The 72,089-nt window shown below is 39.8% G+C and overlaps 2 long non-coding RNA genes across 2 annotated transcripts; one reads left to right on the top strand and one right to left on the bottom strand.

Moving 5' to 3' along the window:
• Positions 1 to 8,614: 8,614 nt before the first annotated feature.
• On the bottom strand, positions 8,615 to 27,618 carry LOC132536333 (uncharacterized). The gene is made up of 3 exons (XR_009547956.1): positions 27,549 to 27,618; positions 15,547 to 15,617; positions 8,615 to 8,708 (listed from the first exon to the last, which is right to left on the bottom strand). It is a non-coding gene; the product is annotated as an uncharacterized LOC132536333 (long non-coding RNA).
• Positions 17,575 to 47,613, top strand: LOC132536332 (uncharacterized). The gene is made up of 3 exons (XR_009547955.1): positions 17,575 to 17,710; positions 21,179 to 21,302; positions 45,791 to 47,613. It is a non-coding gene; the product is annotated as an uncharacterized LOC132536332 (long non-coding RNA).
• The last annotated feature ends 24,476 nt before the right edge of the window (positions 47,614 to 72,089 follow it).

The raw sequence follows: 72,089 nt of genomic DNA on the forward strand, positions 1-72,089 counted from the left end.
CAACATGCTTCACTTCAGACTGTGTCCAGAGACTTCACGTGTGGAATGACAACCCTTCAGCTTCATTACTCATTATTCATTGGGAGGTGGCAGATCCAAGATGCAAGAAGGCTCACTCCATGCAGGGTGGATGGGATGACACTCCTGTGATGGCTCCAGAGCCCCAGCTGCTGTTGCAGGAGCTCTCTGATACCAGAGATCCTCCTGTGTCATCTCATGACACTATTTACAGGATTGATCCTCAGGATGATGAGGATTCAAAAATAGACATGTCATATTGCTGTACAAAGTAAATACAGGGCGGGCGGGCAATATGACAGAGACTTAAGCGCCTGTGTGAAGCATGGGGACAGGCAGAAGGATCCCGAATAGAGCCCCTGGGTCCCCACCTGCCGGGGAGTTGCCACACAGGCAATGAAGCAGATCTACAGGTGTCTTTCTCTCCCCCCTCTGTCTTTCCACTCCTCTCTCAATTTCTCTCTGTCCTATGCAACAACAGTAACAACAACAACAAAAACCACAAAAAACAAAATGATGATCAAGCAACAAGGGCAGCAACAGGGGAAAAATGATCTAGAGGAGAAGTGGATTCAAGGTGCAGGCACAGAGGTCCAGCAATAAACCTGAAGACAATAAATAAATAAATAAATACACGATAAATAAATACATAAATAAAAATACAGGCAATATACATGTATACGTGGGGGGGTCTGATTCCACTGAGTAAATGTAAATGCACTTTTATTTATTTATTGATTTATTTTCTTTCTTACCTAGCCAAGATCATTTCTTTTCATTGCTAAGGAAATGTCACATTCACGGGACCAGGCCTTGTCGCACCTGAATAAGCACTCATGTTACAGTGCATGAGGACCTGGGTTCAAGACCCTGGTCCCCACTACAGGGGGAACGCTTTACAGAAGTTCAGAAGGGGTACAAGTGCCTCTCTGTCTCTCACACTCTATATGCCTCCCTTCCCTCTTGATTTCTGACTGTCTCTATCCAATCAATAAATAAAGATAATGAAAAACAAACAAACAAAACAAAAATAAAACAAAATCAAAAAGCAGGTTTGCTGCCTGGCTCTCCTCTGATGCTTGTTATTCAGTTAAAAAAAAAAAGGAAACATCTTTTTGGGAGGGAGCAGGACTAAGATGCAGGCAGATTCCATGGAGGGTGGATGGGATGGAGCTTCTGCCATGGCTCCAGAGCCCCAGCAGCTGCTGTTGCATGAGCTTTCTGATACCAGAGATCCCCCTGTGTTGTCTTATGACACAATTTCCAAGACTGATCCTCATGATAATGAGAATTCAAAAATAGACCGGTCATATTGCTGTAAAAACAAGGGTTTCAGGCTGCATGGCAGAAGGTTAATACATTGTATAGGGAAGCATGGGGACAGGAGGAAGGATCCCTTTGGAGGCATGGCTCCCCCCTGCAGGGGAGTCTCCTCACAGCAGTGAAACAGATGTCCTGGGGGTTTATCTTTCTCTCCATCCTCTGTCTTTCCACTCCTCTCTCCATGTCTGTCATATGCGACAACAGTGACAACTACAACAATAATAATAACCACAACAACGATCAAGCAACAAGGGCAGCAAAAGGGGAATAAATGGTCTGCAGGAGCAGTAGAATCCTGGTGCAGGCACTGAGCACTGGCAATAACCCTGGAAGCAACAAAGAAATAAATAAATAAACTCATAGAGAAAAAAATACACGTAATATACATGCATACATGCTTTGGTGTTTCCACTTAGTAAATGTTACATGCACTTTTTTTATCTAGTGAAGCAGATCTGCAGGGGTCTACCTTTCTATCCCCACTCTGTCTTTCCACTCCTCTCTCCCTTTCTCTCTGTCCTATGCAAGGACAGTAACAGCAACAACAATAATAATAACCACAACAAAGATCAGGCAACAAGGACAGCCAAAGGGGAAAAAGTGGTCTGCAAGAAAAGTGGATTTGTGGTGCAGGCCCCTAGACCTGGCAATAACCCTGTATGCAATAAATGGATACATGAATAAATAAATAAATAAATAAATAAAGGATACATGAATAAAAATACAGGTAATATACATGTATATGTGCCTGTGTGTTTCTACTGAGTAAAATGTAAATGGACTTTATTTATTTAGTGAAGCAGATCTTCAGGGGCCTATCTTTCTCTCCCCCATCTCTCTTTTCCCTCCTGTCTCCATTTTTCTCTGTCTTCCACAAGGACAGTAACAATCACAACAAAAACAACAATAATAACATCAATAATAACCACAATAATCAACAAAGGCAGAAAAAGGGGAAAAATTGTCTGCAGGAGCAGTGGATTCGTCGTTCAGGCACTGAGCTGTGGCAATAACCCCTTGAGGAAATAAATAATACAGGTAATATACATGAATATGTCCCTGTGTATTTCCACTGAGTAAATGTAAATGCACTTTTATTTATTCATTTATTTATTCTATCCAAGAGAATTTCTTTTCATTGCTAAAAAAATATCACATAAGGGTACCAAGTGGTGATGCACCTGGTGAAGCACTCATGTTACAGTGCACAAGGACCTGGGTTCAAGACCCTGGTCCCCACCTGCAGGAGGAAATCTTTACAAGTGGTGCAGAAGTGCTGCAGGTGTCTCTCTGTTTCTCAAACTCTCTATCCCTCCCTTCCCTCTAAATTCCTGACTATCTCTTTCCAAAAAATAAATCAAGATAATAGAAAGTAAAAAAAAAAGAAAAAAGTAAGGAAAATGAAAGATCCCAACATTTCAAGGGACTGCTCAGGAAAATGCTTTCCGTATTAAGATCCTCACAGCATACCATATCCAGAAATGGCAAAGACACCGTGTTTTTTAACCCAGTTTATTATATTTATTTACTTTATTTATTTTTTAGGAATTAATGTTTTACATTCGACAGGTGACTAGGGCTCTGATGCCAGTGGTCTCAAGTACCCCTAGATGGCTCTCTGCCTCTACAAAACCAATCCATCAACCCATGCATCCATCCAACTATCCATCCACCAGTCAACCAAGCTAAGTACAAAAGGAGGTATCTCCTTGAATGATGAAGACAATCAACCCTGCACAAGTAGGTTGCCAAGTGGTCAGTTCAGCTGAATAGGGCAGAGGGGCTGATTCAGGGAATGTGATGGGGGTTCTGGGTGTGGGTGGGATGAGCAGGTGAGCCTGTGAGCTGGGTCAGGTCAGGGGCTGGGGGGGAAACTGGGTCCAGGCGGCTGTCAAAGGAGAACTGTCAAGAGCGCTGGAGCTGGCGAGCAGAGCACCCGGCAGAGATGACAGACAAGAGGAGAGAAGCAAAAAGGAGAGGACAGAAGAGGAGAGGAGAGGTGAGGAGTGGAGAGGAATGGAAAGGAGAGGAACTGGGAAACCCACCTGTAGCTACAGGTAGCTGTCACTCAGAGTTCAGGGCACCAGTATGCTAGCTTTGTGGGTGGGAGACAGAGACCAGGGACACACAGCTGAGGGGAGAAGCAGTATTTCTTTATTCACGAGTGAACTGTTAAAAAAACTAATCTAATCTAATCACAACTCAAATCTGTCCTGCATCCTTCTCCTCCTGTGGCAGAGTCAGGAACTCAGGAAGTACATAGGATGGGAGAGGGGAGAAGGAAGAAGCACGAAACTAGAAAGGATTAAACCAAAATCTCCCAGAGGCAGGGGGACCCAGGGGGAGCAAGGCCAAACCAATGTAACAGAATGACCACGTAAATAGACTACAATGTCACGCAATGTAACAGAAGCAGAACTAGATCCCAGAAGCACAACTAGAAGCATACCAACAATTCCCCCTCTTCTTTTTAACTATTTGACCATAGTTATCAGGAGTGTGGGGAACAGAAACCTATATCGTATAGGCATTTTTAAAAAAGAAACTGGCATAAACATGGAGGAACAAGTAAGCAAGCAAAAAGAACCAGTGTGATGCCAAGGGAAGACCTGAGGGAGCGTTTCTAGCCTCTGTGGGCTTCTCTTATCAAACTAAAGGACATTTCTTGCCTCTGTAGGCTTTTCTTGCCTTGATGGGCGTTTCCTACCTCTGTGGGCATTACCTAGCAAGGAGGGGGGTTATTGCCTATAGAGTCCCAAGGCAGCTGGCTGCAGTCAGTCTTTGAGAAACCCAGAACTGTAAAGGGAAGCTGCTAGTTTTGTGAAAAGTGTCCAAGAGGTGTACCAGTGAGTCCGACAGAAGTGCCAGTCCAAAGCAGATGTCCACGGAAGAATGCCAGGGGGTGGAACGTTGCATGAGGAAGGTCAGCTGCTGGAATTTTGCTCTTCTGTAGAGAACTTGACAGCTGTAATTCACTTATTTATAAAACAAAACAGGTTAGAAGTTTACCACAATTGAATAATTCCATTATAATTGGAAGTCTCTTTAGTATGATTTTAAGGTTGTTTAAACAGTTTAAACAATAAAATGTGGAAATGTAAACAGAAGAACCATGGTTGAAAGCCTCAGTCAGGAGAATCATTAGCATAAACAATGTGCAATCCACTGTTCCTGATTGAGAAGGTATTTGAGAGCTTCACATATCAACAACGTCTTTTTTTTCTACCCTTTGTTACACCCACACAAGATGGAGACACACCCTAGGTGTGTGCAGGTTTTTTAGACCAAATTAGTTAAAATATATTGATTTTTAACTAATTTTTACCACAGACTTTAAAAGTAAGTTAATTTTACCTTTATGAGAATTATGTTGAAAATGTTTTTCATTTAACTTTACCTGGTAAGAATGTAGCCTTAAATTTACATTTCTAACCTTAAAGTTAATGCTTACCAGACTTCAAACACACACACAAATATGGTCTTCAATACACAGGGACAATAACTTTTGCCACGAAAACACGCCACTTCAAACACGATTCTAGATCTGCACTATCCCAGTTGCTCGGGGGTGCACCGTCCAGCGGTGGCCTCCCGCCGAGCTTCAGCTCCAGGAACTGCAGGTCATGATCACTGCACAGATCTCTGCACACCCTAGCTCCCCCGCCCTCAGAGCCGAGCTGGGCATCTCGGCAAGGGGGCCCAGTCCCGGCAGGGAGCCGGTGGTCTCCAGGTGGTCCGGGATCTGCCCAGAATTCATAGCAGAAGAGCGGGCAGGCTGGCCATGTAGAAGGCGCAGGCTGAGGCACCCCGGGGTGGTGACCAGTATGGGCTGCAGCCCTGCCCGCCATGCCCCACTCTGCTCCCGGCTCCTGAGGCCGTGGCAGTGCGTAGCCCCACAGCGGGGAGCAGGCTCTTGCAGGTGAGTGGCCAGCAGAAACCAGAGTGTGGCCCAGAACGAAATGTTCCAGAAACAGAGAAACAGTCTCATGAAGAAAGGGTAGAGGCCTTTGGAAACCTCTTCACAGGTAGAAAAGCAGCCCATAGTGGATAGGTAGCCAAACATGTTCACTTATCTGGGGGATGGGCAGGTCAGGTCCCACATTGTGGCACCATATGTCAGTCACATTTCAGGGCACCAGTATGCAGGGCTAGCTTCACAGGCAGGAGACAGAGACCAGGGACACACGGCTGAGGGGAGAAGCAGTATTTCTTTATTCACAAGCAAACTATTCAAAAACATAATTCAATCTAAATATACTGCTCCTGGAGGCTATTTTCCCCCTTCTGTTGCCCTTGTTCTTTTATTGTTGTTGTGGTTATTATTATTGTTGCTACTTATGTCAGTGTTCAAAATAATAATTATATTGATTTCAATTTTATGAAATAAGATTTAATTGTAGTCAGAAAAGTGTTAAAATTGCAATTAAATGTGAACTAAATGGTGCACTCTTGGCTAGTGTCACAAAGAAAAATAATTAAAAAGGAAATTTTAAAAGTATTATCACGGTAGGTTGCATAGTGACTATACAAAGAGACTCTTATGACTGAGATTACAAAGTCTTAGGCTGGATCCCCCACCACATCTTAAGCCAGAGATAAGTTCCTTGCAGTTATGCAAATTTATATCATGCTTACTATTTGTTATTACTGTTGGTCCTTCACTGCTCCAAACTGATTTTTTGCAGATAGTCAGGGGAGTTGGACAGTGGTGTTCCCAGTTAAGTGCACATACCACAATGTGTAAGGATCCAGGTCTGAGGGCCTGATCGCCATTTGCAGGAGGACATTTCATGAGTAGTGAAGCATGTCTGCAGGTGTCTATCTCTCTCTCTGCTTCCCCTTTCAGTTTATCTCTGTCCTATAAAATAAATTAGAAAGAAAAAAAAAGAAAAATGGCTGCTAGGCCCTGAGCCCCAGTGATAACCCTGGAGAAAAGGAAAGGGAGTCAGTCAGAGGGGCAGGTATCCCAGCACCAACATTTCCCCCAGTGTTTTATTCTCTCATATAGTTTACAGGGGCTCAAACCCAGGTCAAATTCAGGGCAAAGCAGGTGCACCCCATGTGAGCTGCCTCCGTGGCCCCAATCATTATTTTTAAGATGAACTCTTCTAAACTGTATTTTTATTTTTTATTTTTGCCTCGGATTATTGCCAGGGCTCAGTGCCTGTGCTTCAAATCCACTGCTCCTGGAGACCATTTTTTCCTTGTTGCCCTTATTCTTTATTGTTGTTATTGCCGTCATTGTTGTTGGATAGGACTGAGAGAAATGGAGAGAGGAGGGGCAGACAGACAGGGGAAGAGACAGACACCTGAAGACCTGCTTCACTGCTTGTGAAGCAACCCCCATGCAGGTGGGAAGCTGGGGGCTCAAACCAGGATCACTACTTTTTTTAACTATATTTTTTACTTGGTCACTTAGATTATGTACATTTCATTTAATTAAATTATTGCTATGTGAAATATAATTTCTACCATTTACTTCTGGTAACTACCATGTTCAACATTAATGGTAGACTCTCTGGCAGGAATGTAAATACACAAGTCAAGTTTTTCTTTTTAGCAAAGGGTGAAAAATGTGACTGATGTGGCTTATGTTACATGCCACCTTTGCTGTACCACCATGTGGTAATTGGCTAAATATTCTAGATACTTTGGGATGGAGCTATTTTTCCCTTTTGTTGCCCTTGCTGTGTTTTATTGTTGTTGTTATTGATGTCATTGTTGTTGGATAGGACAGAGAGAAATGGAGAGAGGAAGAGAAGACAGAGGGGGGAGAGAAAGACACCTGCAGACCTGCTTCACCTCCTTTGAAGGGACTCCCCTGCAGGTGGGGAGCCAGGGCTCGAACTGGGATCCTTAGGCTGGTCCTTGCACTTTGTGGCAATACGCATACATTTTTATTTAACATAATCCTGTCCATTCTACCATTAATTCTTCTCTGCTGATTCTCTTTTTATATACATGGCAATAAAGCTCTTTCTGGTTCTAACACAGATGGTATGTTTCTAAGATGCTAAATATTATCTCACATCTACCCTGAGATCTTCATGCAAAAATACATTCTATCTTGGCCCTTCACATCCTCTCTTCTGATACTACTAAAACTATAATTTTGAGATGAATTTGGTCTAGTGCAATGAAACATCAGATATTAAAAAAATGTGTCAGACTCAGAGGACTATGTGGAGGGAATGAGGAGGGTAAGTGAGGTCTTTTACCTTCTCATCCTGATTTTGTTAAGATTCAAACTCAGGTGATAAGGTGGATGGATGGGGACATGTGTCTTCCAAAGGTCTCCAGTTTGGGAGATACTTTGTCTTTTCAAATCATGGGGGCTGGGGTCCCAGATGTCACATGATTGAAGACCTTGAATCTACATATCTAATGGGAGGTTAAGGTCTCCAGAGCTTGACAGGGTTAGGGCTCTAGATGGAGGGTTGGGCCCCATGAATCTCCTATTGTTGGGGCTGGGTCCCAGGAGTTTGATGGTGCTGGGTCCCCGGTGGGGGGGATGGATTTCAGGTGTCTCCTATTGGTGGGCTGGGCCCCATGGGGAAGGCACCCACCTGGGCCTCCCAGGTGTGGGGAGGTGTACCATCCCAGAACAGACTGGTGAGGCATTGAAGTGAGAAGGAGAATGGTGTCTGCTGTGGAGGGAGACAGAAAGATAAACAGGTAGAGGGTGGAAGCTCAGGGTCTCCCAACACACTCTCTCACCAGGTCCCAGTCCTCTTCTTCCTATGAGATGGGCACAACACCCAGTCCTCACATACACTGGGGTAGCCAAAGTGGACACCAAGGTTAGTCTGCTGGGCTAGCATGAGGGTGTTTCTTCCCGGGCACGTGCTCTCTGGGTTGGGGAGAACTTGACCAGAGCCAACCTGGGATGCTGCTTACTCAGCAACACAGGAAAGAGACCAGGAACTCATGGCAGAGTGGAAACACAATGTCTCTTTATTGATCAGAGACAATGTGTTTATATATTTTGAACCGGAAGTGAGAAGTCAGAAAAGGAAATGGCTAGGAAATAGGGTGGAGAAAATGAAAAAGCAGAAAGGTAGAAAGCTTCCATAGCAACTGTTGCGAAGGTTTTAACTGGTGGACTTAATTAATACTCTGCAGGCAGGGCGGGTCTCAGGCAAAACAATGATTATGTAAATAGACTATAGTATCAGCAATGGAGGGTGCCTTCTGACCTCACCTCTCATTACCACTCCAGCTCCAGGGCTTCCTGTCTCACATTTATCACACTTACCTTAGAAGAGATCCCCAGGGCTGCTTAGGGTCTTCCAGTTCCCATGGAAACGATGCCCAACATTCCGAGGATGAGGTCATAATTCCTCAGCAGCTTCTGAGACACATTCTGACTATTTACTTCAGAGACAAAGGCAGTGGGGTTAGGGTGGGGCCAAAGGAGGTCCCCCAGCACCTGTCCTCCTTCTGCTCCTGTTTCCAGAAGCTGCCACTCACCAGGTCAGGAATCAGCCCTCTTCAATCATTTAGGTTGTAGTTGTTTGTGTCTTGGGGTATCCTGGGTGGGGATTCCATGAAGACCACCCCTACAGGTATAAGGCATGGGGCACGGTCACAGCAGGGTAGCAAGTAGCCTTGGGTCTTCCCCTGCTCTACAACCTGCCTGGGTTCCCCACAATAGGAGGCACTCTACCTTGAAAACTCACAACATACAATATTCACTGTATCCTTGACATATGTATATACAAGGTGTAAAATATGCAGGACTCAGGGCTTGCTAGGTATAGGAATCAGTACTTTAAAAACAAAATGTTCAGAAGTAGGGTGGTAGAACAGTGGGTTAAGCCCACTTGGCATAAAGCACAAGGACCAGCATAAAGATCCTGTTTCAAGCTCTGGGATTCCCACCTTCAGGGGAGTTGCTTCACAAGCAGTGAAGCAGGTTGTCAGGTTTCTATCTTTCTCTCCCCCTGTCTTCCCCTCCTCTCTCCATTTCTTTCTGTCCTATCCGAAACAGTGACATCAATAACAACAACAATAATAAATATAATAAAACAAGGGCAAAAAAGTAAATAAATTGTGCAGATGTCTCTCTGAATCCTTCTATATCTCTCCCACCCTCTTGATTTCTGGCTGTCTCTATCCAATATATAAAGATGATTTATTAAAAAATAAAAAATTCATGTGAATGGCATTTTAATATTTCTTTTTTTATTTTATTTATTCCCTTTTGTTGCCCTTGTTGTTTTATTGTTGTAGTTATTATTATTGTTGTTGTCATCGTTGTTGGATAGGACAGAGAGAAATGGAGAGAGGAGGGGAAGACACAGAGGAGGAGAGAAAGACAGACACCTGCAGACCTGCTTCACCACCTGTGAAGTGACTCCCCTGCAAGTGGGGAGCCAGGGCTCGAACCGGGATCCTTATGCCAGTCCTTGTGCTTTGCGCCACCTGCGCTTAACCTGCTGCGCTACAGCCTGACTCCCAACCCTTAATATTTCTTATATCTTTGTGCAACAGAATGAGCAGAGTTTTGTTTCTTTGCACTTACACAATAGGCTTCATAGGGAACAATGCTATGTTTTTTACCAGCTTTATACAGAGATTTGGAAAGTTTATCAAAAATTAAAGGATGTTTTATTTTAATTTTAAGTAAAGATAGTTCTATAGTGAGTGTGTGTGCACTTATTCCCTCGCTTTAATAATTGTCAACTCATAGATAAATATTTTCAAAATTTACAAAAATAAAAATTTTCAAACTACCCCCAAATGCCTCTCATTGTTTTACATATGCCTCACACCAAAGACCCATTCCTTAAGCACATTGTCAAAACTTGTTCCTCCTGTGCTAGTCTAATCAAGACACTTGCTATTCAGAATCTTGAGGTTAATCCTTGTGGCTTAAAAGCCAGTGTTTTCTTTGGCAAATTGATATCACCCACTTACCCATCTTTGGTAAACAAAAATAAATTTTTATCTCAGTTTATACCTTCTCTAAATTCATGTGGGCCATGGATCAAACTGGAGAAAGTTCAAAAAATCTTATAAGCCATAAGCTTTCCTGCTTTGTTGTCATGGGTATTCCCCTTCAAATTAAATCTTGACAATGGGCCTGCTTTTTTCAGCCAATAATTTAAAGACCTTTGTTCCTTTTGGAACATCACCCATACCACAGTCATCCCCCATTACCTTCAAAGACAAGACATTGTTGAGAGGGCCCACCAAACACTCAGAGCCAAATTAAATAAAGAAAATGGGGGACTATATCCCCCCAATATTCAGTTGGCAAAAGTATTAACTACATTAAACTTCTTCAATATTTACAAAAATTCCAGTCAGTTACCAATTATCCTCCACTGGCAAATGCCACCCACCCTCCCAGATATCAAGGTCAAATGGAAATAACCCCTCAACAGTATTTGGAAAGGGCCTGATCCCCTGTTAACCATGGGTAGGTGTTTTGCATATGTCTTTCCACAGGATTCTCCAAAACCTGTCTGGTACCCGGCCCACCATGTCTGGCATTGCCCACAAGATGGCACAACTCTCCCTGAAGAAGAACAAAAAGTACAAGATTCACCACAGGACGCTGCCCCCTAAGACTCATCACACTACCTGGCAGGACCTGAAAAACCTGATCGTCAGAGCCCAAGGAAACCCCCCCTGCTGCCTCTCTCCCCCCTCACTGTCTCTGTACACCTTATCCTGCTGTCTCCTCTACCCAGTCCTGCCTCTACTTCACCTGTCACCCTTTGACAGTTCCAAATTAGAGAACTCAGGCTCCTTCCCCTTCTTAGTGCCCTTTTTGGCTATCACAACCCACATGATCGTTGCCCCTTGCCTTATCCAGTTTCTTTTTTTTTTTTTTTTTTTCTTTTCCTCCAGGGTTATTGCTGGGCTCGGTGCCTGCACCATGAATCCACCGCTCCTGGAGGCCATTTTTCCCCCCTTTTGTTGCCCTTGTTGTAGCTTCGTTGTGGTTATTATTATTGCCCTTGTTGACGCAATTCGTTGTTGGATAGGACAGAGAGAAATGGAGAGAGGAGGGGAAGACAGAGAAGGGGAGAGAAAGATAGACACCTACAGACCTGCTTCACCGCCTGTGAAGCGACTCCCCTGCAGGTGGGGAGCCGGGGGCTCTTACCGGGATCCTTACGCTGGTCCCTGCGCTTTGCGCCACATGCGCTTAACCCACTGCGCTACCGCCCAACCCCCTATCCAGTTTTTTAAGAGACGTCTAAACAACATTGTCAAAGTCATTGTTCAAAAGGTTTCTGTACACCCCTACACAGCTATTCCTCTGACAGAGATAGAATCTTTTGCAGACATTGATCCATTTAAATATAGCCATTAAATAAGAAAAAAGGGGGGAGATGTAGGGAAACTGTGAGGATATGGTTGAGCTGGGCGAAACCTCCCATTGAAAGATGGGTGCCTGAAGAACACGGTCTTCCTGTCAGCCTCTCACTACCAGAGATTGAGCATGGGAGAGAACAGCCTTCAGGTTCTGCTTCACCTGTCAGACTCTCTGCCTCACAGGCACTATGAATTCTCAATACAATAGCTTACTTTCTTGTCTTTAAACCAAATTATCTGCTTATTCAAAAGCTACCAGAAGTTATCATACCTGACTCACCTTCTCTCCACCCTCAGGACACCTCTCTGTCTGCTAGCCATTGATAACCCTATTTCCTCATTCCCAAAATGTCTCTCCTGCTTACACAGATGCTATCAGAGGCCCCTTTCATCACCTCTTTTTCCTTACCCTTCTGAATAAGACTAACCAAACCTCATCCTCTTGACATAGAAGGACCCCTACACCCATGCACATCAAAACTTAGCTTCCTCATTCCTTAGATCACTCACTTGATAGTTTTACTAACACCTTACCTCTCTCTGCCCCTTTTCTGCTTTAACTATATATGGTATAAAGAAGCTACCTCCTTCTGTAACCACTTAAAAGCCTTGCCTCTCTGATAAAAAATGGATTTGTCCATCAGACATTCCCCTAGTGATCTCTTGTTGTGTCTCTAGCTATTAACACTGAGAAAGACAAAGTAGACTGCTTGTTCTCGCGTGGGTGGCCTGGCAGCAAAGGTAAGCCATACTGGCCTCTCGCACTAACTCTAATAATAACAGGAAAAGACCAGGAGACAATTTAGTTACAAATGATCTGTTTATTGTACAGAATCAGCGTTTAAATAGCAGAAGGGAAAACAAGGACATGTTTCACATGTGGTGAGAAGGGTGGGCTTTTGAAGGTCAGAACCTCCATGGTGAAGGTCCCAAGGAATGAGTAGAATTGATAGTGGTAGGGGATAGTTCTGTAATGATTAGTGGAAATTGGATAAGAGAGTCAATTAGCTGAAGGTGTTTAGAAGGACATGTTAATTATCCCAGCAAGGGAGAAACAGACAGAGATGAGCCTTGAAGGAAGAGAGATAAGATAGAGGAGTTAGATCATAGTGGAGGAGGGGTTTAAGGAAATAGGAAGGAAGAGCCTTTTGGTCAAGGCAGAATAGTGATATATGGAGTATGTGTGATCACAGCAGGTGGACTATAGTGAACTTTAAGCAGGCAAACCATTTGGTTTATAACAAGGAAATGAGTTAAGTGTTGGGGGTGTAGGTTCTTGTGTTGCTTGGGAAACTGACAAGGGGTAATTGAGTCAGGAAAGCTTTTTCCACCATGCTCTACCCCTGAAAGGGAGAGACTGACATTTAGGGTATCTCTTCAGACCTCCATCTTTATGATGGGAGTTCTCCAATGCTCTTACCATTCTTTCACAATTATCCCCACAGTCAACTCGCTCCTGCTGCCTTGGATCATATTCTCTGGTGCGCAACAGGGTGGGCATGCCAGGAGTCTGTGCCCGAGAAGAGTCCTCCCCACAAGAAGTATGACAGGGAGGGATAGGTAGGGAGACAGGGAGAGAGTGAGAGAGGGAGAGCTGTGGTACTGCTTCATCATTAGTGGAGCTTCCCCTGTAGCAGGGAACTACAGGATTTTTAAATTTTTAAAAATATTTTATTTATGAGAAAGATAGGAGAAAGAGGAAGAACCAGACATCACTCTGGCACATATGCTGCTGGGGATCAAACTTGGGACCTCATGCTTGAGAGTCCAAAGTTTTATCACTGAGCCACCTCCCAGACCATGGGAAACTACAGTTTTACCACAGGGCATTGCTCAGCTAGCCTTGTGATCTCAAGTAAGTGTGATAATGTCTGGACCTCAAACAAAATCAAGCATATCTTATTACTTGGAATAGGTTAAAAGATGTCCCTGAACTGAGTGACTTGATCACACTCTCTGATGTTGTGCCCTCCATTTAGGGGACACAGCAACAATGAACATTATGCTCTGACCTTTCTCTTTGCTATTGTAGAGATCAACATGAACACCCATTTGATCCCAAATGTGACACTGGCTTTCAATATCCATAATTTCTTTAACAGATACCATAATCCTTTAGAGAAACTCTTACTTTGGGTCAAAAGGATAAGGGGTGTGTGTGTGTGTGTGTGTGTTTTAGACTGTTTTAACTGTAACAACCAGAAACATAAAATCTGATGCCATTATTTCAGTAATTATTTCAAAATGTTTAGCTGATATTGGACCACTTGTGAAACTGAAAAATCCCACAGGTGGGAGTCAGGTGGTTAGTGCATTAGGTTAAGCACACATGGCGCAAAGTGCAAGGACCAGCCTAAGGATCCCAGTTAGAGCCCCTGGCTCCCCACCTGCAGGAGAGTCACTTCACAGGCTGTGAAGCAGGTCTGCAGGTGTATATCTTTCTCTCCCCCTTTCTGTCTTCCCCTCTTCACTTCATTTTGCTCTGTCCAATCCAACAACAATGACATCAATAGCTACAACAATAAAACAAGAGCAACAAAAGGGAATAAATAAATAAATATTAAAAATCACACAGGTAAGAGAAATTTACATCTAGAGAAAGAAACTGAATCTTTACTGATTCTGGGCCTTTTTGCTAAGATCAGGTGTAGAAAACTGAATATTCCTCAAAGAGTTTTGTTTTCATTCTGATCAGAGACAACTGATGAATCTGAATGAGAGAAGCTCCTCAAGAGTTTCCAAAAGACTCTTTAACTGTTAAGTTTCTTTTTAAATATTTATTAATTTTATGGGAGGGAGTGAACAGAATGCTGTTCAACTATGACATAGGCAGTCCCAAGGATCAAACTTGGTACTTCAAGAATGTTAAAGGGTATACCTACAACTGAGATATACGAAGGTCTCTCTCCCTTCCTCTCTCTTTCCATCTGAATTTCCCTGTGTTTCCAGTCAATAAATAATACATTAAAAGGAAAGGTGCTATCATAATGGTTATTCAAAAAAGACTTTCAGGCCTCAGGGTCCAAGGCCCCAGGCAATACCATACACCACCATAAGCTAGTGCCATTTTTTCTTTTTTTAAATATATTTTATTTCATAAAAAAAAGACAGGGCAGGGATAGATAGGATAATGGTTATGCAAACAGACTGTCAAGCGTGACGCTTCAAAGTCCCAGGATCAATCCCCTGCACCACCACAAACCAGAACTGATCAGTGCTCTGGTAAAAAAAAAAAATACAAAGACAAATTGAGAGGGAAGGGAAAGATAGAGAAGGGGAGAGAAAGATACACATCTGCAATCCTACTTCACCACCCATAAAGTTCCCCCTGCAGGTAGGGAGTGGGGCTTGAACCCAGGTTCTTGTGCATGGTAATATGTGTGCTCAACTGGGTGCACCACTGCATATCCCACCCCTATTCTACATTTACTGAAACTATGGGCCTCATAAAGGCAAAATAATCAGTGCTCAACTGGACAGAGCTGGAAGCTGCAGGCTACTGAACACCAGTGCTAAATTCCCAGCCTGCTTGAGGTCTTTAGTCTTTCCTGGTTCCACACCCAGGACAAAGCACTGAATCCAGACCAGCACCCTCACTCAAGGATAGAACAGGACTCAACTCCACCTCTGGTCTGGGGGAATCAGGTTGGACTCCAGGGGCACCAATGCTGGAGGCTGAGGGCAGAGTCTGGTGTTCAGTCTATCCACATGGGGACAATACAGTTCTGGAGACTCTTTCCTACAGCCTAAGGCAGGGGCTCATTTCAGGATATGGAGGACTCAGCTAGAGTCCTTGGTCTCAGGTCTGCTTTCAGCCACATTCCTGCCTCTTTGAAGCAGCTCCTCCAAATGCCAGCACTGGGGACTCACACTCACCTTCCTCTGCCCTGGCTTCTGGCTATCAGCAACATTCTTCTGGTGGGGAGTCATCTTTCCATGAGCAGGTCCTAAGGAGACAAGCAGGAACACTGATTTGATATATTTCTCATATGCTTCCTAACTTACTAGATTATCTAGTTCTGAAGAATTACTTGCTATCTGCTATCTAGAAAGAGTCATTCTTTAAATGTTTTACTATTAAACTGGCCTTGTTTTCCAGCAAGACTATTGCTTCACTATATAAAAAGAGTATCATCAAACACCATATATTGCAAAAATTAAGACAGTATTGTTGGTCTGGCACTATGCAAATACCTCTTCTCCACAGTTGTTTCCAAAGATCTATCACTAAGTACTGTGACCAGGGGTGGATGTAAGCTGATTACATTATATATGACTTAAGATATTAATGTTATCTTTCACTTACATAATTTTAAGCTAGACATCCTCACAAAATTAGAATTAGAAATGAAGAGTGGCCTAGAAATAATAGGGTGTTACAAAAACATCATGCTGACATGCAATAGTAAGTTAAGGGGTAGCTTCACCCAGTAGTATTGTTGTAAGTAATTCCATTGCTATTGCTATAAGTTGCCACCTAAATTCTTCTATCCATGTCTAATTTAAAGCAATGGTGCTAGATTAAGTTGTTTAATAGTAATTTAGAAATTCCATTTTTACTCCTTGATAGAATTTATGTATTAACACTATTATTATTTCAATGTATTATTATTATTATTATTTTGCCAAAGCAGTACTCAGCCCTGGCTCAAGGTGATGCTGGGGATTAATCTTTGAAGCCCCAGTCATGAGAGACTCTTTGTATAACCATTATGCTATTTACCACCATCGTTTTATTTGTTTTTCATATGCTTTCTTACTCATTGGATCATCTAGTTCTGAAGGATTACTCACTGTCATCTTGATCAGCCTCCCATTTGTATCACAAGATTTATTGATGAGTCCTGGATTTTTTCCAAGAGCCTCATTAATTTCAGCTACCTTTTCCTGACAGATGTGTGCATTTGCGGGCAACTTAAGGAAAACAGCACCCCTCCCTCTGCACACTTAGAGGAAGCCAGGGGAAGGGACCTAAGCAGGGGCCGGAAGCACCAGCACTCCCTCTCTACCCAACCTCAAAAGGTCATAAAATGCAGACAGGAGCCCCTCAAGCCTAGGGCTGAAGCACATCACCTGAGGGTCCTGTCCTTCCTTCAAAGGGACTATGAAGCTTGGAAGACCAGGAGTGTCTGGGTTTCCTTTCTCTTTTTTTTTAAATTTATTATATTTATTTATTGGATAGACACAGCCAGCAATTTAGAGTAGCAGGAGATAGAGAGACAGAGAGACACCTGCAGCCTTGCTTCAACACTCACACAGCTTTCTCCCTATAGGTGGGGACCAGGGGTTTGAACCTGGGTCCCTGTGCACTGTAACATGTGTGTTCAACCAGGTGCACCACCAACTGCCCCCCCCCCCCTTTCTCTGTCTTGAGCAGAGCAGAGCAGAGCAGAGCAGAGCAGAGAAGGGCTCAGGACCAGCAGGCAGCCTTCAGGTCAAAGGAGCCCACTGCACTCCAGGAGCCAGGCTGTGAGCAGGCTACAGGGTGCAGTTTGCACACTGGGCACAGCAGCAGCACCAAGATCCCAGGGTGTGGGGTCACAGAGCTGTGCCTCCTACAACTAACCAGCATGGGACAGAACAAACAGAAGTACACTAACTGGGTGAGGAAGCTGATAGAATTGCAGGTTTTTAACAGCTGAAACATCTAGAGTACTCCAGAGAAAGCTTTGCCAGCCATTTCTGGCTTTAATGGTTCTCCAGACACAGCCTCTATAGAAGTTGATAGGATAGCATTCCTGACACTTAGAATCTCTGGTTTCCATTGGGTCTGAACATTATCCAATCAGAAGACTAGTTGTGTGTGGCAAGGGCTTCATCCAATTAAACTCTGAGACAGTGGACATGGACCAATGTGGGCTGCTGGTGGGCGGTGCTCCAAAATGAAAGCAGACACTCCAGGAAGTAAGAGACACTAGCAATGGATCCTGTGTTTCTGGGTTGCTGCTTTTCTCTACTTTTCTCTCAGTGCTGTTCTCATCACCTGCTGACTTGGACAATGGAGAGGAGACTTCAGCAAGTTCAGACTGGACGGGATATTGTGAGTGTGGCTCATTGAGGCTGAGATTGGGAGGGTTTGCTTGAGACTTGCTAGAATAGTCCGGGATCAGAGTTGGGCAGTAGCTGTGGGTTAAGCGCATGTGGCAGGAACCACAAAGACCAGCAGAAGGCTCTGGGTTTGAGCTCCAGGCTCCCCACCTGCAGGGGAGTCACTTCCCAGGCGGTGAAGCAAAGTAGGTCTGCAGGTGTCTATTTTTATCTCGCCCTCTCTGCCTTCCTCTAATCTCTCCATTTCTCTTCGTCCTATCTAACAATGACGACATCAATAACAGTAATAATAACTACAACAATTAAAAACAACAACTGCAACAAAAGGGAAAATAAATAAATATTTATTAAAAACAGAGAGAAAAGAATATTCCAGGAAGCAGCCCTGTGTCTGGGCCTCTGCCTTGTCAATCCACCATCTTCACCTGACACCAGGACTGGATTCCTCTTGGGCTGTCCTGATTCTCTGTGGGGGAGTTAAACACAGTGTGCTCTTTGGAAAAGGAGATGGATCGCCACTCCTCTTCTTCTCCTTCTCCTCCTCCTCCTCCTCCTCCTCCTCCTCCTCCTCCTCCTCCTCCTCCTCCTCCTCCTCCTCCTTCTCCTCCTAGAGAAGCTGGTGCAGTCAATGCTGAGGACATGGGTCATGTTCTGAGCTCACAGTTTGGGTTCATGGTCTACAGGACTGTCACAGAGGCACTGTCCCTCCTTAGTTAGGAAGCAGTGGTTGTGCCAGAACATGCAGTGAAGGGGAGGGGCTGGGATGGAGATAAGGGACTGCTACCACTGATGTCCTTCTCAGGCATCTGCTTGTGGAGAATCAGGAGGCCCAGGAGTTCCAGACCCTGAGCAACATGCAGTTCTAGCAGAAAAGGCAGAGGTAATTTTGGGGTGACTCTCCATAGACCCAAAGAGAGAGTGGCCAGGGGATCCCCAGTCTCTTCTCATATTATTCTCCCTACTTCCATGCTCCCCACACTGTTCCTCTCTATGGAGGTTGAAGGAAGAGCTGTAAAGGGTAGGTGCACAGGTCCCTGGTGTATCCAGAGCACATGGGAAGGGAGTTCTAGCAGAGGCTGTGAGCCCTGGAATCAGGTGGCAGGAATTAGTGACATTCCCTTAAAGGATCTGGATGGTGTGACAGAGCAGAGTTCTCAGAGTATGGTATTCTGGAGGGAAATTTCTGTAGAAGTACAACAAAATGAAAAGCTGGGGAGCTGGCAGTGCAGAGTCACAAGTGGCTATTCCAGAAGGGTGAGGGCAGGGACACACATGAGGTCCTATCTCAGACCCTGCCTTCTGCAGGCCAATCCATGGCACAGGGAGTCAGTAAGGGAAAGACAGAGCTGCCCATCAGACAGGGTCTGTGCCCTCCTAGGGAAGCAGAATCCTCATCCTGGATTTGGTTCAGTAGGCTTCAGAGAATACAGGCATTCCCCTCTCAATTTTTTCTCTCTCTTTCCAAATAAATAAGATACTTGTCAAAAAGAAAGAAAGAAAGAAAGAAGAAACCCCACACACAAGTTAAGAAATAAAAAATGGAGGAAAAAAATGAAAAAAAAAATTATGAACAAATAATAATAGCTATTGCTTTTATCATGTGCAGATATTAATTCAGGATTTCAGAGAGAATTCTCATTCCCATAGTTTTTTTTTTTTAATTTTTGTTAGTGACTTAAAACTTTTTTTGTGTGTGTGTGTGTTATAGTTGCCATTGCTGTTGTTGGATAGGACAGAGAGAAATGGAGAGAGGAGGGGAAGACAGAGGGGGAGAGAAAGATAGACACCTGCAGACCTGCTTCACTACCTGTGAAGTGACTCCTCTGCAGGTGGGGAGCTGGGGGCTTGAACCAGGATCCTTGTGCTGGTCCTTGTGCTTTGCGCCACATGCGCTTAATCCATTGAGTTACAGCCTGACTCCTGACTTTTTAAGGTAATAGTGGCATGATTCCACATTCTTCCCCCTACTCATCTGTGGCCCTGTCCTCTACAGAGGAAACTACAATAGTTCCACTGTGTCACAGATTAGGGTTGATTTTGTGTGTGTGTGTATGTATGTATGTCCATTTTTTAAAAATGTTATTTGTTTATTAATGAGAAACATAGGAGAGAGAAAGAACCAGGCATCATCTTGGTACATGTGCTGCCAGGGATTGAACTCAGGACCTCATGCTTGAGAGTCTGATGCTTTATCCACTGTGCCACTCCTGAACACGTATGTCCATTTTTTTCAATGGTCCTGCCTTCACTTCTTTTAGATGTCACTGTGTATACAGCTATTACTACTTCTTCTTCTTCTAGCGTTTGCCCTTCTTCCGTAGCCAGTCAACAGCGTCAGGTTGAGCCTGATGTAAAGTTTCGAGACCTCCTTTGAATCTGGAGAGGTGGCAGTCGTTGACTATGTGGGTCATAGTCTGTAGCCGCAGGGGCAGTTCAGGTCGCCTCTGGCTCCCCAGCGATGGAACATAGCGGCGCACTGGCCATGGCCTGTTCGATAGCGATTAAGGAGGGCCCAATTACTACTTATGAATACTGCCCCTTTTTCCTTCCTTCCTTTTTTTTTTTTTTTTCCTCTCTCTCAGATTAGTAAAACAGTGCCTGACTTTCTCTGGTGCTTTCCAGATCTGCTTCTCTTTCAGTGACAGCACAGAAAACAGAAATTCCTGGTGACAAACATTTCTTGTTCAGAGGGTCTAGAACTCTCTGGTCATCTCCCACTATCTTTTTCTTGCTCTGGGAGTATGAACCAAAGTTCTTTTCAGGGGTACAAGAGGAAGGATCCTTGGTTTCTGTAAATGCTTCTCTACTGGACATGGACATCAGCAGATCTATCCATACCTCCAGTCTATTTCTATCTTTGTTAGCAGGGTAGGACTCTGGAGAGGTGAGGTTCTGGGTCATGTTGGTGAAGTCATCTGCACGGGGATGTCAGAATGGAATCATAGTAGTATTTCCAACTTGGTGTCTAAGGCTACAATGTTTCTGTGGATATAGCAGCTGTGTTGGATGAAGTTTGTTTAGTTAAATAGCTGTCAATCTCTGTTGTTTTGGGGGACGGTCTATGTGTCTGTTACTTCAAGGCCACACCTCTCAGAAGTCCCAAGTTTACATTTCTAAGTAGGTACTGGTACATGGGTCAGGGGGTATAATTGGAATAACAAAGAGTAAGTGTACAAAAGAATTATTTTTGAATATGTTGGACAGATTTATGGCAAATATAGAGAGAAATGTAAACTGATAGATGGCAACACAATTCTATTTACTTTATCATTTTTAGTAGAGCACTGCTGAACTTCAGCTTTTGGTAGTTCTAGGGACTGAAACTTGGAGCTTTTATAACTCAGGCAGGAGTGTGTTTTTATATAACAACAATGTTATCTCCCCAGTTTAACATAAGTCTATTTAGGCAGTTCTTGTTACTACACAATAATTTATTACCTTTTTTTTTTTTTTTTATCAGAGCACTGTTTAGCTCTGGCTTATGTTGGTGTGGAGGACTGAGCCTGGGATTTTGGAGCTTCAGGCATGAGAGTCTCTTTGTATAACCATCGTGCTATCTACCACCACCAAAATTCTTCCATAAGGTAATGCAACATATTAATATAAGTAAAATATAAAGTGCTATATATAATTCTTTCACTTGAATGAGAAAATTTAAACAGACATCAAGAAAAATGTAGAGATTCCATCTTAATACAGGTCATTTGAACTTTTTAGCTCACCTGAAATGACACATGGGTCTACATACAGACACTATATAAAGCAATGTTCTTTGCAAAATTTAAAAATAGAAGGAAAATGGTGAGTCAGGCGGTAGTGCAGTGGGTTAAGTGCACATGGCGCAAAGCACGAGGACCAGAGTAAGGATCCTGGTTCAAGCCCCCAGCTCCCCACCTGCAGGGGAGTAACTTTATAGGCAGTTAATCAAGTCTGCAGGTGTTTCTCTCCCCCTCTCTGTCTTCGCCTTCTCTCTCCATTTCTCTCTGTCCTATCTAACAACAACATCAGCAACAACAATAATAACTACAACAATAATAAAAACAAGGGCAACAAAAGGGAAAACAAATAAATAAGTAAATAGAAGGAAAATGGAACAAATTAAAAGACATCAACATTAATTTGATGTAATAATGTTTATGCACTCATCTGTCCATTTAAATAGAATTGATATATGCATCAAAAAAGACAGATGATGGGAATAAGATACTCATAGTTTCATAGCAATGTCTGTAGAAGGGGCTGGGCAGGGGCACTCTCAATTAAGCACAGATATCCCCAAGTGCAAGATTCTGGGTTCAAGCCCCCACTTCATGAACAGTGAAGCAAGTCTGCAAGTATCTATTTGTCTCTTTCCCTTTCTATCACTCCTTCCCTCTCAATGTCAATTATCACATTACCAGCCCTGATAGCTTTCCCCTACATCTCATTCTTCTCTCTTGTAAACCTTGCTTGAGCACAGTTCCATGTAGTACTTGTATGTAGACCCATGAGTCATTTCAAGAAAGCTATTGGTCCCATGACTTGGATTAAAATGTAGCCTCTACCTCTTATTTGATCATTGATTAAATTTTCTCACAAGGTACAAAGATGCTTTTTTTCACTTCATAGATTATTTCTATTAGGGTTGCATACAGTCTATGTAAAACAGAATATGTAGTAACTAGAACTGTTTAAATAGACTAGTGTTTACATATATCACACTATATTTGTATCTATAATTGTTATGTCACTGAAAGACACCCACAAAACTTCCTTTTGTTGATATATTAGTCACCACAGACATCCCATTAGTATCACAATCCAGATGTAATCTGTGTTTTCCTAAAATGATTCATTCTGTTTAGTTCTGATTATAAATACGGCTGTTATTTTTATCAGATTATATATATATTTTCAAAATTAGATAGAACTATTGTCAAAAATGTACAGAAAAAAATTTAAAGATTTTATTTCTTTATTCATGAGAAAGGTAGGAAGAGAGAGAAAGAACCAGACATCAGTTTGGTCCATGTGCTGCCGGGGTTGAACCCAGGACCTCATGCTTGAGAGTCCAATGCCTTATCCACTGCACCACCTCCTGGACCACAATGAAATGTGGTGACAGAAATGTGTCACCAGCATCAGCTCCTCCATCTTTGAGTGGAATTGCTCACCTTTTGTCTGCTGACTTAAAGATTTCTACCCAGATTCAGTGACTACCATGTAATAATCAGATCTCTCCATGGATCAGGAAGTTGTCCATAGTAGCTATGCAAAGAGTGATAGAAACTGATCTTTACATGAAGACTCACATGGTCTATATGTGACCTAAAAAGCAGTATGAATGTTCTGAGTTTCGTTATACTTGGAAACATTTTGATTGTATTCTGTGTGTGAGGAGAGGGGGCAAGAATATGAGCATAAATTCTACACGTGAGAAAGAATTCAAGAATTAGAATTTAAAGAATTGGTGTTGAAAAGTTAGAATGATTGCTGTGAGCATACAAGTTTATTTAGAGGGAGTCAAGCATTAGCACAGCGGATTAAGCACACCTGGAACAAAGCACAAGGATGAGAGTAAGGATTCCGGTTCCAGTCCCGGGCTCCCCACCTGCAGGGAAGTTGCTTCACAAGCTGTCCAGCAGGTCTCCAGGTGTCTTTTTCTCCCCCTCTCTGTCTTTGCCTCCCCTCTCCATTTCTCTCTGTCCTATCCAACAAAATTGACATCAATAACAGCAACAATAATAACTACAACAATAAAACAATTGCAACAAAAGGGAATAAAATAATAAATATAAAAATAATATAATTGTGTAAGTATTTACGTTTATCTTAATTGGTTGCTGGCTATCTTCATAAAACACAGAAAAATAATAGCCATCTAGGTGATGTGACACATTGAATTCATACTTTTCTCAGCGTCTTTGGGAATAAGAGTGCATTAAAATACCATATTTTCTTTGTGCTAGATGTGAATTTTTTGCTTCCATCTCATCATACTTCTTTCAAAAAGCCATATAGTAATGAATCCTGATTTTGTGTGTCTAAAATGAGACAAGATCACTGTAAGTGAAAATATATGTCTTTCTTCATTTAACTTATTTTATTTCTCATAATTCCAAGGGTTTTTATTAGTGATTTGATATTGATTTACAAAATTATAAGGTAATAGGTGTGTAATTTCACACCATTCCCACAACCAGAGTTCTGTGTCCCTCTCCCCTTCATTGGAAACTGCAGTAGTTCTCTCAAGTTCACAGATGTGGGGTGACTATTATTTCTATAATTATGTTACATTTAAATATATTTGCCCATTCTTTCCCTATTGTCTTGCCTTCTCTTTCTAAGTCCTACCAAATTGGAGGGAGGAGGGGAAGACAGAGAGGGGGAGAGAAAGACACTTGCAGACCTGCTTCACTGCTTATGAATCGAGGCCTCTGCAGGTGGGGAGCTGAAGGCTTGAACCAGGATCCTTATGCTGATCCTTGAACTTTGTGCCACATGCAGTTAACCCACTGTGCTATGCCAGACTACCCTCTATTATATTCTTAGTAGGTGTTGTATTCTTATTTTATACAGTGTATTTTCAATGACTTATTAAAAATTTTTGGTTATTATTAGTGATTTAATATTTATTTATAAGGTTATATGATAATAGGGATATATTTCCATATAGTTCCCACTGCCAGGAAGAATTCCCATCCTCTCCACTGGAAACTGCAGTAGTTCTCTTAAGGTCACTGATATGGACTGGATCTATAACTATCTATCTATCTCTATATTTTTCCCTTCTCCATTTTTTCAGTGGTACATCCTTCATCTCTTTTCTAGTTCACTAGTTATATCTATATATCACTATACAAATATATGTACTTATATATATTTTTTAACTTTTTTTTAATCTTTATTTACTGGATAGACACAGCCAGAAATTGAAGGGGGTGATAGAGAGAAAGAAACACCTGCAGCCCTGCTTCACCACCCATGAAGCTTTTCCCCTGCAGTTGGGGCCTGGGGACTCGAACCTCGGTCCTTGCACACTGTAACATGTACACTCAACCAGGTGTGTTGGATAGTATGCCAGCTCCCCCTGGATTCTGCTTAACCATATGCCTATATAGGGATAGATTTAATCCCATTCAAAGCTTTGGTCTATTTACATAAATCACTTTTACATTTACATAAAGCACTCCAGGGCATTGGTGGTTCAGTGATAGGATTCTCGCCTGCTCTGCCCCCTCCTTGTCACACTCTCTGATTTTCACCAGTCACTTTTCTCTCCACCCTCTCTATGTCACATCCTGTTTCCACCCTACTTGGCAAGTATATATAAAGACAGCATTGTGAGTTTTAGGGTACTTGAGTTTAGCTTAGCTCGTCTTAGATTGTGCTGTGTCCTGCATGAATAAAGAGATACTGCCTACAGCTCAACCATGAGTCCCTGGTCGTCTGTTACCCGCCCGTGAAGCCAGCCCGGCGAAAACAACATAACCCGTCGAAAACAACATAGGTATGCCACCACCTTTTTGTATACTTTTTATTATCACAGCATAACTGACATTATCATAAACAATGAAACCTTCTATCCTCTGAACTTGTAAAATACTATTTTAATATCTAATCATCTTATGGTAGCATTATTTTTTAAAATATATCTCTATACATATCTCAAAGTCTTTGATTTTCTATTCTCTATTAAATGAGCATTTATTTAAAGGAAGGGGATAGATGATAGCATAATAGTTAAGCAAAGTGACTCTCATACCTGAGGCTCCAAAGGTTCAGGTTCAATTCTCCTTGAATGCAATTCACCTTGAATTCCCCTTGAATAAATAAATGAATGAATGAATAAGTAAAAGTGCATTTACATTTACTCAGTGAAAACAGGAAGTGACATATACATGTCTATTACCTGTATTATGTATGCATTTATTTATTGATTGCCTCAAGGGGTTATTGCCACAGCTCAGTGCCTGCACCACGAATCCACTGCTCCTGCAGACCATTTGTTCCATTTTGCTGCCCTTGTTGCTTGATCACTGTTGTGGTTATTATGATTATTGTTGTTGTTCTTACTGACGTTGCATAGGATAGAGAGAAAAGGAGAGAGGAAGGGAAACACAGAGTGGGGGAGAAAGATAGACCCCCTAAAGTCCTGCGTCACCCCCTGTAAAGGGACTCCCCTGCAGGTGGGGTTCTGGGGGCCAGACCCCAGATCATTCCACCTGTCCCCTCCTTTCAGGAGCGCCACAAGCACTTAATCCTCTGACATACCGCCAACCATCCCTGGATTTACTTTTGACAGAAATAGGACCTGCCATGTTTTGAATCCTCATTATCCTGAGGATGAGTCCTGGAAAGTGTCATGAGAGGACACACGGGGATCTCTGGTATCAGAGAGCGCCTGGAACAGCAGCTGCACTCTAGAGCCAGGGCAGGAACGCCTTCCCATCCACCCTCCACAGAGTCCACCTGCCTGCATTTTGGTCCTTTTCCCTCCAAAAAAGATTTTTCCCCTTTTTTTCATTGAGAAACAGGCATCAGACAGGATCGCCAGGCAGGGAGGAAGAAGAAAAAAAACGAAAAAAAAGAAAGCCTTTTTTTTTTTTTTTTTTAACCCTAATGAATGACCAGGTTCTGGGAAGAACAGGTTTTGAACCTGAAAACTCTACTATCTGTCTGTCTCCTAGTCCACAGGAGAAGCCACTAGCCCAGCCAGACCTTGTGCTCAGACTGGGGTGTTTTCGCCAGTCATAGGCCTGCACAGCGCACCAGGGATTGGTTGGCCTCAGACCTAAATGTTACATTGTAGATGGTTTGTTTGTAGTTCTTGCGGCCCCAGGACATTGGACACACTCAACTCCCTCCCCTACCCCAAGAGAAAAAGACTCTTGACAACCAGAGTGCACTCTACCCATAGCCCCTCGGCCCAGCCCACCTGTACCTGCTTTGACCTGGGTCTCTGGCTCCGGTGGCTGGCCACCACCAGCTTTGGCCTGGGCCTCTGGCTCTGGTGGCTGGCCAACTTTGGCTGGGGGTCATGGCAGCTGCCACCACCACCACTGCCTCCCTAGGGGTCAACTGGATGGGCAGGGTCCCGGTGGCCTAGCAACAGCAGGAGCCCTCTGTGATGTCCTCCCCCAGGAATTCTGTGCTAGGCACACTGCCACTGGGCAGCCCAACTGCCCTGCCACTAGGACAGGTGGCAGCGCCCAGACCCCATGGCCCTGGCTCAGAGGGACGGAAGGATGTGAGGACAGTACTGATAGACGAGGGACCTCAGGGCTGGCAGCCAAGAGAGGAAAGGAGGAGGTGTGCCTGGGATCCAGGGAGCCCAGGCCAGAGCTGCCTGCATGCCTGCCTGCCTTCCTGGATGTCTGTATGCTGCCTCTGTCCATGTGTGTTTCTCAGTTCCTCTCCTCTCCTCTCCTCTCCTCTCCTCTCCTCTCCTCTCCTCTCCTCTCCTCTCCTCTCCTCTCCTCTCCCCTCCCCTCCCCTCCCCTCCCCTCCCCTCCCCTCCCCTCCCCTCCTCTCCTCTCCTATCCTCTCCCCTCCCCTCCCCTCCCCTCCCCTCCCCTCCCCTCCCCTCCCCCCTCCCCTCCCCTCCCCTCCCCTCTCTTCTCCTCTCCTCTTTGCTTCTCTCCTGTTGAATGTCCTCTATTCCGGGTGCCCTGCTCATGAGCTCCAGCACTTGTGACATTTCTCCAGTAACATCGGCCCGCACCCCCTTTGCCCCCCACACCCAGCTCACAGGGTCACCGGCTCACTCCACCCACACCCACACCCCCCAACACAGTCCCTGGTTCAGCCCCTCTCCCCTATTCAGCCGAACTTGCCACTTTGCTACCTACCTGTGCAGGGTTGATTGTCTTCATCATTCAAGGAGATATCCCCTTTTGTACTTCGCTTTGTTGACTGGTGGATGGATGAATCGATGGATGGATGGATTGATGGATGGATATGCATGTGTCAATGCATTGGTTTTGTAGAGGCAGAGAGCCATGTAGGGGGTACTTCAGACTACTGATGTCAGAGTCCTAGTGTGCTGTGGAATGTAAAACATTAATTCCTCAATAACTAACTAAATAAATACATATAAAAAAACTCGGTTATATAAATACATAGTGTCTTTGGCTTTCTGGATATTTCATTTTCATTATTTTTTTCTTATTTCTATTATTATTGATTAATTTATTGGAATAAATAGTCAGGAATTGAATGGGAAGGGAGGGAGAGAGAGTCTGAGAAATAGGGAGACACCTGCAGCACTTCTGCACCACTTTTCAAGATTTCCCCCTGCATGTGTGGACCAGGGTCTAGAACCCCTGTCCTTGTGCACTGTAACATGGGTGCTTAACCAGTTGTAGCACCACCTGTGACATTTTTTAGCAATGAAAAAACATTCTTTGGCTTGGTAAGAAATAAATTAATAAATTAGTGAATGAATAATTAAGAGTGCATTTACATGTACTCAGTGGAAACATACAGGGACATATACGTGTCTATTATTTGTATTTATTCATTTATTGATTGATTGCCTCAAGGGGTTATTGCCATAGCTCAGTGTTTGTACCACGAATCCACTGCTCCTGCAGACCATTTTTCCCCTTTTACTGCCCTTGTTGCTTGATAACTGTGGTTAATATTATTGTTATTATTGTTGTTGTGATTGTTACTGTTTTGCAGAGGACAGAGAAAAATGGAGAGGGGATGGGAAAGAAGGATGGGGGAGAGAAAGACAGGCCCATGAAGATCTGCTTCACTAAATATATAAAGTGCATTTACATTTTACTCAGTAGAAACACACAGGCACGTAATATACATGTATATTACCTGTATTTTTCCTCATGTAGTCTTAATTTGTTTATGTAATTCTTTATTTATTTATCCATTTATTGCCTCCAGGGTTATTGTCAGGACTATAGCCTGCAACACAAATCCACTGCTCCTGCAGACCACTCTTTCTCCTTTTGCTGCCCTTGTTGCCTGAACTTTGTTATGGTTATTATTATTATTGTTGTTGTTGTTACTCTTGTGCATAGGACAGATAGAAAGGGAGAGAGGAGGGGAAAGACAGACGGGGTAGAGAAAGGTAGACCCCTGCAGATCTGCTTTACTAGATAAATAAAAGTGCATTTACATGTACTAAGTGGAAACACCGACGCACATATACATGTATATTACCTGTATTCTTTTCTCTATCAGTTTCTTTCTTTCTTTCTTTCTTTCTTTCTTTCTTTCTTTCTTTCTTTCTTTCTTTCTTTCTTTTTCTTTCTTTCTGTATTGCCTCCAGGATTATGGCCAGTGCTTGATGCCTACACCAGGAATCTACTGCTCTTGCAGACCATTTGTTCCCCTTTTGTTTCCCTTGTTGCTTGATTATTGTTGTGGTTATTATTATTATTGTTTTTGTCCTTACTTTCCTTGCATAGGACAGAGAGAAAAGGAGAGAGGAGGGGAAATACAGAGTGGGGGAGAAAGATAGACCCCCCCTAAAGATCTGATTTACCCCCTGTAAAGTGACTCCCCTGCTGGTGGGGTTCTGGGGGCCAGACCTCTGATCCTTCCACCTGTCCCCTCATTTCATTCCACAAGAGCTTAACCCTCTGACATACTCTCCAACTTCCCTGGATTTACTTTTTACAACCATATGACCTGCCTGCTTTTGAATCCTCATTATCCTAAGGATCAGTCCTGGAAATAGTGTCATGAGACGACACAGGGGGATCTCTGGTTTCACAGAGCGCCTGGAACAGCAGCTTGGACTCTGGAGCCAGGGCAGCAGCTCCTTCCCATCCACCCTCCACACAGTCTACCTGTATGCATTTTGGTCCTGTTCCCTCGAAAAAAGATTTTTTACCCTTTTTAATTGAGAAACAGGCATCAAACAGGATAGCCAGGCAGGGGGAAAAAGAAAAAAAAAAAAAGAAAAGGTGACTATCTTTCTCTCTCTCTAGCTCCCCATCCTCTCCCAATTTCTATCTATTAAAGACAATTAGTAAAAAAAAAAAAAAAAAAAAAAAAAGCTTCCAGGAGTGGTTGATTTATAGCACAGGCAAATAAAATGATAATATTTTTACTTCCTCTTTACTGATGTAACATTGTAATATAACAATAGTTTCTGATAGGTATCATTATATATCAACATGTTGATAGACTGCATTGTGTCCACCTCTAAAATCCCAATTATATCCATCAGCATGTAATTATCCCTTTTATGTAATATACAATTGTCTAATTTTTCTTCTGGTCTAGTCATATTAAATTTCATCTTTTTTCTATGATATATATTATCTTTCTCTGATATTTTTCACTAAGCTCAATATTTGGGGGTAGTCTTACTGTTACAAAGGGCATAATTTCCACTTTTTTTATAATTTAGCAGTATTCTATTCTGTATACATAAGTGACCTACTTATATTGGTCCTCTCGATTTCTCTCTGTCCTATCAGACAGCAATAACAACAACAATAATAATGACAACAAACAACAAGGGCAACAAAAGGAAAAAAAAGAAGCCTCCAGGAGCAGTGGATTCATAGTGCACGCACTGAGTCCCAGTGATAACCCTGGAGGCAAAAAAAAAAAAGATGGAAACAACCCATGTATCTAACAATATATAAAGTATATATATATATGTATATATATATATACACACATATATATATATATATATAGAGAGAGAGAGAGATGGAGAGAGAGAGAAGTGGGAAGGGGGAGAGAGAAGAAAGATATACAAATCAACTTTTCATAGCTGAGTGGTATTCTATTATGTGTATATATTTTATATTCCTTTATTGGGGTGGGGGGAATGAGGGGATTGGGACTTCACATATAGATGATATCTCTGCTTCAAAACACTGTTTTTTTACTCGTAGAGAAAGAGAGAGACAGAGTCAGGGCTAGACACCACAGACCGAAGGTTCCTTCACTGCTGTCTCCCATGTGCTGCTGAACTTGGACCTATGTGGCACACAGTGCAATGGAGGTGTCATATCTGCTAAGCTATCTCTCTGACCCTCAATATAGTAATCCTTATTGAAGTTTTAAAAAATAAATGTCCCACCATACCATATACAGTCAATTTAAATTCTATTTTCTTTAGTGTCACTCTATTCCTTCCTGTGTTTATTGCTAGAATGATGGTACCAAGTCTCATTAGTAAATACACAAAATTTCTCAGCATATTTCAATTTTTTTCTAACTTTTTATTTTGTTTAATTGTCATCATGGTTATTACTGGGACTAGAGAAATAGAAAGGAGATAAATATATATATCTGCAGACCTGTTTCATAACTTGTGAAAGTGTCCCCCTGTAGGCTGGGAGCAGAGGAAGGAGGGGGGAGCTTAAACCCAGATCCTTGTGCATAGTAATGTGTATAATACTCAAATGGGTACACCACTACAGGCTCCTTTTTCACACTAATTTAAGCATTTATTGTAGATATGATGATAAATATTTGGCATGACTTACGCCCCCGGCATGATTTATTACTTTTTTAATTTGGCCAAAAAATAAAAATTATGTTTTCTTTTAGTTCTTGTATGACATTTAAGTTTTATTCTTTCCATCCCTGTACATTTTTTCTTTATCTTAACCTAGTTTTATTTACCTAAATTAGTAATACTTCTTTGAAAGAGCATTTTTCTATGATTATACTGCTTATAAGTACTACCTTATAAAAAACCTGATGCCAAATATTTCCTTCAAATCTTAGCAAAATATCTTTTAAAAAATGTTAACTTAATAAAAATGCTAATCTCAGATCAGCAATATAACTCATCTGGACAGTGCACCTGGTTTGCTATATATGCACACCAGGTTCAAGCCTGGCCTCCCTACATGGTAGATGGTTTGGTGCTGTGGTCTCACCACCTGAAAAGTCAGCCTGGAGCTGTGAAACTCCAGTGTCATTTCAGTTCAAGTAGATGTAGCTCCCAAACAAAAGCACCCAGAATAGATCTGATTATGTTGTTTTAGAGGGATTGTTCTAGAAGTATCCGAAGGATCCATTCCATCTATCTCCAAAATCTTTCTGAGAAAAAAATGTCAAAGCAGATCAATTTAAGATCAAACAGACTATTGAGCTATACAAACAGGGCTTTGGGCTGAAGCTTACTATTTGAAGAACAAAGTGCTAATATTTCATACATCCTCTTATGGACTCTGGATTCTCTTTCATGGCATGGTCTCTTTGGTTTCTTTCTCTGAATTCTTGTCACTTTGAAATTGACACCCTGAAATTAAATTGAAATCTACTATTTCTTTTGGATATGCTGTCATTTTTTTTGGATATGCTGTCTTTTTAGACTTTCATGCTTCAAGATGTTACTAAAATTACCTGTGGTTTTAGAGACAATCTCATTCTCAGGTCAAGTAGTAAATAGAGTGGACTTTGGAGTAAATGAGCTACATAATTTACAAATGGGTCATAACTGTTCACAAGATCAGGCTTATAAATGTAAATTAAGGTGAGTTGGACGGTATCACAGCAGGTTAAGCACACGTGGCACCGAGTCCAAGGACCAGTGTAAGAACCAGGTTCCAACCCCTGGCTCCACCTTACACAGGTGGTGAAGCAGGTCTGCAAGTGTCTGTCTTTCTCTCCCCCTGTCTTTCCCTCCTCTCTCCATTTCTCTCTGTCCCATCCAACAACAATGACATCAATAACGGCAACAAAAAGGGCAACAAAAGGGAAAATAAATATAAAAAACATTTTAAAAAGAAATTAAGATGTATGCTAATATATAGCATTTGTCTGATCTTATTTATATTGAGAGGTAATGACAAAATAGCTATCTACCTACTTATCAATTATCTATCATGATAATGAAATTCATCTTAAGGAACTGATTCATTTTATTGTGGATGCCTTAATGAGACCAAAATCAGATGGAGTAGGAATATAAGCTCAAGATTCAGATATTTATGAAATGATTCAAAAATAGTTGCTCAGGAGTGCTATGTCCTTGTTATATTAAGGCCATCACCTGATTGCATGAGGACTGCCAACATAATGAAGAGTAGTCTGTTATACTGGAGTTCAACTATTCAAATGCTGATCTCATCCAAAAAACATTTTAGAAATCTAGGAGAATAATGTTTGACCAAACATATGCCCACAAGGTCCAGACAATCTGGTTTAACACAATTAACCATCACATCATCTCTCTATGCTTTCCAAAGATATAGACTCTGGGAAGAAAACATTTGAAGTTCTTCCTGGCTATGCCAGTTATACACAAATCATCCCTGAGACTCTAAAGAATTCTTCTGCTTCTCTCCATACAACTTCTTTAAAAGTATGACTTTTTCCTGCACCAGGAGTAGCTCTATTCTTGTTTCTTTTAGTTATAGTTTTTGCAAGCCTTGTACAAGGTTAATATTCCCATCATGTTTATTTATTTTCCTTGCTCCCAAAACAGTATCAGTGAAATTATTTTTGGCTTCCTTGCCCTCTATCTAGATGTGCTATGAAACCACTTCTAAGTATTTAATATCGAAGACTAGTTGTACACTTAAATGATCAGGTTAGAGATCCAAGAAACTGTGCCATGGGCCCAAAGGCCATGACCTAACAAGATACAATTATTCCAGCATCAGTTCTTTGAGTGAAAGTGCTTCTGTGTGACTATATATATATATATTTTTTTTTAATTTAATTTTCTGTTTTGCCTAGGCTCTTCAACAGATGCAGATTTTCTTGTATAACAGTAGTGATGGTAACCTCAGGCCTAAGTCTTATTGCCTTCCTCTTCATTCATTTTCATATGAATTTTTGTAACCTTACAGAAACCATTTCTGAATGCTGTTGTCTTTCATGGAAATGGAATCCCAGTAGAGATCCTACTTTTATCCATGGCTGTCTGAATACTCATCACTTGCCTCACAAATTTAGGAAAAGGGACTGTACTTTTTATCTTTAAAAATTCCTTCTATATTTCCCTACTAACCTATGAAATAATACATCTGCTAAGGATGAAGGCACAGTTTTGTTCCTTTTTACAAAATATTCTTATTTTTAGGCACTTGTTTCTGCACAGGATAACCTTCCTTTTTGTCCCCCCTTTCTTATTCTTCTGAGATTTATATCTATTTCTGATTGTTTTCCCTAAGCCCTCTGTGAAAACAGGAAGGCAATGAACTCATTTGATTTTTGCTTTAGCAATACCTGTCTTTTGAGTCAGTAAATTGCTCTGAAAACTCTACTCTCTCTGCCACTGACCTTTTGTTCCTCCCATGCTTGAAAAATGTCCTAATATTTTTCTTAATATCTTCTGCAATCTTCTTTTCAATTTGCCACTTTTCCTTTTTTATTGTATTTTTTCTTTTATACTTCAAGCTCCAAATTCACTTATATATTCATAGATTTTGTATGAACTTTCCCCCAGATACTCTTTTTGCATTTGGGGCTGGTTGTGTGAGAATTGCCTCAATATCTTCACATTCAAACACAGTGCATTTAGTGTAAAATGTTTAATTAATTTAGCTCTTATTTGTTTCTATCTCAACTTCCAATGGGAAATAGTAAAAAGTATATTCACTTAATCAGTCATAAAAACAAAATTATACTTTACACCCACTGTGCATAATGCTTATAATTTACCATAATTAAATTCAACTAAGAAAAAGTACACTCCGATTAACATTATGTTTGTCCTGCCCTCCCTTTCCTCCATTCCCTCCCACTCTTCCCTTGGCTTTCAGAATGATTTTTTTTTTCTGCAGTAAGACAGGGCAAAAGTCTATGTGGGATTATTATTACTTTTTCATATATACCTTTGTCAAAAATGATAAATGGCATAGTTTCATAGAACAATTGTGTATATTTTTCAATGCTTTCTGCTTATGCAATGGATTTTTTTTTCCAATGAGAAAAATTATAAAGTAACCATCAATGGTACCCTGCCTGGGCAAACTTTTACAATGCAAGAGAGCTGTCACATTGACACAGGGTCTGGAAAGTTCTCTGCTGTGGTGTGGTCATGTGCAGAAGTTCCACTACCTTAAAGTAGGTGAACTAAAGAAACTTACAGTAATTTTAAAAAGTTTAAATTGTATTAAGATTTCTAGAAAACATATAACAAGTGGTAAAACTTTTGTTTGGGTTTAAAGCCAAATAGAGATGGATCATGCTGAGACTTAGAAAAAGAAAAAAGAAAAATAAACACATTGTCATTTACTAAGTGCTTAGCAATTCTGAACAGTTTTAAGTAATTTAGGCAGATCAAGTGGTGTAATTGTGAAAGACAAAAAGTGTGGGATAGGTTAGATAGCATAATGGTTATGCAAAGGGACTGTCATGCCTGAGGCTTCAAAGTCTCAAGTTCAATGCCCCAAACCACTATATGCTAGAGATAAGCAGTTTATTTATTTAACCATCTCATATTTAGAGATAGTTAAATGAATAAACTAAATGTGTGTTTTTTTTTAAAAAATGTAAGGGATGTATTATTGGTTCCATTTCATAGAAAAAGGAAAATCAGATAAAGAGTTACAGCAACCTATTCAAATTCTTAGTGAAAAAAATAGCAGTGATAAGTTTGAACTCAGACTGCCATACAATGTAGTTCAAACTTTCACCTCATACACCTCAGCAAGATGCCCCTGCCTGTCTGTCTGTCTATCTATCTACCTATCTGATTTATCAGCGATTTGTCTTCAAAATCAGTAAGTCTATCTTCCATGAACTTTTATCTGTTCCTAGGCTCATCCAGTTCATATTCCATTTCACATCATGTAGGCTTAAATTTGGAAACTTCTATCTTTTTCCTTTTTTTGGTACACTTTTTACTCATCTTTGTATTATGAGATATTTATATATTACAGAATTAAGATTGCATTTTATTTGCCGTCACTAAATAGATATAAAATAATCATTATATGCTGAGTACAAGCTACATGTGTCTCAAGCATTTTTTAAATTTCTTTTGATAGAATGCTCTTAACAAAATTCTTTTTATTTTTTTATTGCATGCTTTGTGTGATGAGTACTTCGTTTTCCTTTTTTTCTTTAAAAAGCCTTAACATTGATCTGTAACTATCACAATGCAAAACCTGAGTGGCACATAGGCCACAGTAGTGCACTATTCCTGTGAGCTACTTTGCCAACCCAATCCATATTTCTTTTATTCTGGAATCTATATGAGGGCTTTTGGTCTTCACATTTGCACTATCAATTTCAATATAGAGTTTTTCAAAATTAATTTCCCTATTTGGGGCATTTTCTCCTCAGTCTCTTTATGTAAATTCTTCTACTCAATAAAAAGTCTGTGACCTAGGGCTGCTAAAGACAGCCACAAGTTATCTTAGGGATAATTAGATGAAGTCCAATTTTATAGCAGGTATTTACATCCATAATTATCAAAGTGAAAGACCCAACAAATCACATTTAGTGGCATTTACAGTACCAATAATGACTTGTTCCCACTGATAGCACTACTTGAGAGGATGGGCCAAGGTAGAGGAACACTGTCTTACAACACTGTTCTCAGGTGCCCCACTGTTTATGTCCACTCCTAGTAAAGTGTAGTCATATAAACCACTATTCAATTAATATGAGAGGGGAAAACTGATCATATGTCTAGAATTTTTTAAAACACAAACTGAGTTTTTTTAGTACATAGGCTGAGTCTTTGATATGTAGATTCTCTCAAAAGCCTAGACCAGGGAGAACAGAAGCAACTGGTGGCACCACTATATACAAGATGCTGGGTATTATACAGCAAACCCTAACAAAGGGACTTTACAAAGTTAACCCAATTACCAAATAATGTGATAACTATAACTATCCATTGTCTTCTTGAACCCTAAGACGGCAGGGACCTCACATTTCCACTATAGAGCCATATTTTCCCCAGTCCTGGAACCTTAGGGTGGGTCCCAGTTTCCTGCATGGATCTCTCAATTCATATCAAATAATATTTCATCTGCCGATTGCAACCTAGTCAATGCACCGAGTGCCACCCCAGCATGTTTCACTTCAGACTGTGTCCAGAGACTTCAGGAGTGGAATGACAACCCTTCAGTTTCATCTCTCAGGTGAGACCTTTCCTTGCCTTTCATAGTATTCTCTAATTCCATTCCAGGTGTTCCACTCCCCCAATAAATTCCCCAATCCTAGATATAGACCAGGTCCCCTGAGATAGAGCATATGTTCACACATGTCCATAAACCAGGGAAAAATATTTACCTGAAAGCAGAAGTACGCAAGAGTCTGCAGAGAGTACCCCCCAACACTTCATCTGCACTATTCCAGCCTTTAGATCCATGATTGTTCAACAATTTGTTTGGCTTTGTATGTAAACTCTCTTTTCAGCCACTATGTCCTAGATGCTAGCATGATGCCAACCAGAATTCCCTGGAAGAGGACCCCATCAATGTGTCCTGGAGCTCTGCTTCCTCAAGACCCACCCTACTAGGGAAAGAGAGAGGCAGACTGGGAGTATGGCTCTACCAGTCAATGCTCATGTTCAGTGGGGAAGCAATGACAGAAGCCAGACCTTCAACCTTCTGCAACCCACAATGACCCTGGGTCAATACTCCCAGAGGGATAGAGATGGGAAAGCTATCAGGAGAAGGGATGGGATATGCAGATCGAGTGGTGGGAATTGTGTGGAGTTGTACCCCTCCTATCCTACGTTTTTGTTAATGTCTCCTTTCTTAAATAAATAAATAAATAAATAAATATAATGACCTGGTATTCAGGTGGTAGCGCAGCTGGTTAAGCACAGGTGGTACAAATCACAAGGACGGGCATAAGGATCCCTGTTCCAGTACGGGCTCTCCACCTGTAGGGGAGTCTGTTCACAAGCTGTGAAGCAGGTCTGCAGGTTTCTATCTTTCTTTCCCCTTCTGTGTCTTCTCCTCCTCTCTACATTTCTCTCTGTCCTATCTAACAATGATGACATCAGTAAAAACAACAACAATAAAAATCAGCAAGGGCAACAAAAGGGAAAATAAATAAATAAATATAAAAAATACAATTAAAATTATAATAAATTGGAACCTTTCTATGTCAGATTTCTTGAACACAATATAGATCACAAATAAGCACAAGTGTATATGGCAGATATAGGAGCAAGAGCTAAGATTTTCAAAACAGAATGAAGGAAAGAATTAGAGAGAGGGAAGGAGAAAAAGACACAGCAAAACAAAGGAAAAAGAAAACATACAAACTAAACAACACACACACACAAAATCAAACAAAAATACCTGCTACTACCACAAAAGAGAGGATGACCAATCACCAGTAACTTCAATGGACTACCAAAAAAGGCTGATTTGGTCAAAGTATTAAGGAGAAGCAAACAAACATCAATGCCAGAGCAAAAAAAACCTGCAAAGAAAAATAAAATTAAAATAAACAAACAAAAAAAGAAATAAAGGAGAACTGAAAGACCAACCTGTAGTTTATGCTATTCCAGCACCTTCCCCTTCCTAAACAATTACAAAAAAGCAACAAAGACTGAAAAGCTAGAAGGAGGGGGAACAGGAAAACTATAGTTGTAGTCTCCCAGCACCCCAGGAGAGGCAGAGGCAGACAATTGGTAAGGACTGACCAATAAGAGAGTTCCACATGTTGCTTCTGTTCTCCTTGGCCTAAGCTTTTAAGAGCCAACATTTCAAAGACTCAGCATATGTGCATTAGAAAGTTTAAGACATCCAATCAATTTTCCCCTCTCATATTAAGTAGTGATTTGTATGGCTATAAGTTAATAGGAGTGTGCATAAACACTATTCCTACCACCAAAAGACTGTGTCCCATCCATCCACAGCCTCCACCCACACCCCAGTGAAGCCAAACAGCTACCCACACCCTCCACCCAGATATTTTTATGTTGGTGCCCTATGACTTTCTGTCCTTCTTTCTCAATTTCTGTTTATGAGTAGGATCATCCCATACTTGTCTTTGTCTTTCTGACTTAGCTCACTTAACATAATTCCTTCTAGCTCCATCCAAGATGGGTCAGAGAAGGTGGGTTCATTGTTCTAAATAGCTGTGTAGTATTCCATTATGTATATATACCACAGCTTTCTCAGCCATTCATATGTTGGGCACACAGCTTTGCACAAATAATGTCAAAGGACATAAATTATGGTAATGTTGTATATGATACAGCAAATCCTAACAATAGGGTTTTCAAAGTTAACCCAATTGCCAAATAATTTGATTATAGCAATAACTATCTATTGCCTTATTAAACCCTAAGACAGCAGGAACCTCTATAGAGCTATATTTCCCCCAGTCCTGGAACCTCAAGGGTGGGGTTCACTTTCAGGCATGCTTCTCTCATTTCATACCAAATGATATTGCATCTGCTGGTCCCAATCTAATCAACACAATGCTCATTACTCTGGTGAGACCTTTCCTTTCATAGGTTTCTCTAATTCCATTCCAGGTGGTTCACTTCCTAACAAAGTCCCAAATCTAGATATGGAGTGAGTCCCATGAGATAGGGCATATGTTCACATGTATCCATAAATTAGGGCAAAATATAAACCTGAAAGCAAAAGTGCATAGTCGTCTGCAGTGAGTCAGTATATGCAGCAAGCCAAGTAGAAAGGCCTGAAGAGACACAATAAAGTTCCTAATGAAATAGTGTCTACTTAGAATTAGATACCTGGGAGTTAGGTGGTAGCGGAGTGGGTTAAGTGCAGGTGGCACAAAGTGCAAGGACCAGCATAAGGATACAAGTTCAAGCTCCATTCTCCCCACCAGGGAGTCACTTCACAGGTGGTGAAGGAGGTGTGCAGGTGTCTAACTTTCTCTCCTCCTCTCTGTCTGCCCCTCCTCTCTCCTTTTCTCTCTGTCCTACCCATCAATGACGACATCAATAGCAACAACAATTATAACTACAACAATAAAACAACAAGGGCAACAAAAGGGAATAAATAAATATTGAAAAAATATTAAAAGATATTAACAAAACATGGACTCAGGCATTAGTAGCACAGTGGGTTAAGTGCACGTGGTGCAAAGCGAAAGGACCGGCATAAATATCCCTGTTGGAGACCTGGCTCCCCACCTGCAGGGGAGTCGCTTCACAAGTGGTGAAGCAGGTCTTCAGGTGTCTTTCTCTCCCCCTCTGTCTTCCCCTCCTCTCTCCTTTTCTCTCTGTCCTATCTAACAACGATAACATCAACAACAATGACAACAATAATAACAACAATAAAACAAGGGCAACAAAAAAGGAATAAATAAATATTAAAAAAAGACATTAACAAAACTGTAGGATAAGAGGGGTAAAACTCCACACAATTTCCACCGTATTTATATATCTTCTATGTATATAGACCCTATAAATAGACCCTGTAAGTATCATCTATGTACCTATCTACTTATCTTCAGTGTTTAATGCTAATTGGTTTAATAGTCCTTTGAATATAGAACATGTGAGGGTCATATTAGCAAATTTATTAATTTTATGTTGATGAAACATAAAATGGATTTGTGCAAATATTTTCATTAAAAAATTGCTACAGGAAGTTAATACCTAGAGTTTTTTCTAAGGACAGTAGTAGTCTTCGCAGTGCAAAAGAAGACTCTGCTTCCCCAGAGACCCACCTTACTAGGGAAAGAGAGAGGCAGACTGGGAGTATGGATCGACCAGTCAACGTCCATGTTCAGCGGGGAAGCAATTACAGAAGCTAGACCTTCCACCTACTGCAACCCACAACGACCCTGGGTCCATGCTCCCAGAGGGATAGTGAGTGGGAAAGCTATCAGGGGAGGGGGTGGGATATGGAGATTGGGTGGTGGGAATTGTGTGGAGTTGTACCCCTCCTACCATATGGATTTTTTATTTTATCCTTTCTTAAATAAAAAATAAATTTAAAAAAAAGAAAAGAGAAAGGGGTTTAAAGCCTCTCAAAAAAGAAAACTGGTTGAATGAAGGGAATCCTAGAGAATGGAGTATAACAATTATATATTGGAATACCTAAAAGATATTACTTGTTTAGAATGTGTATTATTAGAATGTATATTGATAATAGAATAAGTGATTACCATCAAGAAGTATCAGCCCAATGAATGATTTCTTGGCAAGTAAAGACTAAGTTTCCTCAGTATTTCCTTGAAACATCTCTTTCTATTGCAAAACCTTCAGTTATTGACACATTATATGATTATGTAAGTTGGTTATACATGAGAATAGTACAACACTAAAGATGAATCCCACACATTTAGAGTTCTGAACTGAAGAAAATAAATTTACAAACTACATGCAAACAAGAATACAAACATAATAAAACTCAAATTAACCATAATTAATTTAAGATGATAAATGATTGTGTTTTGTTGAAACTAAATTGCCACTTGAAATGTGAATATGAATATAGCACAATACTCTGCTTAAGGACTGACTGCAGGTGGTTTTAACTTTTGTACTAAACTACTAGGCATCACACTATAGTATAAATATCTTATCATGGCTTTTTGACCTACTGCAAAATATTCATTAGTACAAATACTCGTGTATTTTAAATGAGTGCTTCATTTCCATATTTTATTTCTATTCTTCCCTAGTCCACTAGTGTAAATAGTGTTTTTAGAAGTTTGAATTTGATAATTAAATTTTTTCCGTACTCTACGTTCTGAAAAAAATCTGCATATTTTATGATTTATAGCATTATAATGAGAGAAAATATTATATAATGATTCCAATATGGCCATTTTATTATTTCGAGATTTTTTAAAGTAAAAGTTATTTTGAATTTGTATCTACTTCATTTTTTTCTTCAGAATATGAGAATTAAATTGTATGATTCAAGATAATTTTCTACAGAAGTATAATTAATTATATGTTCCGGCTTTAACAATTGTATTTGATTCCACAAATTAACTACAGCTAATGCCTATACACAAGATCTACGAATAAAAGGTTATCCACAACTGAGCAGAAAAGAAGCAAATCAGTATCGTCCAGGAAACTCCTACAGTATGAAAACAAGTCTAGGTGAAGCAAGAATCTTCCAAATGTAGAAAGTTCAATGAGATATGGTCTTGCTTAACACATCTTTAAATGTCTTCATTTTGGCAAAGTTCCTAGCATAAAATTTTCTAAGTGTCTCATTCTCACCTTGCTGAGTTCTTAAAATGTAATTTACTGTTGCTCTCGATTACTATATATTCCACAAGTGTTGACTATTTTTGGCTTACGGTTTCCTCATAGTCAAATGAGGATGAATCGGTATAATGATCTATTCATTCTATTTTAACAGAAATCTCGTGTTAAAGCAAAATGACATATTTAGGCTAAACTGTGTAACTCCCACTTGAAGTTTTAATAAACGGCCAAAACAATGTGCTAAAACTAAAGGGAAAGAGTTATTCAAAGAAGACAGATATTTTATCCGAGGAAATAAATGATTTGCTTCAAAGGAAAGTGATAATTTGGTATGTTTTCCAAATGTGCTGCTTGTGTTAATTATCTAGATTCTAGAAGGTCTTCTTTCTAGAAACGTAGTAACTAGCAAATAATACATATACTCCAATGTTGTTAAGGTTCGGGGCTCCAGGAGGCCGGGCTAGCTTTGCGGGGGTAAAGAGAGACTCAGAGACACACGGCTGGGCAGAGAAGCTTTATTCATGAGCGGGCAAACACGTGCTCTCCTGTCTTTCTGCTCTGGCAGAGAGACCCTTAAACTAATCACCACACAGATCTGTCCTGCATCCTTCTTCTCTGGCAGCCCGCCAAGAACTCTCAAACTACCTAGCATAGGGGGCGGGGAGAAAGTGAGGCGCGAAACTAGCAAGGGCCAGACCAATTTCTCCCAGAGGTGGGGGGAATGAGACCAAACCGATATGAAACATACAACACTCCAAGTATGACATATCTCCCTCACTTTCAGTTTAATAAAAAGTATTTTCTCTAATATAATGGCATATGTGCCATTAGTGTGTGTGCATGTGCCTGTGTGTACCCATTGGCTGCTGAAGGTCTAGTGAGTGGCCAAAAGCATAAAAACAAAACAAAACAAAAAGTAGCTAAGAAAATATTGGCAAGAAAGGGGATACATATGGAAGTGGGTGGCAGTGTTTGAAAAACATATCGGGTCATCCCTAAGGGAACATTTTAGGGGAAAAAAAAATCATGCCAAACTCTAGTGCATTGTGTTACAAAAGTCTACCAAATATTTGTATTTTGGCAAAATTACAACCATTACCTTCATTGGCTTAATGCCTCATCTGGGCAACAAAATGTTAGATGTTGCCCCATTCTCCCATTATGCTCTACAAATTACTTTTTTTCTCTTGAGGAGAATTAATTTGAATATACTGAGTTTTCATCAGTATTTATTTCTATATAAATTTATTTCACCAGGTTCACTATTTGACCTAGCAACAAATTAGCAGAACAAAAATAATTGATATAATTATCTAATAAACACTAAAATACTTATTTTCCCCTTATTCTCATTTTTTCCATGTCAAGTACAAGGGCTATAATTAGAAATCATAAAATATGGGTACAGGTTTAAAATCTAAAGGATACAGTGTTGGGTGGTGGTACAGTAGGTTAAGCTCATGTGGCGCAAAGTACAGGGATCAGCGTAAGGATCCCGGTTCGAGCCCCCGGCTCCCCACCTGCAGGGGAGTCACTTCACAGGCCTTGGAACAGGTCTACAGGTGTCTATCTTTCTCTCCCCTCTCTGTCTTCCCTTTCTCTCTCCATTTCTCTCTGTCCTATCCAACAACAAAGTACATCAACAAAGGTAGTAATAATAATAACCACAACGAGGCTACAACAAGGGCAACAAAAGGGGGATAAAATGGCCTCCAGGAGCGGTGGATTCATGGTGCAGGCACCGAGCCCAGCAATAACACTGGAGGGAAAAAAAATCTAAAGGATATATGTGCACACAAATATACATCAAACTCTTACATACTTTTGGTGAATTGGCACAATTTATTGAATTATATTTTTTAATTTGTATGATTGTTTTAATCAGAGCACTGGTCAGCTCTGGCTTATGCTGATGCTGGAGACTGAACCTGAAACTTTGAAGCCTCAGGCATGGCAGTTTGTTTGCATCACCATTATGCTATCTACCCCTGCCCAATTTGTATGATTATATCATGACTGTGATAATAAAAGTTATCATTTTGGGGGGTCAGGAGGTGACGCAGTGGGTTAAGTGCATGTGGCACAAAGTGCAAGGACCAGCGTAAGTATCCCGGTTCGAGCCCCCGGCTCCCCATCTGCTGGGGAGTCGCTTCATAGGCAGTGAAGCAGGTCTGCAGGTGTCTATCTTTTGTCTCCCCCTCTCTGTCTTTCCCTCCTCTCTCCATTGCTCTCTGTCCTATCCAACAATGAACAACATCAACAATGGCAATAATAATAACCACAACGAGGCTACAACAACAAGGGCAACAAAAGGGGGGAATAAAAGGCCTCTAGGAGCAGTGGATTCATGGTGCAGGCACGGAGCCCAGCAATAACACTGCAGGAGAAAAATATATATATATATATTTTATATAATGTATATCTACAGAGTGCCTAGTTCATATTAATTTCTTGTAAATGATAGTAATGAATCTTCATAAATTTCTCTATTATCCAAGTTAATTCAAAATGTAGTTACTGAGCTTTAAGAGAACTGAGCTGGTGAAATAGTTCTCTGGAATATTCAAATACTTTGCACTCTGTGCAGATTAATTGTAAACCTGGACCCCACAGCACTGAAGGAAGCTTTAGTGGTTTGGTCCTTTTCACTCTCTGCATTAATGTAAAACAAAAAAAAAATGAAGAGTATATCTTTGTCTCTTGCTATCCCCCCTCCACTCTCATTTTTTTTCTGTCCTACTGAATAAAATGGGAAGAAAAAAAAAGGTTGCCAGGAGCCATGGATTTGTAGTGTTAGCACAGAGCCCCAGTGATAACCCTGGAGGCAAAAACAAGCAAACAAACAAAAAGAGGATCTGATCTTAGCCATATAATGAATATAGAAATACCGAGGAAGGTGAAATGACACAGTTTTCTCTAGTTAATATATCGACACATTTAATTTAAAATACTTTGTTACACATTACTATGACCACTTGTATATTCTTTTCTTTTATAATGGGAATGATGGGAGCACTAGAAAAGAATCCAGGGCATCATGTAAGTAAAGCACACATCGTAGATCCTACTATGGAGCAGCAGCTTCTGTGGTTTGCTCTCCCTATCAGCTAGGTGAAGCAATGAAAATCACCTGAAGTTGTTTTCTCTGGGCTGGCTTCACAGGGGGTAACAGACAACCAGGGAGACAAGACTGAGCTGAGAATGCAGTTTAATCTTTATTCACTAGCTGGCAAACAGTCCAAAAACCTAATCACCATACAATGTGCTCCTGCATCCTTCTCCTCTGGCTGCAGCATCAGGAAGCCAGCAAGTACATAGGGTAGGGGGCGGGGAGAAGGGAGAAGAGCAAAAAGGCAAAGACTAAACCACAATCTCCCAGAGGCGAGGGGAGTGAGACCAAACCAATGTAACAGAAGAGATCCCAGAAGCAGAACCAGAAGCATACCAACACAGACCAATAGGGACTAAGAGGTTACACAGGCTCTGGTGCTAAATATATATAAAATTCTAATTTTCTTATGTTCACCCTTTCAGTAGAGAAGAAAAAAATGAATAGTCTTGTTCATTAACTAAAATGAGATATGTTCTCTTATTCTAGTTAATGAACAAGACTATTACTTCATATATATACAAGACTATTCATATATATATACAGATGGAGAGAGAGAGAGACGGAATTGGAGAGGGATGGAGGCAGGCCAGCTGGCCGGCCCTGGAGCAAGTGGTTAAAGGTAAATACTTCATTTTATCCACAGGATTTTTTTTCAAGAATGGGAGCTACTCTCTGCCCTAATCCAACTTTCCAGCCATTTTTCTCTACTCTGACACCATTCTCTCAGACAATATCCTTATCCAACTTCAGGCTAACTACAAAACTTAAGCAAAACTATCATAGTTGTGTGCCCCCAGGGTTTTCCTAGCTTTCTTCTACCCTAAAATCCCTAATCTCATCTGCTCTAATCCTAATTTTTGGTTCCTGTTCACTAACCATTTTGTCTCAACTTATGTCATGTCACCTTCCAGACACCAAGTTACAGATGCTATCATGACTTCATCCCGACTTCTATGGGCAGATGACCTCACCAATGTGTCCTGGACCTTCACATCTCCAGAGCTCTGGTATACTAGAGAAAGATAAAAACAGGCTAGGGGTATGGATTGACCTGCCAGTGCCCATGTTCAGTGGAGAAGCAATTATGAAAGCCAGGACTCCTACCTTCTGCTCCCCAAAAACAACCTTGATTCAAACTCCTAGCAGGGGAGAAGTGATCTGATGAAGATAAGAGGGTTCTGCACTCCAGCTCCACCGGCAACCAGAGAGAGAGAAGGAAAAGAAGAGGGACATATGAAGGCAGTTACGTTATCATGAGTGGCTGGGAGGGAAAGAAAAGATTGAATCAGAAAAGAAGGGGCAACTATGTATAAATGTGGACAGATAGTTGTAGAGAAGATGGTTGGCCCATTTCTATAACCTAATTGGAACTGTGGTGGATTGTAGTGGGGAAAGTGAAGATTAAGAACTCTGGTGATGGGACTGGTTTGGATTCAACCCCTGTTGACATGTAACTCTGTAACATAAAAAATAAATTTAAAAATCATTCAATTTATAAAGAAAAAAAAGAATTGATGGTTAAAAAAATAAAAAAATTGCCCAAGTCATAGGTGACTACAGACACATGTTACTTGAGGACTGACAGGGCTGAATAAGTGATTCTGAGGACTAAAATCCGGGGCTCAGAGACAGCAGGCTCCAAATTAGATTGGCAGTTAAGATATACCACTTCTAGGTTCGAGTTTACATAACAAACAATTTGTTTAAAAAAATCAACTAAAAATTCAATTTACAACTGTGACTTCTGAGTCTCCATTGTTGAGACCCCACAGGCTAAAACAGCAGCAGGGAGACCGTATATTGACATCAAGGTCATCACACAACCTGACTGAAGACTCAGGATAAAATTCCACTCCCCAACCAAGATATAGAAGTAGGAAAATCAGACTCCTTACCCTCAGTACCTGCTGCTGACACAAGGATTCCACAGTAAATGAAGAAATGGAGAAATATACAGACAGCAACTACAGAAACTCCAAATGGACAGAGAGACCCAGATCTAGAAAAAAATAACAGAGATAGAGTTCAGAAAACTCATTATGAAATCAATTCAAGAATTAAGTGATCATCTTACCAAAGAATTGCAAAGTACAGGAACAAATCAAAACAAAAAAAAAACAAAAAGAACTCCAAACAGAACTTCAGGGTCAGAAAGGAAACTTTAAATGTAATTCAGGTTGAGGGAACAGACCTCAGAAGTAGACTTAACCAGGTGGAGGAGAGAATATCAGCACCAGAAGATACAACCACCACACTCTGAAATTAAAACTCTTATAAAGGTTCAGGAAAAATTAAGTACTTCTCAACAAAATTTTAGACTCCATCAGAAAGATGAACATCAGAGTTACTGAAATCCCTGGGAAAGAAGAGAAAGGGGAGCAGACATATTCAATGAAATTTTCCCAGAATTTTCCATACCTGAGCAATGTTCAAAATATAGAAATCCAAGAATGTGAACACACACCTAAATTTCTGAATCCAAAGCAACACACACAGACATATTATTGTGAAACTATTTAAAAACCAGGGATGAGGAAAAAAAAACACTGCAGGCTGCCAGGAAAGGAAGAAAGTCACATAGAAAAACAGAACCATCATGCTTTCATCAGGTTTCTCATCACAAATCCCAGAGGCAACAAGGGTGTGGAACAGCATCTTCATAGTATTAAAACATAAGAATTGGGGGTCACAAATTCTGTATCCTACTAAATGACCCCTCAAATATAAGCTTGAAATAAAGATCTTTTCAAACATACAGAAACTGAAGGGTTTTTTCCACTACCAACCCAGTCTTGCCTCTAAAGTGATGACTTAAATATGAAGGTTTTGTTCACACTTTGAAGGGTATTGAAAATAACTGGTATTTTGAGTTGAAAATTTTCACAATATTTAAAGTGTATAAAGTAGTTTTGCACAAACATGTATTTGTTGAAATAGAAAGAAAAAAACAAAGAAACAAACAAACATGAATGGGCTTAGAGCTTCATAAGTCTATAATGGAAAATGCCTGTCCTCACATCCCTCTGTCAATGTATCTCTGACGTAGAGCTTCTTATTCTCTAATATAATGATATAGCCTAAAGGAGCAAAATGTAAGTAAGTGATCACTATGTGGTAGGCACTACTTAGGAACTTTATAGTCATTCAGCTTTTCATGATGTATATTATTCCTACATTCCTGAAGGTGCTCAAATCAGACCACCACAAGATTCTAAGAGCTGGTATTGTCAAGAATTTTCTCATTGGTAAGTAGATACATTTAAACTGAGGAAAATGAAAATCTGAATATATCCTCTTTTTAAAATAGATATAGATGTAGGCTAGAGACAGAAACTGAGAGGGGGAAAGAGGTAGAGAGGGAAAGAGACAGAAAGACCCTGCAGCTCTGCTTCAGCATCTGTGAAGCTTTTCCCCTGCAGGTGGGGACCAGGGGCTTAAAACTGGGTCTTTGTTCACTTTAATGTGAGGGTAGCCAGGGACATTCATTGCCTGGACCCAAATTCTGAAAGTTCCTAACTAGCCAGTATTACCCATTTATTCAAATGAATCATTATTACCCTCCTCTTGCCTTCAACACCAACAACAATGAAAAAATGATGGCTGCAGGAGCAGTGGATTCCTAGTGCAGACATGAAGCCCCAGCAATGATGATGATATTTCATGCTAACCATTTTAGACTAATAGAAAATAAACCAGAAATTAACTAAAATTGGTAAATTTTGGAGTCTGGAATACATTCCAATGAGATTACCCTTTTCATGGGACAAAGCTGGAGGTGAGGGATAAAGTTAAATAACTCAGTAAGGACACTGGGGAAGTTGCTCAACAACTGTCAGAGCTCATCACTTAGCAAATCTGAAGCCTCTGGTTCATTCTTCAGTGCCACATGAACTAGAGCATTGCTTCTCTCCCTTTCCCTCTCCCTCCTCTCTTTTTCCCTTGCTCATGTACAACCGTCTCTATAGATTATATAAAATAAAATAAATTCCAAACTATAAATTAAATGGTTGGACAATAGTACACCCAGTTAAGCTCTCAAATTCCCCACGCCCCCAGTCCCCACCTGCAGGGGGAAGCTTCACATAGTGGTGAAGTCATGATGATGTCTCTTTGTCTCACTCTTTCTCCATCCATCCGTCACCCTCTCAATTTCATTGTCCTGTCAAGTATAAAATAAAGTTGGACCAAAAAAAAAGTAAAAATAGGTTATGAAGGCATGAAGTCCTAGCAATAGCCTTGGTGGCAAAAAATAATATAAAATAGTGAATTAAATATAGAACTTAAGGACATTATAACTAAGCTAACTATACTCAAGTTGACAGTTGTAATACATAGTGTTCTAATGTGAATAGCTCTTGTCATATTTATCAAAAAAAAATGTTGTGGTTACTGAATATCAAGAGAGTTTGGATGCATGTGGACATTGGAAAAAAAGTGTTTAAACTGTTTCCAATGTTAACAACCATATACCTTAATACAGCAAGACCATATTACTTCAGCAGCAGAAACAAACAGTGCTATTAACACAGCTTAGAATTTACCACCTTGGATTACTCACTAGTTCTTTTATGTACACAATTTTTATTTCTACAGCTAGTTCTTAGCAATCTGGGCCACTTTACAAAATGTTTATTTATATACAAAATATGTACTGTGTCATAAAGTTATTTAAAAAATAAGGTTATCTGTGAAATACCTCAAGGCCTAAGGCATTGACAAGGCAAAAACTTAATAGTCAGCTTCTTCATTCTGCAAATCAAAAGATAAGGCCTCCACATCTAGCCATTGAGTGGAGGAAACTGAATAGTATCTGCCTCCTGAAGCCAGGGCAGGCTACCAACACATTCGTTCTCCCTATTTTCCCACAGACTGAGTTTTCATGGAAATGTATATAGCCAAGGAAATCCTGCCTAGCAAGCAGGCAGTTAGATCTCTCTTTGCTAACAGGCCTCCCTGTCTCATCTTTGAGGTAGATAGCTCCTTTTTACTGTCCACTCTACCTTTCTCTTAGTGACTCTTTCTTAATTACTTCATTCCAATAAACTTTATAAAACACTTAGCAACTGCCTTATTCTCTCTCAGATCCCCTGTGTATCATTGACCATAAAAATGCAAAATAAATCTTCAGTATGTTTTCTTCACTAATGCATTTAAACATGCAATCTGGGCAGGGGTTAGATAGCATAATGATTATCTTTAAGGTGGGGAAAGAAAGGCTTGTTCTCTCAGTGAGGATTAAAAATGGGTACAGATATAACCAAGTTAAAAATGGGTACAGGTATAATCAAGAAATTGCTAGCATAGTTCAGAGATCAACCAGGATGATAGTCAGGCACCAGAACAATAGAAGCGCTAAAAATTTACCAGACCTAGAATAGGAATAATGATAACTTTCCATTTTTGTAAACCCTGCGACTTTCAGTAAGGTAGCATGATTGTTTCTGGGATAACAAGATGTCGTGCAAGCCTAAAAGGGCCCCCATTCATTAGATTTCAGGTAAACAAGCCAAGTCCCAGAAACTGTGCAAAATATTGTCTGTAACCAATGCTGGCATATGATGCAGACAGTATAAAAAGATGCTTTTGACTGTGCTTAGGCATTCAATCCTTGGTAGATGCTGTGTGAGTTTTCCCTGGGCTGGACCCTCAGCTGAGTAGGCTTAAGTAAAATTCATACTCAACCACCTGACTTGGTGTGGAGTATTGTGATTTTTTGTGTGAAGAATTCTATCCCATTACACTCCCAACAATAAAGGTTCCTCACATAATCTCAACAAAGAAATGAGGAGATAGCATGGTTTTTAAGTACTTTAAGCCTTTATTTGGGAAAATTGAGAATATTCATATGTTAGGACATGGAGGGGAGGGTAAACAGGTCCCAGGTTCAATCCAGGCACCACCATAAACCAAAACTGAATAGTGCTGGGGGGCAAGGGGACAATCTTACAATCCTACTTTTTTTCTAGTATAACTACAGCTGCTATTATTATTATTATTAGTTGTAGCAATAATAGTTGTAGTTGGTAGTGGTAGTAGGAGTAACAGCAGCAGCAGCACCATCAGAGCACTGCTCTGCTCTGTTTTATGTTGATGCTGTTGGAGGACATTTTAGGGAAAGCAGCACTCCTCCCCCTGCACCTGTGGGTAGCCAGGAGAAGGGACCAGAGGCAGGGAGCATAACCCAGAGCACTTCCTCCCACCTGCCTGCAAAGTCCATACAATGCAGAGGCAGTGCCTGAAGACAAAGGCTGAAATAGATTTCCTGAGGGCCCTGTCCTTCCTCTGAACAGCCTAAAAGGCTGGAAAGATCAGGGAGCCCAGGGCCTTCCTCTCTTCCTCCTTGGGTCTACATGCCTGCATGGCTTGTACTGTCATCTCCTTTGCTGTCCTTACTTTCTCCTAATAAATGCTCATTTCCCTGAAACGTGACTGGTTCTTTTGTGATTCTTCCATGTAGAAGTCTATCTAGAGGGAGTTGGGCAGTAGCGCTGTGGGTTAAGCACAGGTGGCACAAAGCACAAGGACCAGCTTAAGGATTCCTGTTGGAGCCCCCAGCCCCTGGATCCCCACCTGCAGGGGAGTCCCTTCACAAGTGGTGAAGCAGGTCTGCAGGTGTCTTTCTCTCCCCCTCTTTCTCCTCCTCCTCTCTCCATTTCTCTCTGCCCTATCCAACAACGACAACAATAAAACAAGAAGGGAAACAAACAGTAATAAAGAAATATTAAAAAAAAGAAAAGAAATCTATCTAGAACCCTAGGGGTGGGAACTGGGAAATGGCATGTGGGGACTTACACCGAAATTATTCCATAGCTAGAGGAAACAACTGACAATCCTGCATCTAAAGCAAACATCTTATCTAGTTCTCAAATTAGACATTTACTCTTAGAAGTCATTATCTAACTATCCATATTAATTAGCCTACTATGGTAAAACAATAATAAATACCATTTATGGTTATATGTACTGTATAAAGCATTTACACTTTTAATTTAGCCTGTTATGTGAAAGAAGAAAACACTTGATTTAATATAATATGCAAATTTAATTCAGATTGAACATTGTTGTAATTTCTTCGTAAATATCCAGTACAAAAATAAAACTGAATATGGAAGAATCAGGATAGCAACAGTTCTTTTATTTGAATATTTACTGTATTGACACTCCATATTCTGCATCATCACTACACCCTCTTAATGGTGTCATAAATATTTGAGTACTAATTTGAATCTGTTTATCCCTTTGTACAGCAATTACATTTGACTTAACTTCCTGAAAGAATATCAACTGCCCATCTTTGTATCTCCAAACAAAAGCAATCCAATTTCCCTCAGTTTTTCACCTTATGATAGTCAGATGCAGTCAGGAAAATGGAAACTTCTGGTTAATATCATTATTTGCATAGAGATTAATATTGTAGTGGTTCATTTCATCAGAGAATGGGAGGAAAAGTGGCATTATATTTTATTCAATTAAGCAAAAATCAGTGTCAAAAGCCTGCTGTTCAAACGTAACCTTCAAATTATAGTTTCCTTTTATATGGAATTGTACTGTGAAATACAAAGGCTTACCCTTCAATACAAGCAAAAATTGTGCACAATTTCGGAGAAATCAATAGAAGACATCTCCTTGAATATAAGAATATATATTATGTGTGTGCTTCTCCGGAGAAACTTTGATCCTATGTACTCCGGAAATCAAAGATTTCTCTGAGTGTTCATGGGGTTGCGATTACCTGTTCAACTGCTAGACTGGGTCAACACTGCCAATGCCAGAGGTATCACTTTACTAGCATGGCGATTTCACACAGTTAGTTTCCTTCCTTAGAGGAAGCCATAAAAGTCAGGGAAGTAACACATCACACTACTTATAACTAATATTATTTACTGCCTAGTGCTCCCATCTGCAAACACAAACCCACCTCATCTGCATATATTTATAAATGTATATTCGGTTTTCAAATAACAGCAAACGTTTCACAAATCCCTTACAAACCTCCTGTAAAAGAACAACAACAAAAAATACAGGATTGTAAAAAGCAGAGAACTGGCACACTGCACCAAAGTAAAATAATCTGGGGGTGAAGGGTAAGGTAAGAGGGAGAGTTCAGGACCTGAAATATGATGGAAGAGAAGGACCTAGTGGGTGTTGTATTGTTATGTGGAAAACTGGGAAATGTTAAACATGTACAAGCTATTGTACTATTGTACTTTACTCTCAACTGTACACCATTAATTCCCCAATAAAGAAATTGAAAAGAGAGAGGGAGAGAATACATCTCAAAGTCATCTGGAAGTACTATTGTATTCATTGTGGATTTAAGAGTTTGGTTATAATATTTTAAAGTAAAAGACAAAGGCAAAATACTGGAAAGTACCACAGTGAGTGTAAAGATGCATCTCTTATCTAAGTGCATGTGTTAGTAAACATTGTATGTACTGATTTTACAATTATTTCATCTTTTCTTTTAAGTTAAAAGACTACTTAAAGTGACATGAAGTAATATAACATAAGCTCTCATTTCTCTTATGTGCACATACTTAGCTTTTTGGACATCCTTTTACTGTCAGTACTTACATCTGTTGTTTAAAAAGCTATTTGTAATGCAATTGCTTTTTAAATGCAAACCCTTATGTGTGATCTCTAGAGCAACTATAAATTTTGCCAAATGGGCATTCCTAAATTACATGCCATCTGTAGCTAGTGAAGAGAGGACTAAACCTGCTCAGCTGTGATTCTGCACCAATGTTTCCATCAATTCAATTGGCTCTAGAGAAGTAATCCATGTTGGCACGAACTTTCCTAACCCCAACAGGTTATTATAGACTATCTGAGCTGAGCAGACTCAAATATTATATTTTCAGTGCATGTTAGCACCCATCTGGCTTTGGGAACTGGCTTTTTATAACCACATTTTACCATTATGGTTTAAAATTTTCTTTTTATATGTTTCCAACTAATAAGGATATCAGAACCTAATGATATTGACTACAAAGAGGTGTTTAAGCTTTTAAAGAAAACACAAATAAGCCCTCCAATTGCACATTCTAATGGCTGGATTATCTGATTAAATCACTACATTATACATCTGAAGATATGAGATATTGGAAAAAAAAACAAAGCAGAAGGTAAATCCCAAGTATATATTTATAGTTCTGGTATCCTATAAATAAATATGAAGAGGGAAAAAATCACGGCCCAGAAGTGGTACAGTGGATAAAGCATTGGATTCTCAAGTATGAGGTACCAAATTTGATCTCCAGCATTGTAATGGTCAGAATGATGCTAAGGTTCAGCTCGCTTCTCTTCAGTGTCTCATCAATAAGCAAATAAATAAATATTTACAAAAGAAGGAGTATTCACTCTATTCTCAATTTAAAAATACAATTGCTCACATTATTTATTTTTGCCAAAGTGCCTTTTAGACTTATATGTATTAGACTGTGGATAAAGTCCCAAAACATCAATGTAAAATATTCAAGTAGTATTCATGGTGAATCTTCAAGACTATTATAAAAAGTTTGCCATTACTTTATGCTTTGGAACTCAGAAAACCGATTTATATAATGAGCCATATTCTTTTAAAAAGTAAATAAATAAATAAATAAAAGCTAAATAATATATTACCTGTAATATTTCAGTCCTTTACAAAAGCCAAATAAATGTGTAAACATTCCTAGTATATCAAAAATACATAAAGTCGTTCAGTGTGATATTATAGTATTCTAACTGATAAAATAGCTTAACGATTAGACAAACTAGATGGGAAGTTATGGGGCTACCACATTGCTTAGATTATACACCCACTACCGTACATCATGTATAGGCTGGCAGGGTACACTGACCTTCAGAACCCAAATGAATAGAAACTCATTTTCTGGCTAGCAGGGAAAAAAAATTTAAAAAAACATTTATCTTATTTGCTTTATCCGCACGTGTACAGAAAAGGGTGTTTTTTTTTCAAATTATTTTTATATTATTTTAGCTTTAATTGTGCAGTCGTTCATGAAATAGAGCCGCACTGCTTCTCTGTTAGAGATGACAAGGGCTTTCTCAGCATCTCCTTTTATGTGTCAAATCTAAAAGAATAAAGTTTTATTCCATTCTGTGAAGAAAAAAAAGTTTGCCATTAAGAAAACACAAAGTAAAAACAAAACAAACAACAACAACAATAAAAAAAAAAACTATCATACCATGGGCCAGGCAGTGGTGCACCTGGTTAACTGCACACATTACAGTATGCAAGGGTACTGGTTCAAGCTCCTAGCTCCACCCGAAGGTGGAAGCTTCATGAGTGCTGGAGAGGACTGCAGCTCTCTCCTCTCGTTCTCTCTCTCTCCACGTCTCCCTTTACCCTCTCAATTTATCTCTGTTCTATCAAATAGAAGAAAAATAAAGCAAAAAAGTAAAAAACAAAAATCTGTCATATAGAATATATTCTGATGCTTACACTTCTTCCTAACAACCCTAACACTTTTTGTAAATAATGTTTAAGCATGGGCAAAGTCAAAACATTAGCAAGATGAGTATATATTATAACAATAATTGCCTTGCCAAAAAATTACAAAAAAATCCATTTGCACTGGGAAAGATTTACCAAATATGAAAACATATAAAATGAGTAGTCTGGGAGGTGGTGCAGTGGATAAAGCATTGGACTCTCAAACATGAGGTCCTGAGTTTGATCCCTGGCAGCACACGTTACCTGAGTGATGTCTGGTTAACTTTATCTCCTTCTTTCCCTCTCATTAATAAATAAAATTATTCAAAAAACATATAAAATCATTATTCGTGGGGGTAGATGGTGGCACATCTGGCTGAGAACACACATTACAGTGTGCCATGGTCCAGGTTCAAATTCTTGGATCCCCACCCACAGGGAAGTTTCATGATCCACCATCAGTGAAGAAGTGCTGCAAGTGTCTCTCCCTCTTGAGCTTCCCTTTTCCTTTCAATTTCTCTGTCTCTAAAATATAAATAATATTTTAAAATTACAAATGTAAAAAAGAAAAAATCATTCTTTCTACAAAATCCAATGAGAAAAGGGCACTATGTTTAATCACTCCACTCTCTTGTCTCTGAGGGTACCTACTTTCTATTTATTTTTATGTTCACAACACCCTGCAATAAAGAATATTTTTAAATTATCTTTTCCCTTTTGTTGCTCTTGTTGTGTATTGTCATTGTTGCTATTGTTGTTTTTGGATAGGAAAGAGAGAAATTGAGAGAGGTGGGGAAGACAGAGGGGGAGAAAAAAAGACACTTTCGGACCTGCTTCACTGCCTGTGCAAAGACAAGTGGGGAGCCAGGGCTCCAATCCGAATCTGGTCCTTGAGCTCCGTGCCACATGCTCTTAACCCACTGTGCCACTGCTTGGCTCCCTAGGAATATTTTATTTATATAAAGTATGAAGCTTCTCAGGTTAATTTCATGTTTTAAACTTTAACTTTGACTTACTACATTAAAGAATTATCTTAGAATAAAATCACATCTATTTTAACTGAGTTGAATATGTGTACACCCATGAACAATTGCCATCATGCACAATACTATCTCTAGAAAGAGATCATCTTTCATATGGTTTTATTGTATGAGATAGGTCCCAAACATATACCAAGGTATTTAAAATGCTGTTCACAAATTAGCCCAATACTGACTTTTCCAGAAGCAGTTAAAAAATGATCTATTTATTAAGAAAGACAGAGAGTTAGAACATCACTCTAGGATATGTGATCATAGGGCCCAAACTTAGGGGGTCTTCCTTTAATTCCAATGCTTTAAACACTGTGCAATCTCCTGGATCACTCAAGATGTACTTTCCAATTCAGACTTACCATGGCTCTAAAGATCATTTTTGTTTTCTTTTATCACTAATCTAATTAGTATTTTCCGCCATTTTATTCAGTCAAATCAGGAGGTATGTATCTGATGTTGCCCAGAGATAGAAAGCAAAAGGCCTGCTTATCAAAGAACTAAAATATTTGAGAAATGAAAGCAGCATGACTTTCCTATGAATATTTCTTGATTTCCTCAAATGAAGTAATTTCATATATCTTTTCTCAATACAACTTCTTATACTTATATACCCTCCATCTAAGATCATACTCCATTTTATCAAAATCTTTGATGTTTCTTTTCTGTCAAAAATGATAGTTTGAGCTTTTTATGTCTGGACATGAGAGTAGATGACAAATCCATGAACAGCATGGATGGATAAAGTTGAGTGTAAGCTAGAGCTGAATGCATTCTTAGTTAATAGAATTAGCATGATTACGTGAAAAATTAGAAGAGATTTTTGACCTTAAGTGATTTTCAATGAGAGGGTAAATTTAGCAAGACAACCATATTTGCAGTGATAAAAAGAATCAATTCAGTTTGGAGCAATAATAGCTTTGGAATGTCTATTAGTTATTGACTATCAAGTTTAAAATTAATTACAGCAATTGAGAGTGGAATTTAGTATTCAACCAAAGTACAGTGGATATGTAAAAACATAAAATTAGAAAAGGTCATTCAGGGAGCAGGTAGTATGAGATTAGGGCATATCTGAACCTTGAGTAACTATTTGAGAGGAAAATGATGATTCACAAAGGCAGGCCTTATCTAAGAAAGCATTTACATATATTAAATGTATATATATAATATATATTTATATACAGTTTTAAAGAAGCCAGATCCATATTGATGAGGAATGATTCCGCCTCTATAAAAGGTTAGTCTTAAGCAACTGGTATTCTAAACATAGTATGTTGATAGGAAAGGAAGATAAGATATCCATGAGTTACATTAATAACTACTAGAGTTTCTTCTATTAATCAAATATTCAGTTTACATTCACTTTCAAACAAAAATCTTTTTCACTTTTGTGCATAAAAAATATCTTAATAGGGACAAAAGATGATAATCTCACTGTACTTCCTTTTGTGGGTCCTCTATAAATTTAAGAATACAATTATTAGACAAGTTATCTCACATACTCAGTACACAATGAACAAATACATTGACTATAAATAATATAAATACACACAGAATGGAGAAAAATGAGAGGCACATGATAGGAATGTCAATTGTGATGTTCTAGTTGGCAAGCATTGGTGAGGGTCTCGGACTCCAGGAAGAGGAATGCTTGACAAGATTCAATTGTGCTCATTAGAGGGAAGTTCACTGTTAGTGAATGAGTTCACTGTGGAAATGAGTTCACTGTGGGAATGTCTTTATTGTTCATGACTACAACTGAAGCTAGTACTCTGGACTGTATGCTCCTTGAGAACTAAACTGCTTTCTGCCTGTGTAAGACTGAGAAACCAATAATATTTTCATTACAAGATGGTCACAATTTTTAAAATTAAATGGGTGGCTGCTTGGAGAATGACTCTCTAAAAACCTTTATTTGGCCACTTACCTATTTAATTTCAGTCAGTTTAATGTGCTTTATCTGCAATATATAATTTTTTAAAAATTTATTTTGGGTTAGTAGTTTAAAATATAGTCTTTAACCATATATATATATATATATATATATATATATATATATATATATATATATCCAGCAGACTATTTTTGTATCATTCCATAAATATCTGAATCTTGAGATTATTTTCCTACTCCTTCTGACTTTGGTCTCACCAAGGCATCCACAATAAAATGAATCAATTCCTTCAGATGAATTTCATTATCATGATAGATAATTGATAAGTAGGTAGATAGACAGCTATTTTGTTGGTACCTCTTATTAACACAAATAAGATCAGACAAATGTTATATATTAGTATACCTCTTAATTTCCCTTTCAAAAAGTTTTTTTTATATTTCCTTTTTGTTTCCATTTTTTGTTGTTGTTATTGATGTCGTTGTGTTGGGTAGGACAGTGAAATGGAGAGAGGAGGGCAAGACAGAGAGGGGGAGAGAAAGATAGACACCTGCAGACCTGCTTCACCACCCGTGTAAGGTGGAGCCGGGGGATTCAAACCGGGTTCCTTAAGCTGGTCATTACACCTTGCGCTACGTGCGCTTAACCTGCTGGGCTAACGCCCAGCTCCCCTTAATTTCCTCTTATAAGCCTTATCTTGTGAACAGTTATGACCCAGTTGTAAACTATGTTGCTCCTTTACTCCAAAGCCTAATCTAGTTACTACTTGACCTGATAATGAGATTGTATCCAAACCACAGGTAGTTTTAGTGACATCTTGAAGCATGTAAGTCTCTAAAAGACAGTGTATCCAAAAGGAATAGTAGATTTCAATTTCAGGATGTCAATTTCAGAGTGACAAGAATTCAGAGAAAGATACCAAAGAGACCATGCCAAGAAAGAGAATCCAGAGTCCATATGAGGATGTATGAAATATTAGCACTTTGTTCTTCAAACAGTAATATTCAATCCAAATCCCTGTGTGTAGCTCAATAGTCTGCTCTTAAATTGATCTGCATTGAAATTTTTTCTCAGAAAGATTTGGGAGATAGATGGAATGGATCCTTTCAATACTTCTAGATCAATGCCTCTAAAACAACATAATCAGATCTGTTCTGGGTGCTTTTGTTTGGGAGCTACAACTACTTGAACTGAAATGACAATGGGGTTTCACAGCTCCAGGCTGACTTTTTCAGGTGGAGAGACCACAGCACCAAACCATCTACCATGTAGGAATTCCAGGCTTGAACCTGGCTTGCATGTATGGCAAACCAGGTGAACTGTCCAGATGAGTTATATTGCTGATCTGAGATTAGCATTTTTATTAAGTTAACATTTTTTAAACGATATTTTGCTAAGATTTGAAGGAAACATATTTGGCTTCAGGTTTTTTATAAGGTAGTACTTCTAAGCAGTATAATCATAGAAAAATACTCTTTAAAAGAAGTATTACTAATTTAGGTAAATGAAATTAGGTTATGGTAAATAAAACAATGTACAAGGATGGAAAGAATGAAACTTAAATTTCATGCAATAACTAAAAGAAGAGAAGACAATTTTTTAGATTTTTGGCCAAATTAAAAATAATAAATCATGCCAAGGGGGGTTAAATCATGCCAAATATTTATCATCAAATCTACAATAAATTCTTAAATTAGTATGAATAGGGAGCCAGATAGTGGTGTACCCATTTTAATATTGTACACATTACCATGCAGAAGGACCTGGGTTTGAGCTCTCACCTCCTTCCTCTTCTCCCAGCCTACAGGCAGGACACTTTCACAATTTATAAATCAGGTCTGCAGATGTCTATCTTTATCTCCTTTCTATTTCTCTAGTCCCAGTAATAACCATGATGACAATGAAACAAAGTAAAAAAATTAAGAAAAAAATTGAAATATGCTGAGAAATTTTGTATATTTATGAATGAGATTTAATAACATCATTCTAACAATACCAGGAAGGCATAAAGTGACACTAACGAAAACAGAATTGAAATTGGCTGTGCATGGTATGTTGGGACATTTGTTTATAAACTTCAATAAGCGGGGGATTCCTGGAAGATGGTGGACTGAGAAGCAGCTAGTGGCTTGAGATCTGATTACATCATCTGGAAACGGCAGGATTTTCTGCCTTTAGTAGGCCAGTCAATAAGGGGTCCTAGCGGTGACACCAAGGAGATGACTATAACTTAATTTGGGTTAAAAAATAGAGTAGAAAAAAAGGGAAAAAAATTTTTTTCTTTTAAATTATTGTTCCCAAAGCGCACCTCCTCCCCTTCCCCCTCCAACCAGTCCCTGGGGACCAGCTCCTAGCAGGCTCCCCTGCTAAGCTTCTTTCTTTACCAAGATTCCTGTCCCACCAGGGAGTATCATTCATTCTAAGCCTATTCCCTTCTGAAACTTCTGGCCTTTTTTCTTTCTAAGTAGCCAACCCCCCCACTCCCCCCAACATAGCTAATTAAATAAGAAAAAATAAATAAAAAACTCTTTCCTTTCACCGCACTTTTATTACTGTTCTTTTTCTTATCTTTTTCTTTTTTCTCTCTCTCTTTCTTTTTTTTTTCTCATTCTTGTCATCCTTTCTTCTTTAATCCTACAGCTTCCAAAGCCACAGGCCCCATCCCCCACACCACCAAACTGTGCTATCTCTGAATTTATTGATACACATTTGGAAATTATTTAGGGGAAGAATTCTCACTCAGAGTGGTCTCTCACTGTGAGTATCTCTGCTCAACTTCCCTTCCTCCTTTAGCTACCCGTAGAATATACAGTGGATAGTATATTTGCATAACTGTCTATTCCATCTATCCTTGTCTAGTCCTGAGGTTTATTTATTTATTTATTTTCTTTCTTTCTTAACAATCAACTGCCTCTGCTCACAAGGTTTGAGGTAATTTGGAAAGTTTTTTTTTTTTTTTTTCTCTTCCTCCAGGGTTATTGCTGAACTCGGTGCTTGAACCATGAATCCACTGCTCCTGGAGGCCATTTTTTCCCCCTTTTGTTGCCCTTGTTGTTGTAGCCTTGTTGTGGTTATTATTATTGCCCTTGTTGACGCTATTCGTTGTTGGATAGGACACAGAGAAATGGAGAGAGGAAGGGAAGACAGAGTGGGGGAGAGAAAGATAGACACCTGCAAACCTGCTTCACCGCCTGTGAAGCAACTCCCCTGCAGGTAGGGAGCCGGGGGCTCAAACCGGGATCCTTACGCCTGTCCTTGTGCTTTGCGCCACATGTGCTTAACCCACTGCGCCACAGCCAGACCCCCAGGGTTTTTTTTTTTACCCTGCTCTATTTTATTATTAATATTATATAAAGGCATATATCTTCCCCCCCCCTTTGGGATGATAAGAATTAACTCTTAGGGTATCTTTCATTGCTAGGGTAGTGGGTATCTTATCTATTGTGGGAGGAACTTGTCTCATTACTCCTACCTCCTCTACAGACTCTCACCTTCCTCCTCCTCCTAGCTAATTAAAAAAATTAAATTAAAATAAAGTAATAAAAAAACTTTCACTGCTCTTTAATTACAGTTCTTTTTCTTATCTTTTCTCTTTTCTCTCTCTTGTTTCTTTTTTTTTTTATCTTGTCATACACTTCTTCCTTCTTTGCCTTTCTGAATTTGTGAATTATTTTGGGGAAGAAATCTTACTCAGAGTGGACTCTCTATGTGTGTATCTCTGCTCTACTTCCCTTACCCCTCTTGTTACCCCTAGAATATATAGTGGATAGTAGATTTGCATAACTGTCTATTCTTGCTATCACTTCTTTCTTTCCCCTATCTTCTTCACTGGGATTTGGTTACTATTTTTTCACGGACTAGAGACATTGTTTGGCTAACTGGTAGTGATTAAACTGCTTCAATACTTGCTTCAGTTGCTATTGTAATTCCTGAGCTTGGTGAGTGTAATTGTCATAATGGTATTTAGTACAGTGTTGCTTGTACTCAAGACACAACAACTGAGGAACAACAGAGCATAAAAAAAAGAAACACATAAATCAAAAAAATGGGTGCATCAAAAACAATTATAACTGCTACTCCAATGAATGAACACAAAAGCCCAGAAGAAACTACAAATCAGCCAGAAGTAACCATAGATAAGAAAAGTATGTAAGCAATAATAAACTTATTAATTACAGAAATGAAAACAACATTGGAGGAAAGGAATGGCAGTATTAGGGAAACAACAGTTGAGATCCCCAAGGAAAATACTGATTATCTTGAGGCAATTAGAGAACTAAAAGCTGAATTAGCTGTAATGAAGAAAGAAGCTGAGGGAAGGGAAAGCAGGTTAACAGAAGCAGAAAACAGAAATAGTCAGACAGAGGATGAGTTAGAGAAAACTAATAAAGAGGTGAAAGAGCTCAAAAAGATATTGAGAGACACTGAAAACAACAACAGAGACATATGGGATGATCTCAAAAGAAGTAACATTCATATAATTGGCCTGCCAAAGGAAGAGAGGAAGGGGAAGCAAACATTCTAGAGGAAATAATAGAAGAAAACTTCCCAGACCTGAAAACAGAAAGGACATCAAGATTCAAGAGGCCCAGAGACTTCCAAACAGAATCAACCCAGACCTGAAGACACCAAGACACATCATAGTGGGTAGATGGATCAGAAAACATAACCCAACATATGCTGCTTGCAAGAATCCCAGAACAAGATAAACAAGATAAACACAGACTTAAAGTGAAAGGATGGAAAACTATCATCAAGCACTTACTGAAAGAATTTCAAAAATACATCAATAATAATACAATAATAGTGGGAGATTTCAATACTCCACTCTCACACTTAGACAGATCAACAAAGCAGAGAACCAACAAAGATACAAGAGAATTGAATGAAAAGATAGACAGACTAGACCTCTTGGACATTTTCAGAGTCCTTCACCCCAAAAAAACGGAATACACCTTCTTTTCAAATCCACATAACACATACTCAAGGATAGACCACATGTTAGGCCACAAAGACAGCATTAATAAATTCAAGAGCATCGAAATCATCCCAAGTATCTTCTCAGACCACAGTGGAGTAAAACTAACATTTAACAACAAACAAAATTATTAAAAGTCACAGAATTTGGAAACTAAACAACATACTCCTTAAGAACCACTGGGTCAGAGATTCACTCAAGCAGGAAATTCAAATGTTCCTGGAAACAACTGAAAATGAAGACACAACCTATCAAAATATTTGGGACACAGCGAAAGCAGTAATGAGAGGGAAACTTATAGCCATACAATCACATATTAAACACCAAGAAAAAATCTCAAATGAACGACCTTACTGGACACCTCAAGGACTTAGAGGAAGAGGAACAAAGGAACCCTAATGCAACCAGAAGACAGAAATCACTAAAATTAGAGCAGAAATAAACAACATCGAAAATAAAAGAACCATACAAAAAAGATCAATGAAGCCAAATGTTGGTTCTTTGAAAGATTAAACAAAATTGACAAACCCCTAGCTAGACTCACCAAAAAAAAAAGAGAGAAGACTCAAATTAATAGAATTGTAAACGATGGAGGAGATATCACAACTGACACCACAGAAATCCAGAGAATCCTGCGAAACTTCTATGAAGAACTATATGCCACCAATCTAGAGAATCTGGAAGAAATGCAACAATTCCTAGAAACATATGCCCCTACAAAACTGAACCAAGAAGAACTACAAAATCTAAATGCACCAATCACAGACAAAGAAATTGAAACCGTTATTAAGAATCTCCCCAAGAATGAAAGTCCTGGATCAGATGGCTTCACAAAGGAATTCTACAAAAATTTCAGTAAACAGTTAGTAACCATACTTCTTAAGCTTTTCCATAAGATTGAATAAACAGGATTACTCCCTTCCACCTTCTATGAAGCCAACATCACCGTGATACCAAAAACTGATAGGGACACAACAAAAAAGGAAAACTACAGACCAATATCTCTGATGAACATAGAGATATTGTTTCTGTGAGAGACAGCATATGTTCACACGTATCCATAAACTACTGCAAAATATATACTTGAAAGCAGAAGTACACTAGACTTTGCAGTGAGTATCCCCCCAACTCTTCCTCTCCACTATTCCAAGCTTTGGGTCCATGATTCTCAACAAATTGTTTGGCTTTGTATGTTAACTCTCTTTTCAGTCACCTTGTTCCAGATGTCATCATGATGCCGGCCAGGCTTCCCTGGACTGAAGACCCCACCAATGTGTCCTGGAGCTCCACTTCCCCAGAGCCCCACCCTACTAGGGAAAGAGAGAGGCAGACTGGGAGTATGGACTGACCAGTCAACGTTCATGTTCAGCGGGCAAACACTAGAAGAAGAAGAAGCGGGGAAGCAATTACAGAAGCCAGACCTTCCACCTTCTACAACCCACAATAACCCTGGGTCCATGCTCCCAGAGGGATAGAAAGTGGGAAAGCTATCAGGGGATGGGGTGGGATATGGAGATTGGGTGATGGGAATTGTGCGGAGTTGTACCCCTCCTCCCCTATGGTTTTGTTAATTTATCCTTTCTTAAATAAAAAATAAAATAAAATAAAATAAAAAACTTCAATAAGGATTACTATATTGAGGGTCAGAGCGATAGCTCAGCAGATATGACACCTCCATTGCACTGTGTGCCACACAGGTGCAAACCCAGCAACACATGGGAGACATCAGTGAAGAAAGCTTTGGTCTGTGGTGTCTATCCCTGACTCTGTCTCTTTCTTTCTCTCTGAGTAAAAAAAAAGTGTTTTGGAGCAGAGATATCATATAAATGTGAAGTCACAAGCCCCTTATTTCCCCCACCCCAATAAAGGAATATAAAATATATACACACAATAGTATACTACTCAGCTATGAAAAGTTGATTTATATATCTCTCTTGTCTCTTTCTCCTTCCCTACCTCTCTCTCTCTCTCTCTCTCTCTATATATATATATATATATATATATATATATATATATATACACACACACACACACACACACACACACACCTCCTTTATATATTGTTAGATACATGGATTGTTTCCATCTTTTTTTTTTGCCTCTAGGGTTATCACTGGAACTCAGTGCCTGCACTATGACTCCACTGCTCCTGGAGGCGTCTTTTCCCCCTTTTGTTGCCCTTGTTTGTTTTCATTATTATTGTTGTTGTTATTGTTGTCTGATAGTACAGAGAGAAATCAAGAGAGGAGGGGAAAACAGAGGGGTTAAAGAAAGTTAGACACCAGCAGAACTGCTTCACTGCTTGTGAAGCGACCTACCTGCAGGTTGGGAGCCACAGGCTCAAACCAGGATCCTTTAATTAGTCCTTGTGCTTTGTGCCATGTGTGCTTAACCCACTGTGCTACAGCCTGGTCCCTTGTTTCCAGCTTTTAGCTATAATCTTTCTTTCTTTTTTTCTTTCTTAGTATCTTTATTTATTGGATAGAGACAGCTTGAAATTGAGAGGAGGGGACATAGACAGAGAGAGAGACCTGCAGCAATGCTTCACCACTCAAAAAGCTTTCCTCCTGCAGGTGAGGTAGGGGCTGGAACGCTGATCCTTGTATACTGTAATATGTGTACTCAACCAGGTGTGCCACCACCCAGCCCCCCTTTCCTTATTTCCTTCCTTCCTTCCTTCCTTCCTTCCTTCCTTCCTTCCTTCCTTCCTTCCTTCCTTCATGTTGGGCAGTGGGGGAGAAGAGGAGGTAATGTCCTGGAGTGGATCATGCAGAGTTGCTATTTTCAATCTTTGATAACTCTTCTTATGACTTTCCATGAAGGCAACCCCAGTTTACATTCCCACCATCACTGTATAAAGGTTTCCTTCTCCATATCTTTTCAAACAAGCATTTCTTTTCTTTTAGATAAAGTGTGTTCTCATTGGTATGAGGTTATATTTTACTGCTGTCTTCATTTGTATCTACCTAATAAGAAGAAATAATGAACACTTTCGTGTTCCCATGTCTGTTTTGGTGAATGACTATTTGAATCATTTATCCATTTTTCAATATTGTTTTTTTTTAATTTCTTTGTTTTTTGCTTGTTGAGTTTTAAGAGTTCTAGCTAAATTTCTTACATTAAACCACTGTGAGATGTATGATTGTTAAATATATTTTCCAATTAGGTGCTATAGCTTTGTTATTTAGAGCAAGTTTCTTTTTCTTAACATTTTATTTATTTGATAGAGTCAGAGAGAAATTGAAAGGGGATAAGGAGATAGAGAGGGAGACTTAGAGACACCTTCAGTCCTGCTCCACACCTAGTGAAGCTTCCTCCCTGCAGGTGGGGATTTGGGCCTTGAACCCAGATCCGTGTGCATGGTAATGTGTGCACTTAACCAGGTGAGCTGCCACCCAGCCCCCAATTTCTTTATTTGTGAAGAAGCTTAGTGTTTTATTTGGTTCCATGTATTTATTTATTTATTTTTGATTTTTCTCCCTCTAAGAGCAATATAAGTATGTCACTTATGTATACTCAATAGTATACTGCTAAATTATAAAAAGTGTGAATTATGCCCTTGCTAACAGTGTGACTACCCCCAAATATTATTGTGCTTAGTGAAATATTTCAGAGAGAGAAAGACAATATATATCATAGAAAAAAGATGAACTTTAATACTACTAAACCAGAAGAAAAATTAGAAAATTGTATACTACATAAAAGGGATAATTACATGCTGATGGATATAATTGGGATTTTAGAGGTGAACACAATACAGTCTATCAACATTTTTATATATAATGATGCCTATCTGAAACATATTGATATAGTACTGTGTTAAATTAGTGAAGAGGAAGTAAAAATACTATAATTCTGTTTGCTTGTGGTACAAATCCACCACTCCTGGAAGCTATTTTTTCTTCTGTTTTTTTTAACTAATTGTTTTTAATATAAATTGGTATAGGATGGGGAGCTAGAGAGAGAGAAAGATAGTTACCCTCTTCAGGTAGGGAGCTGGGGTTCGAACCCGTATCCCAAAGGCTAACAAACATATGAAAAACTGCTCTAGGTCACTGATTGTCAGAGAAATGCAAATTAAGACAACACTAAGATACCACCTCACTCCTGTAAGAATGGCATACATCAAAAAGGACAGCAGCAACAAATGCAGGAGAGGATGTGGGGACAGAGGAACCCTTTTGCATTGCTGGTGGGAATGTAAATTAGTACAGCCTCTGTGGAGAGCAGTCTAGAAAACTCTCAGAAGGCTAGACCTTCCATATGATCCAGTAACTCCTCTCCTGGGGTTATACCCCAAGGATTCCATAACACCCAACCAAAAAGAGGTGTGAACTGCTATGTTCATAGCAGCACAATTCATAATAGCTAAAACCTGGAAGCAACCCAGGTGCCCAACAACAGATGATTGGCTGAGAAAGCTGTGGTATATATACACAATGGAATACTATGCAGCTATCAAGAACAATGAACCCACCTTCTCTGACCCATCTTGGAGAGAGCTAGAAGGAATTATGTTAAGTGAACTAAGTCAGAAAGATAAAGATGAGTATGGGATGATCCCACTCATCAACAGAAGTTGAGTAAGAAGATCTGAAAGGGAAACTAAAAGGAGGACCTGACCAAATTGAAAGTAGGGCACCAAAGTAAAAACCTTGTGGTGAGGGGTAGACATGCAGCTTCCTGGGCCAGTGGGGGGTGGGAGTGGGTGGGAGGGATGGGTCACAGTCTTTTGGTGGTGGGAATGGTGTTTATGTACACTCCTAGCAAAATGTAGACATATAAATCAGTAGTTAATATGAGGGGGAAATCAGTTGTATGTCTCAAAGTTTCTCAAAACACAAACTGAAACTTTTTAATATATAGGCTGTGTATTTGATATGTGGACTCTCTCAAAAGCCTAGACCAAGTAGATTAGAAGCATCCAATAGCACAGCTATATACAAGATACTGGATACTGTACAGCAAACCCTAACAAAAGGACTTTTCAACCCAATTACCAAATAATGTGATGACAACATTAACTATCAGTTGTCTTTTTGAACCCTAAGACAGCAAGAACCTCACATCTCCACTATAGAGCCCCTACTTCCCCCAGTCCTGGAACCCTTGGATAGGGCTCACTTTCCCGTATGCATCTCCCAATCCATACCAAATAATATTGCATCCGCCGATCACAACCTAACCAATGCAACGATTGCCACCTCAACATGCTTCAGACTGTGTCCAGAGACTTCACGTGTGGAATGACAACCCTTCAGCTTCATTACTCGGGTGAGACCTTTCCTTTTATAGTACACTCTAATTTCATCTTAGGTGGTTCACTTTCTAACAAAGTCCCAAAACCTAGATATACACCAGTTTCTGTGAGAGAGAGCTTACGTTCACACATATCCATAAACTACTGCAAAATATATACCTGAAAGCAGAAGTACACTAGAGTTTGCAGTGAGTACCTCCCTAACACTTCCTCTCCACTATTTAAAGCTTTGGATCCATGATTGCTCAACAATTTGTTAGGCTTCATATGTTAACTCACTTTTCAATCACCAGTTTCCAGATGCCACCAGGATGCTGGCCAGGCTTCCCTGGATTGAAGACCCCACCAATGTGTCCTGGAGCTCAGCTTCCCCAGACACACACCCTACTAGGGAAAGAGAGAGGCAGACTGGGAGTATGGACCGACCAGTCAATGCCCATGTTCAGCAGGGAAGCAATTACAGAAGCCAGACCTTCTACCTTCTGCAACCCTCAATGACCCTGGGTCCATGCTCCCAGAGGGATAGAGAATGGGAAAGCTATCAGGGGAGGGGGTGGGTTATGGAGATCGGGTGGTGGGAATTCTGTGGAGTTGTACCCCTATTACCTTATGGTTTTGTTCATTAATCCTTTCTTAAATAAAAAATTTAAAAAAATAAGTAAAATACAATAAAATTTCAAGCATAAATATTGAAATGAAGCCATCTATGCTAAAAGGTTGGCGGTTATTCTTTGATATTATAATTTAGTATGATTTCTTTTAAGTTTGAAATGATTTCATTTTTTTAATGTATTTTTTATTTAGGAAGGAATAAATTAACAAAACCATAGGGTAGGAGGGGTACAACTCCACACAATTCCCACCACCCAATCTCCATATCCCATCCCTTCCCCTGATAGCTCTGCCTTTCTCTATCCCTCTGTGAGCATGGACCCAGGGTCATGAATTGCAGAAGGTGGAGGGTCTGGCTTCTGTAATTGCTTCACTGCTGAACATGGGCATTGACTGGTCGGTTCATACTCCCAGTCTACCTCTCTCTTTCCCTAGTAGGGTGGAAGCAGAGCTCCAGGAAACTTTGGTGGGGGTCTTCAGTCCAGCGAAGCCAGGCCAGCATCTTGATGGCATCTCGAATCTGGTGGCTGAAAAGAGAGTTAACATACAAAGCCAATTCGTTGAGCAATCATGGTCCTGGGGTTGGAATAGTGGAAAGGAAGTATTGGGGGGATACTCACTGCAAACTCTAGTGTAATTCTGCTTTCAGGTATATATTTTTACTTGTTTATGGATATGTGTGAACATATGCTCTCTCTCACAGAACCTGGTGTATATCTAGGTTTTGGGACTTTATTAGAAAGTGATCCACCTGGGATGGAAATAGAGAATGCTATATGAAAGGAAAGGTCTCAACCGAGTAATGAAGTGAAGGGTTGTAATTCCACACCTGAAATCTCTAGATACAGTCTGAGTTGAAGCATGTTGAGGTGGTAATCGTTGCGTTGATTAGGTTACGATTGGCTGATGCAATATTATTTGGTATGGATTGGGAGATGCTTGCGGGGAAGTGGGCCCTATCCTAAGGACTGGGAGAAATATAGGCTCTCTAGTGGAGATGTGAGGTTCCTGCTGTCTTAGGGTTCCAAAAGACAATCGATAGTTAATGTTATCATCACATTATTTGGTAATTGGGTTAACTTTGAAAAGTCCTTTTGTTAGGGTTTGCTGTATAGTACCCAGTATCTCCTAAATAGCTGAGCCACTGGTTGCCTCTGATCTACTTGGTCTACATCTTTGAGAGAGTCTGCATATCAACTACACAGCCTATATATTAAGAAGACTCAGTTTGGTTTTAAAAACTTCAAGGCATACAATTAACTTTCCCCCTCTCATATTAATTAACTAGTGATTTATATGACTACACTATACTAGGAGTGTACATAAACACCATTCCCACCACCAAAAGACTGTGTCCTATACCACCCACCCACCCCCACCCTCCACCATCCCAGGAAGCCGCATGTCTACCCCTCACCACAGGGTTTTTCCTTTGGTGCCCTACATTCAATTTAGTCAGGTCTTGCTTTTAGTTTCCCTTTCAGATCTTCTTTATCAGCTTATGTTGATGAGTGGGATCATTCCATACTCAACTTTATCTTTCTGACTTAGCTAACTTAACGTAATTCCTTCTAGCTCTGTCCAAGATGGGTCAGAGAAGGTGGGCTCATTCTTCTTGATAGCTGCATAGTATTCCATTGTGTATATATACTACAGCTTTCTCAGCCAATCATCTGTTTTTGGGCACCTGAGTTGCTTCCAGGTTTTAGCTATTATGAATTGTGCTGCTATGAACATAGCAGTTCACACCTCTTTTTGGTTGGGTGTTATGGAATCCTTGGGGTATAACCCCAGGAGAGGAATTACTGGATCATATGGAAGGTCCATGTCTAGCCTTCTGAGAGTTTTCCAGACTGCTCTCCACAGAGGCTGTACCAATTTACATTCCCACCAGCAATGCAAAAGAGTTCCTCTGTCCCCACATCCTCTCCAGCATTTGTTGCTGCTGTCCTTATTGATGTATTCCATTCTTACAGGAGTGAGGTGGTATCTTAGTGTTGACTTAATTTGCATTTCTCTGACAATCAGTGACTTGAAGCAGTTTTTCATAAGTTTGTTAGCCTTTTGGCTCTCCTCTGAGGTGAATGTTTTGTTTATATCCTCTGCCCATTTTTGCCAAGTTTGATGAGCTCTTTATATATTTTGGTGATTAGTTTCTTGTCTGATGTATGTGAAGATCTTCTCCCATTCTGTGAGGGGTCTCTTTGTTTGTTAATAGTTTCTTTGGATGTGCAGAAGCTTTTCAATTGATTAGTCCCATTGGTTTGTTTCTGCTTTAGTCTTTCTTGAAATTGGGTTTATTTCATCAAAGATGTCCTTGAGCTGTAGTTGGGAAAGTGTTTTTCCAGTGTTTTTCTCTATGTATTTGATTGTTTCTGGTCTAACATCCAGGTCTTTGATCCATTTGGAGTTGATTTTTGATTCTGGCGAGATAAAATTGTTCAATTTCATTCTTCTGCATGTTCCAACCCAGTTTTCCCAGTACCATTTTTTGAAGAGAGCCTCCTTCTTCCATTTAATGCTTTGGGCTCCCTTATCAAAGATTAGATGTCCATAGGTGTGGGGATTTATTTCTGGGCTTTCGATTCTGTTCCACTGCTCTGTGTGCCTAGTTTTGTTCCAGTACCCTGCTGTTTTGATTATGATGGCTTTATAATATAGTTTAAGGTCTGGGAGTGTGATGCCTCCATTTTTGTTTCTTTTCCTCAAGTTGGTATTGTCAGTTCTAGGTGTTTTCATGTTCCTGATAAATGATTTTAGTATTTTTTCTATTCTCTTAAAGAAGCTTGGTGGAACTTTGATGGGTATTGCATTTAATTTGTAGGTTTTGTAGTTCTTCTTGGTTCAGTTTTGGAAGGGCATATGTTTCTAGGTATTGTTCCATTTCTTCCAGATTCTCTAGCTTGGTGCCATATAGTTCTTCATAGAAGTTTCGCATGATTCTCTGGATTTCTGTGTTGTCAGTTGTGATATCTCCTCCATCGTTTAAAATTC

The sequence above is a fragment of the Erinaceus europaeus genome, unplaced genomic scaffold (genome assembly GCF_950295315.1).
Source record: "Erinaceus europaeus unplaced genomic scaffold, mEriEur2.1 scaffold_228, whole genome shotgun sequence".
NCBI lineage: Eukaryota > Metazoa > Chordata > Mammalia > Eulipotyphla > Erinaceidae > Erinaceus > Erinaceus europaeus.